We start from the raw sequence: 60,666 nt of genomic DNA on the forward strand, positions 1-60,666 counted from the left end.
CAACGCTTGAAGAAGATTAGCCCGAACCATCTTGTTCTTCCGCCCGTCGACCTCCGCGTCTGCCGCCGGCGCCACTGCCTCCCACAGACCTTGAGCGTCAAGGATGGCCTCCATCTTGATCGACCATGCCGTGTAGCCCTCCTGCGTTAGCACCGGATAGTTCACGGACCCGGACGTCGCCACCCGCTCGACCACCTGCTCGACGATGACCTCGCGCATTCGCCTCCTCGGTGGAGATCGACCTCGCGAACGTTGACGTGGTGGAGTCGCCGAGCGCGCCGGGGGTGATGACATCACCGCAGAACCTCACCGGCTCTGATACCAATTGTTGGAATTCCGCCCGAACTCCGATCGCCGCCGCTCTGCTCGAATAGAGCTCCGCCGTGGGGGGTCGACGGTGAAGTCACCCCTCCGGCCACTGCCGGCTCTGGTTCTTGCGCGTAGCGGACGCGTCTCACGACCCTCAAGCTCACAGCACAGCTCACTCCACGAAACAGCGCACGGACGCGACGGAATTCGAGCGGCGGGAGGTTGAAGATGAACAGTAACATGAGGAGAGTTTGCGCCCAAACGCACGGTGATGCACACCGCTCTTCAATTCACCTCGCAGGAGTACAATTGGAGTTACAGCGGAGCTTTATAGCCCGTTAGTCGCACCCACGACGCACCCACTGCCCTGGAACTCCGCCATGCACCCGCCAGCTTCGCCGTGCCGCATACGACGCGCTCTGACGCGCAGCTTCCACAGATCGAAGATGCCGCGCCCAATGCGGCTTGTTCAACAGCTTCAACGGCCACCATCCTCCGCTTGATCAGCTCCAATTCCTCCCTCCTGATCGCCCGCACGACCAGGTCTTCAACGATCGCCCGACGATCATTTCTGCGTGCACGGACACGCTCGGCTCGACCACGCCATGTCCTCGCGCGCACGCACACACACACGCTTGGCTCTTGCTGGCGCACCCAGTTCACGCACGCATCACGGTCTGGCTCGTGCACAGCCCTCCGTGCTCGACGCACGCACACGCAGCGCACACACGCTGAACACGACACGACGCCTGCGCGCACAATCCACACGCTCGGCGCACACACACCACGCCCTGGCGCGCACACACGCTACCAGGCACGAACACACGCACACCCCGTCGCCATGATCAAGTCACGGCGATGGGTTTATTCCCAACAGCGACGTCGTCCCTCCTCTGGAGCGAGAGATCGACCTCGTTCGCTCGCTCCTCCCCATCACATATCCCGTGGCCCGACTAGGAATAATAACGTGTGTTTGCACAGCAGCCGACGTGTTTTACTGTTCCCCTCCGATGCTCATCCCTGCATCTCTCTCTCTCTCTCTCTCTCTCTCTCTCTCTCTCTCTCTCTCTCTCATGCGTGTGTGTCTGAAAGGGATCGGATCACACACGAACGATCTACACGGCCTAGCAAAGGCAGACCTCTCTCCTTGTCCCTTTATAAAAGGGACATGCCTCACCCTGCAGTCCATGATCGCCGCTTTTCCTCTTGATCCGATCCCTTCGAATTAATTGCCCGCTACACACTGCTGCCGTTCTCCTCCTCGCTCCCCTCTCCACATCTCATCCTGATCTCCACTCACTCATCATCACCTAGCTAGCTGCTACTACCTAGCCAGCCATAGCTCCATCCGGGGATCTCGAGCGCAAGTTCCTCTCGCTCCCATGTCTGCCATCTACATGAGCCAGCTCTCCACTGCCCTCCCTCTCATGGAGGGAGCTGATCACCACCAGGATCACCACCACCACCACCAAGGCCACTTCCAGGCCTTCACCCTCCCCAAGGATCCCCCGATCCTGTTCCCCTTTGTGATCAGCAGCAGCAGTAGCGCCAACGAGAGCAGCCTGAGCTATGGATCGCCAGAAGGCCATCATCACTTGTTCAGGCAGCAGCATCAAGCTATGCTGGAGCCCCAACATGTAAGTACCAGCTAAACAAGTGCGTGTTCAATTTAATTTCTCAATTCTATGTGTAAATCACTTGGTTTATGTTAGTTTGGTGGTCACTCTTGGTTAACATGCCCCCTTTCTGCCATCAGATGATCGGCGGATCATCGTCTGCCAGTGTCTTTGCGACGCCGTTCCCGACCGTGGAGAGCATCCGGGACGACATGATCGAGCCGTCCTCGTACGATCCATACGATATGGGGAGGCTGCAGGTCGTTGGATCACTTGAGACTGCCGGAAGCTGGACGCCGCCGGCCAAGATGAGGATCACGAGGAAGGCGACCGCCGATCCTGGTGCGGCGGCGAAGAAGCCCAGGAGGAAGGCGCAAGGGTACGAGGACATGATGAGCATGGGTGGCCAGCCAAATCTGGGTGTTATTAGGGTGTGCTCCGACTGCAACACCACCAAGACGCCCTTGTGGAGGAGTGGTCCTTGCGGCCCCAAGGTAGGAACAACCGTTAGCTGCTGCTTGCTTGTTCCCTCTTGGAACTCGTGGTCCTTGCAACTTTGTACGATTGTTAGAGAGCCATGATTTGCAAACCCATGACTCTGTAGCGCTTGTTTTGCATGGTGCAGTCGCTGTGCAACGCGTGCGGCATCAGGCAGCGGAAGGCGCGGCGGGCGATGATGGCCTCCGGCGGTGGCGGATCAGGGCCGGTGCCGGCCGACGGCGCCAAAGCAGCCACGGCCACGCCCAGGGGCGCCATGGCCGCACCAGCACACCCGAAGGTGAAGAAGGAGAAGAGAGGGGACCTGGACCGGTCGCTGCCGTTCAAGAAACGGGGCAAGGTGGTCCAGGATCACGCTGGCGCCGCCGCCCCTCCTGCTGCCGCTCACAAGGCCGTCGTCCAGCCCGCCGCCGAGGTTGCTGATGACGCCGGTCCGAGCAGCAGGGACCTCGTCGACAACATTGGGCTCCTCAGCTGGAGCAGGAGCCCACCAGCTCCCCCATCTGCCGCCGCTGCTTCCTGCAGCTTCCGAGCGTCGCCGGGCCTGCCGGTGCAGCAGGACGAGATCACGGATGCCGCCATGCTGCTCATGACGCTGTCCTGCGGGCTTGTCCGGAGCTGATGATGATCGATCTACCTCTACACACCAGGCACGCACGACGACCAGCACCGTATAGGCCTTTTGCAGCAGCTAGGCCGGTGCCTTTGATTGTTAGTGTTACCGTCGTCTACCTTCCGCGCTGTAGTGTTTTTTTGGCTTCTTGTTCGTGGTGCCAGTGTAACCCGTGTCACTATTCGAGTCATGTGATTCGTTCGTGTATGTGAGAGAGATCAGAGAGAGGGGGAAGAGTTGAGATGATAGGAGCGAGAAGATCACGAGCGAGGGAAGTAATAAGGCAAAATCGTGAGATTACCATCTAGCTAGAATATAGCTAGGATATAATTATTGCATGTAGTGTGAGGAGTTTCAGTTTTGAGTAATAGGTTTTTTCTGTGTGCTGGGGCTATAAAAAACATTGGTCGCTGGCTGCTAGTAGGCTGCTAGATGTATTTTTGTTCTTTGTTGTTTTGGTTCAGTTTCTTGTACTAGAGCTAAAAATAATAGCAATATGCATGGAGAGAGGTCGAGCAAAAGGTGTTCATCGGGACTCGTTCATGACTTTGCTTCTGATGGTTATTACTATGTCAGTATGATCTGCTTTAAACTGTGTGTCTGCTTGGTCACTTTATCACTGGCCTGGTTTACATGCAACATTCTCCTTTATTATCGATCATATAGCATCCGAGGAACTTTGATACTTTCTATTGGCATATATATGTGTCATTTTATCTTGTAGGTGTGCTAATAAACTGGTTAAGCCCCTACTAATAGGGTGTACTTGATGTCTGGGGGATATATATGGGCAGGGTTAATAACCCAACGAACTAGCCGACTGCATGCTCTGACATGTGCCCGCTTCGACGCCGGCAGCAGGCTGCAAGCCAGCGGCTGGGTACAATCAAGCCCACGAGCAGAGGTCACAGCGTCTTTCTCAGCCGACGGTAAGCCACTACGGGAAACTGCTGATTTGCCGAGTGTTTTTTTGTTTGCCGAGTGTTTTATCTCGAGCACTCGGCAAAGAGCTGATTTATCGAATATAACAAAAAAAATACACGACAAAAAAATACACTCGGCAAACAGTTAATTTGCCGTGTGTTTATTTTTTTACACTCGGCAAACAGTTGATTTGCCGTGTGTCCCATCTGGACACTCGGCAAATCAAACACTTTGCCGTGTGTCCCATCCGGACACACGGCAAAGTTCTTCCCCCGCCATCCCATTTACTCGATCCCTCACCCCGCAATCTCTCTCTCCCTTATTTCTCCCCCTCCCTCACCTCTCTCCCTCTCTCACTTCATGGCCAGCCCAACCGGCGGGTGCCACCAGCGGCGGCGGGGGCGACCAGCGGCCGTGGTGGCGCGGCTGGATCCAGCCCCACGGGCGACGGCGCAGGCGGATCCGGCCCCGTGGCGCGGCGACGCGACGGCAAGGCGCGGCGGCGGCAAGGCGCGCAGCAGGGCGACGGCAAGGCGAACGGGGCGACGGTAAGGCACGCAGCGGGCTCCTCCGGCGGCGCGCAGCGGGGTCCGGCCCCGACGGCGGCGGCGCGGGCGGATCCAGCCCCGTGGCGGGCGGATCCGTCCCCATGGGCGGCGGCGCGGCGGATCCAGCCCCGTGGCGGCAGATCCAGCCCGACGGCGTCCTTCCCTCCCTCCACGGCCATGGTGAGCGGCGGAGCTGGCGGCACCGCCTCTCCCCGAGAGCAACAGCGACGGCGCGGCTCCGGCCTTCCCTCGACGGCCCACGGGCGGCGCAACGGGGGTGCGGCCGGGGCTGTTGCAGGGCGGCGGCTGGTGGCGGCGGCAGACGTGGTGGCTTTTTTTTATATATTCCAAAATTTTTGCCGTGAGCCAGTGCCAGCACACGGCAAAAGCTACGCCGTGTGCCCGACAAGCGACACACGGCAAACAGTTTGCCGTGTGTTACACACGGCAAACAATTTGCCGTGTGTATTACGGCCTTTGCCGTGTGTATTAGGCACACGGCAAATCAGGCGCATCCCGTAGTGAGCAAGACGCCCGCTTTTTTTTTCTCTCTCTCTTCTTTTCTCTCTCTTCTCCACATAGGATTCAGCCTACTTACAGCCTCTATAATACTTGCTCTAAGATGAAGTGGCTTTTGTGCTGGTAAGTTCCAAAATCTAATATCTCTAGTTGCTGGATCCCTGGAATGTCCCAGGCATTCCAAAATGGAAACACTACTTTGGATAGAGATAGGCACAATGTATAGTTTAAAGCTCACATGGACGAGTAAAATTTCTGCTTTTACAAAGCCTTTGAACACGTGCAGACGGATTGAGAGTAAATTGTTTTAGCTATGCTTTCCTAAACCAATTTAATTTCCCACTACCACAGCATATATAATTTGACTGGACAAATCTACGGAATAAATAATATACCTCTGCTAACCATTGGATCCACATGTCACGAGATATGATTTGCCAGTTCATAATCTTCACACATCGAGCAAGCGCTAGATTTGTGCATTTGCACAGAGGGAGGTGGGGGAGGGGACCAGACTGCTGACTCTATAACATGACCCGGTGCCTACACTTCATCTTTGTCATGCAACATTTGACAAAAGGAAACGTAACACAATTTGTGTGGTGTCATCCACCCTTTTACCCTTCTTCATTTAATGCTACTCCTGCTCACAAATATCACTACCAACACTATAAGGACTCCTCCAACAATGACACATCGGCTAGCCCATAAGAATTCAACTCATTATTTTGCTTATACGAGAGAGAGAGAGAGAGAGAGAGAGAGAGAGAGAGAGAGAGAGAGAGAGAGAGAGAGAGAGAGAGAGTTCTATCTCTTCTTTAAAATCTAGCTTATAGAGGGAAAGTGGGTTCCATACTTAAAACAGATGGCATACTACAATTAGATGTTTATCTGGAAATTTGGACATGATGTGCACTTAAACTTCTATTAGAGGCATCTAAGTCTTGCCTTGACCCTTTCAGGAGAAAAAAAAAGCAAAGAATGAACCAGTGCATGAATATAGTTCCAGAGATCTACCATCAATTTGCTTCACTTGTTTGCAGCAGGATGAAATTTACTTCACATGCTTTTGACCGGACAAATAATGGGATAGATACAAGTTGATATGTCCTTTTGTGTAATTAACATTTGGCCGATGAGTAATCGACATGATCTGAGAAATAAAGATTAATTTGAGCTTTCGGTTGCATAGCATAGAATATTTCATATATGCATGTTTGTGTTTATGGCTAACCGAATGTAGAGTGTTTGAGTGGAGGATGGTGGTAGAGGGGCGTTTCTTGGCTCATGATGTGTAGATGCAGCATGGCGCTTGACAGCGAGGCGATGTAAGTCAAGCAAGGGCCACCAACAGTTTGAAGGGTGTGGGTAGAGAGTTGGACGAAGGGATAATAATGCAAGGCCGGACGTACTGATTCACAGGCGATCCGCGTCGCTCAGATGGAGGGTGCAACTATATATGCAAGACAGAAAGAGACATAAAACAGCAAGATGGTGAAGGTAAATGAGTCAATGTGGGTGTGTCGAGTTTAACTCAAGAGGCGGCCTGGTGGCTGGAGCATGAAGAAGAACTTGAAGACGTCTTGAGGTTGAGGAGAAGGTGGAGCGAGGCATGTTTCTTGGCTCAAGATACATGTAGGAGTTTCTCTCTTTACCTCATTCATGATTTTCGGAGCTCTTTTTCTTGGATTTTATTTTGTGCCTCGCGTTTAGTCTGCAGTTTTGCTTGGATTTCTTGGATGGTCCCGGTGTTAGGACGTGAAAGAATATCCCTTGAATGTCTTGCATCAAGCCTTCTCTCACGAGCACTTCTATTTTGTGGGTCTCTCCTCCAAGTTCATCCCTTTTCTTGGTTGATCTTCCTCAGATCCGTAATGCTAATGGTGAAATCTCTTGATCTTTCCTAGAAGATCTTTTTGATAAAGATTCACTTAGTATAGTACGATAACGGTTGAATTTGGGACGTCTCTATGAAGGAGAAACTATAAAGCTCCGGGTTGAATCTTGAATATATTCCTATAAAGGTCGGAATGACCTCTGGGTTCAAGAATCAAGATAGAGAACCATGGTCCGTTTTCAACCCAGAACTTCCGGTAGGTCAGCAGCACATCCAAGTTGAACCTAAATCTAATAAGTTTTTCAGAAAACAATTGCTTTGACCATGCTTGTTCGTGTTGCTTTTGTGTCTCTGCACATCAACTATTGGCAAGAACTGTCGGTTAGAATGCGAGTCCGTTTCGAAGACAGTCATGTTGCGTTGTCATATCAGGATATAGGCCAAAGTTCAGAAGGGGAATTTTGATTGGCTGCTCCGCTATTTATGTACATGGAAGATCACTTGAAACAGACCAATCCAGACTCATGAGGAAACTTGCAAAAGGCACAGGGAATGAACAGATATCTGACGAAGCGCCTGAACACGATCGCCTGACACGACAGGACGCTCATCCACTGAAAATTTTGGTGACCCCGATAAAAAGGCGGGCGATCTATATGTACTCTTGTGCCGGGCCGGCCTGCGGCCGCTCGCGGCTCATCCAGATGCCTCCGGACTCCAGACCGGCGACGTGCGGCCGAGCACCGTGGCAATCCGTTCTTCTCCGGTGAAATGCTGCCCTTAGGAGCTCCTCAATTTTTCACCGTACCGTGCTCTTTTTCATGTGGACCTCGCCGCGTTTCTCTGCCGCGCCGCCGACCTGGAGGCTGCCGCGCCGGCAGAGGTGTCGACCGTGTCACTGCCTCGCCGGGGCCATCATAGTGCCGTCGAGTCCTCCGGCATGTCACCGTCGTGGCGTGATTGTTGACTGCTGATTAAGAGTAAATTGTACACCAGGTCCCCAAATTTGTCCTGAGATTTTGGTTGGGTCCATGAACTCTCAAATCGTGCATCTGGGTTCCTAAACTCTGTTTAGTGTTTCATCTGAGGCCCCAAACACGCCACACAAGCTCTGAATCCGACGTGGCATGCCATGTGGTACCACAGTGGTAAATTTTTTGCAAAAATAACCCTGCATAGTTTTCTCTTCTCGTATTTGCTCTTTTCTTCCTCCGTCTCCAATCCCTCCCCGCCGCCCCTTTAGTGAGAAACGCGCCGCCGCCGTTCCCACCCTCGGCGCGCCCTCCTCCTGTGCCTCCCGTCGCCTTCCCGTGCGCGTGAGGGGTACTGCGGCAAGGCGGTCCGCCGGACGGTGACGCCCGCGCACTTCGAGAATGGGGAGTGGCCGTGCCGCCGCCCCCCATGGCCGGACTGCCGCCTTCCACGGCGGCGGCGCCCTCCTCCATGCTCGCCTCCGAGGACGCGTGGGGCGCCTCCATGCCCTCACCTGCCGCCCCAGCGGGCACGCGGGGCGCCTCCATGGCCGCGCCGCCGATCTCCTCCATGCTCTCCTCTGTGCCCTCGCCTGCTGCCCCGGTGGCCGCGCCGCTGCCCTCCATGGCCGGACCGCCGCCCTCCTCCATGCTTGCCTCCGAGGACGCGCGGGCCTCCATGCCCTCGCCTGCCGCCCCGGTGGGCACGCAGGCCGCCTCCATGGCCGTGCCGCCAATCTCCTCCATGGTCGCCTCCGTGCCCTCGCTGCTGCCTTGGTGGCCGCACCGCCACCCTCTATGGCCGGACCGCCGCCCTCCACAGCCGCGCCACCCTCCTCCATAGTCGCCTCCGAGAACGTGAAGGGTGCATTCGTGGCCTTGCCTGCCGCGCCACCGCCCTCCGTGGCCGCCTCCCGCCTCCTTGGCCGCGCAGGCCTCCTCCCTTGCCGCGCGGCTAGATCCAGCGCTGTCCTCCTCCATGGTCACCCCTAGAGGTGCTTGACTCAGCGGAATGCAGGCCGAGAAGATGGGAGGAGAGTGAGAGAGAGATTGGAGAGGGAGGGAGAAATGAGCAAATGTGAGAAGACAAAAATATGTAGGGTTATTTTTGCAAAAAAAATTGCCACTATGGCGCCATATGACATGCCACGTCGGATTCAGACGGTTGTGTGACGTGTTTGGGACCTTAGATGAAACACTTAACAGAGTTTAGGGACCCAAATTCACGATTTGAGAGTTTAGGGACCTAACCGAAATCTCGGGACAAGTTTGGGGATCTAGGGTGCAATTTACTCGCCGATTAATTTAACTAGCCTATCAATTCATACTCCTGCACGGATTAATTATAATTATTATAAGAATAAGATTTATAGCTAATAATTATAATTGTCTATGTCATGTCCTCTTTGATATAATAAATATTCTAATATATACTCTAAAATACATATTTATCATTATCTAGTTGCAACCGATTTTACTTTGCAACACACCTCCATATGCGTTTGATATATATTTAATTGAACTATTTGTTTGTGAATTGATATTCTTATCTCTTCCATTATACAATAATACATGATGTCACATATCGTGAGTAGCATTTTTATATAAAAAATAATATAAATAATATACTGATAATGATATAAATAGTAATATAGAATTTTATATTGATGCACTTTAATATTTTATTATAGTTATATAATTCAGATCCAGATTTATTTTGTGGTTAATTTTGATCGGGAACCAAACAAAGCTCATGCCCCCCGCATCGCCCTTAGGGCGACTCGGGCGGCGCCGCCACCACCAACCAAGCACCCCGCTCCTACCTCCCCTCCGCCTCACCGCCGGTGGAAGTCCACCGGCTGCGATGAGGGTGGCGGCGGGCGCATCCATCTCCTCCCCTCCTCTTCCTCTTCCCCTTGTGGATTTCCCTCTTTCTAGTGTTTGCGTGCTCGCTGCTAGCCGCCGCCGCCGTCCTTCGCCGTGGGGAGCAGACCCGGCGCCGGTGGTCCCTGATCCGTCTGCCGGTCTGGCTGGGCCTCGGCCTTCGCGGATTGGCTGGGGCGCGTGGTTGGCCACGCTGCTCGCGACTCGGCACCTTCAGGGCGGCTCGCGCGCGCGGCGCCCCCGTGGTGGCTTCTTATATTAGCCTATGCAGGCGTCAAGGACAGGAGACGCTTCGGCACACCGATGTTCTGCTCGACCTATGCTCGAGCTTGTGTTCCCCTACTACTGCCAAAACAGCATGTGGCTGGCGGCCGTGCGGTGGGGAAGGGTGGCTCTTCCTCCTCTCGAGCTGCACGGGTTCGACCTTCTTGGCCTCGACCATTGCTGCACAACGCCGCGATCGGTGCGATGGTGTGTCAACGGCGCCATGGTGGTGTGGCCGACAACGGTTTGCTTGGGCGTATGTCAGCATTGTCGTGGTGGCGTCGTTGACTGCGACTTTGCGAGGTTCCCCAATAGCGTCATGGTGGTGGGGCTGGCAGTGCCGGCCATTTCGTTTCACTATAGTGATGATGCGGGTGAAAACCTATTCCTTCTTAGGACAGCGTCGATGGTGCCATTGCGTCATGTCCTTCCTGAGGGCAACCTGAGTGCTTGCTTTGGCGGTGGCTGCTTTCAAAAGCTGGCCCGTCCAGCCCCGTGTTGGGGGAATGGCCCAACCCATGTTGTAATTGGGCCTCATGTGGCGGCCCAAGGGCCTATTTGTAAATCTTGTACTCACCAAGGGTCAGAGACAAATTGCCACCACTCTCAGCTCCTATATATATATATATATATATATATATATATATATAGCCAACCCAATAGGTCAAGGGGACTCTCTCTCTTGAGCTTTCATTGTGTCTTCAGCTCTCTCTATATCTCTCTCAGCTGTCTTGGAGGACTCGATCCCCAACACCCCACTCTTGCTTCCTGCTCGACCAGAGGAGACTGATAAAGAGGAGGACTAAAGGTTTGAAGATGTTGGCGTTGGAGGCTCTCTTAGGAATCTCAGGACTGTTGTTTGATCAGTGTTGGTTACACCCCCAACCTGAAAAGTTAGGTGGTGGTGTTTCCTTTCTTGTTGCTGATCATCCATCTCTTTCTGCTCTCACCATCTGTCTAAAAACTCTAGTAAGACTCGTGGTATTTAGGTTCTTGGTAATGGAAATGGGGTTAGCCTAGGTTCGAAAAAAATATATAATTGGATATTTATATGCAAATTTAGGATGTTGTTTGCATTATTTTTATAATGCCATATATGGATAGTTTACACAGAGATCAGGGGGGTTATTTTAGATTTTTTTTATAGTGATACATGTGGGTAATTTAGATAGTACATGTTAAAGGGGTTATTTTAGTCTATTTTCATAATGGTAGAGATGAGATGGGTAGTTTATTAGGAAAAATATCAAATCCAATGACTGATTAGAGTTGTCCGATTGATAGAAATAAGTTACGACTATTATGACATTTAGTTTTAGTTATTTTTTAGATAATATATAGAAATAAATTCCGGCATCCACAACCATTTTCTATTACTACAAAACATAGTCGTGCATCATTTTTAGTTCCCCTTCGTTCTTACCACAAAAGAGAGGAAAAAGATCTAAACCAATTCTATGGTTATGATTCAATTTTAATTATGATCATCAATATCTTCTTGGAGCATCTCCAAGAGCTCTTGTAACTATGAGTAGCTAAAATTCCAATTTAGCTTATGTAAATAGAAATAGCTAGCAAAAAAAGTGATAAAATCCAATAGCTTCTCTAAAACCAGCCGTGAGCACAACTCTCTTCCTCCTCTGCCTCCTAGTGCCAGGGTCAAAATCGACCGCTCGCCAATTTGACCGGCTGATTCCTCGCCGGCGGCGAGGTTCCTGCGAGAAACAAGAGGCCGACGAGCATCCTCGGCATGAGGGGAACCCATTCCGCACCAGCAGGGAGGACTAGCGGCAGCCAGCCACGCCGGCGGGGGAGGATCCGCGGGGGCCACCGCGCCAGAGGGGAGGAGCCGTGGTGGCGGGCCGCGTCGAAAGGGAAGCCGTGGGATGGGGAGGCCGAGCGGAGGGGAAGAGCAGCGGCCCGGGATGGCGGGGACGGGGGCGGTGCTCGCCGCCGCCGGCGCTCGGGGGCAGCCTAGGAAGGAGGGGCGGCAAAATACAGAGTTTATTGGATCCGAGTTTTGATAAAGTTTCTCTTCTTTTAGTTAACTCATCAAATATACGAGAGCTCTTGGAGATGCTCTTAAATATTTCAAATTAACTTTTAACAGTGGTACTGCTAGATTCATCTTCAAATATAGTTTCAAAATATCGATCGTTATATTTTGAACGTGCTTATTAATATAATGTCAAATTAATGTCTTGGTAACTATGTCGTTGTCTAAAGGAATAATTATTCGGAGGGAGTGCTGAAGAAGTTCTTATCTTTGCCTGCTCCTAATTTTCATCCATTTAGTCTATTACGAGTTAACCTAGAGCAAACATTGATAAAGCAGGTTTCTATGGTAGCGAAACTACCAACCCCTGCCCTCAATCTAAAGTAACCTCTCACGCTGCATCTAAATTAACTATGCTTATTATCTGAACGAGCTCGCAAAAGCTCAGGAATGTTCCCCTTCGTTCTTACATTTTTCTATAGACAGACAGATGATGGGCAAGCATCCTGTGTTCCCCTTCAATTTGCTTAGCCCATTTGCAGGAGGACGAACGAGCTCGCAGAAGCTCAGGAATCTGCAGAGAAAATATCTGACGGAGCGTCTGAACACGATCGCCTGACACGACAGGACGCGCATCCCCTGAAACCTAGAAGCCTCCCAAGAGCCACCGGCGCTTGAGGTTTTTCCGGTGATCCCGAAAAGGCAGGCCATGTCCTCTTGCACCGGCCGGCCGGCCGGCTGGCTTGTGGCCACCGGCGGCTCATCTCTGATCTCGATGCCTCCGGAGCCCATACCGACGCGTACGTCGCCGACCGCACGACGATGCGCCATGAGTGGCCACGCGCGCACAGGCAGATCGAAAGGTCTGCCTTGATTCTTCGCCGGCCGGCTTCTTTTCCTTTTCTTTATTTGTGGACCTCGCTCGCGGCGTTTCTCCGCGTCGCCGGCCCCGGCGACCTGGACGCCATGGCGCCGCACGTTCGGACGCGCGCCGGTGATCGTCTCCTCCGCGCGTCGCCGTCGTGGGGGGGCCGGCCGGGACCCGGGAGGACGGCTGACTGGGACGCCGGCAGAACGGCGGCAGCGCCCGTGCGGCTGGTTTGTTTGTTCCATCTGAGAATGTGTACTGTGGTGGATGCGATGGCTAATTCGCCGATTGATTGGATGGCTCGATCGAGCTGTGGTGTAAGCAGCAGCGAGCTTATCGTCATCTTCTCCATCGGTTAGCCGTGCTGCATGGCCTTATCCGCTGCTCGGGATTCTTATCTGCGCCTTCTTTGTGTGATTTGCGTCCTGTCATGGATCACTCACTTCACGGTCTAGTCAGTTTTTTCACGCCGCATGTACTGCCTTGCAACATCCGATCCATCCATGGAGATTTCACGCCGCATGCAGAGCCTTGCAACACCCATCCATATTAGGTGGAAAAGGAGACACTGCTAGAGTAGGGGGAACACAAAAATAATGTGAACCGCAAAAAAAGTTGCTTTGGGAAAGTTAAAAGTGAAAGTATCCAGGTCCCTAATTCGAGTTTTGGTAATTGACGATAACATATGTGGACTAACAATTTCTTGAGAAGAAATGAGTATAGGTTGGTCCAAGAGAAGATGAGTTTACATTGATGTCGTGAAGAGTACTTGGAGATGATATTAAAAGGATAAGCTCAAGACATAGGTATAAGATAGGACTTTTCTATTTGGGAATATATCAGGTGTAAACCAATTTCTCCGTTCAAACTTCAATCTGGGTCGATCAACATCTAAGGGGCATAGCAGGATTCGGTAATTTTACAACTAACCGTCCGCCCTTGGATTGAGTAATCACACTTTTGCAAATCCCCCTCCCACCCCATGCGCCCCTTCCCTTGGATGTTGATCCAATGGCCCAGATTGAAGTTTATTTGCATAGTTTGCACGATGATGTTGGTTTGCACCTGATATATTCCCTTTCTATTTTTGCCGGTGTGTGTGTGTGTGTGTGTGTGTGTGTGTGTGTGTGTGTGTGTGTGTGTGTGTGTGTGTGTGTGTGTGTATATAAGCCAATAGTGGTTGCTTGACGTCTACGACATCAATCATTCAGGCGTGGAAGACTATACCCCCGAATATATCCAGGGAATATCACGTGAAGACTGTTGTGCGAAAGTGGACAAGGCAAAAGGAATAAACAGTAATTAGAACAGTAAATTCTATTGTAGCCAGGACAATTATTGAAGGCAGCAGCGCCGTCCAGCTGTGCAGGCAACAGTAAAGGAGAATAATTGAAGATGCCGGGTGTCCAGGCGCTTCCTTAAGCCCGAAGGCTCCTCCCGTCTATAAAAGGAGAAGCCAGATGCACACATTCATCGCCGGACCAAGAAGAGGAGCGAAGACACCGACCGCCGAATACTCAGAGCGCATCCACCACCACTCCACCTAATTAGTAGCCACCTCACTCCCATTGTAATATAGAAATAAGGGAGAAGCTGTCATCGTCCCGCGTTTGTAAGGTAATCCCTAAGGTTGTGTAAGTGCTTGGGGTTTCCCGAAAGAGAAAGCCGTATGTAAGTTTGCTATGTGGAAATGGATTAAGCTTTCCTGAGATTTTTCCTGCTTTCCTTTGAGCTCATTCATATGGGTTGATGTCTCTACGCTAGGGACCCTAGAGGAGAAACCTTTGTGTTGAGTTGCTCTCGTTTATCCCAGGGAGAGGCGTCTGAGAGAGCCCTGTGTCCGCAGAGAAGTGTTCCCTTCGGGTGGAACTGCCTGGGGAGACGGTAGAGCCTGAGTCCTGTGTGCGCGTGGCCGGGGTTAGCTTGGGAGAAGACCGGGTTGGCCTGGTTCTGAAGCGAGCTAGCGATGCATGCGGTGAGTACCGAGTAGGATTTACACAAGCATAGTTTCACGACTGGCTGAATTTTTGGTCTCGCCAACCTGCCAAGATCCTGATAAGCACACATACCCATACTCTGCATATTCACTAATCACGCACATAATAATCACGCACTCCACGGTCATAATATCCACGCACTCCACCATCCACGTACGATCACCATAAATCACCTAGTGCTCTACCCACCATATAAGCATAGTAATGCCTTGAATAGTAACAAATTTGGGTGCCTGATGCACTCCCTGGTGAGTGCTCTTGCACTGTTCATATTCTGAATTTGAATAGTACCTCGTATTTTGAATAGTGCCGCGAATTTGAATAGTTTCAGCTGAATTTGAAGTGTCGTGAATAGTAACTTGAGATTTTGAATTTGCAGCTTGAATTTTTGAATTTTTTCCGCTTTCATGTTCCACTATACTGGTATCACAAGCCAGAGTGTTTGCTTGATGTCTGCGACATCAATCATTTGGGCGTGGAAGACTATACCCCCGAATATCTTCAGGAAATATCACGTGAAGAAAGTTGTGCAGAAGTGGACAAGGCAAAAGAAATAAACAGTAATTAGAACAGTAAATTCTACTGAAGTCAGGACAATTATTGAAGGCAGCAGCGCCGTCCAGCTGTCCAGACAACATTAAAGGAGAATAATTGAAGACACCGGGTGTCCAGGCGCTTCCTTAAGCCAGAAGGCTCCTCCCGTCTATAAAAGGAGAAGCCAGGCGCACGCACTCATCGCCAGAAGAAGAAGAGAGACGGAACAAGAAGAGAAGAGAAGACACCGACTGCTGAATACTCAGAGCGTATCCACCACCACTCCACCTAATTAGTAGCCATCTCACTCCCATTGTAATATAGAAATAAGGGAGAAGCCATGATCGTCCCGCGTTTGTAAGGTAATCCCTAAGGTTGTGTAAGTGCTTGGGGTTTCCCAAAAGGGAAAGCCGTATGTAAGTTTGCTCTGTGGAAATGGATTAAGCTTTCCTGAGATTTTCCCTGCTTTCCTTTGAGCTCATTCATATGGGGTGATATCTCTATGCTAGGGACCCTAGAGGAGAAACCTCTGCGTTGAGTTGCTCTCGTTTAGCCCAGGGAGAGGCGTCTAAGAGAGCCATGTGTCCGCAGAGAAGTGTTCCCTTCGGGTGGAACTGCCTGGGGAGACGGTAGAGCCTGAGTCCTGTGTGCGCGTGGCCGGGGTTAGCTTGGGAGAAGATCGGGTTGGCCTGGTTCTGAAACGAGCTAGCGATGCATGCGGTGAGTACCGAGTAGTATTTACACAAGCATAGTTTCACGACCGGCTGAATTTTTGGTCTCGCCAACCTGCCAAGATCCTGAGAAGCACGCATACCCATACTCTGCATATTCACTAATCACGCACATAATAATCACGGAATCCACAGTCATAATATCCACACATGATCACCTTAAATCACCTAGTGCTCCACCCACCATATAAGCATAGTAGTGCCTTGAATAGTAATAAATTTGGGTGCCTGATCCACTCCCTGGTGAGTGCTCTTGCACTATTCATATTCTAAATTTGAATAGTACCTCATATTTTGAATAGTGCCGTGAATTTGAATAGTGTCGTGAATAGTAACTCGAGATTTTGAATTTGTGTTTTGAATTTCGAATTTTTTCCGCTCTTGTTTCCATGTAGTGGTATCCATTGTTCCCAAAAAACCTTAGCTGATTCTCCTAAAAATGTTTCTAAATATATAAGCATATCTTCTACTTTATTTCCAATATTATACTGATTCTGTATGTATTTTTGCACTATTAATCCTTTTCATATACTGATTATATTAGGTCCATCTATAGAATCATGTGCTGCTAAATTTAATATAGCACCATCACTTCTGTAATTCTGAAATTGAACTATCCTTTCAAATTATCTTCCTTTTGAACCCATATATTTATATTGTCCAGGTATATAGCTATATGCAGGTTCTTCCTTTTCTGGTGGCCAAGTTCCTGACATTCTAGAAGGTCTTTTTTTCTCCTTCAATTTTAATTTCTGGACCTCTTCTTCTTTTAGATGAACCAGACTCAACTTTCATTGCTTCTATAGAATTATCTTTGTCTTGTAAAGTATATATATATATATATATAGAGAGAGAGAGAGTTTGAGCTTTGTGGCACTAGGAAGTCTTCAAGCAAGCGTCATCGACTTGTTACTTTTGGGAGTTGCCGCTCCCTGGACGGCTCTCAGAGAAGGTGAAACTGTTGAGCCCTCTCAAGGAAGATTGTGGAGGAGCTCCAGTTTGATTGTGAGAGGTCATTTTGTTCATCTCACTGGAGTGGTTAAGAGCAACTCTAGTGAAATCGAGATTTGGAGGAGTTTATTGATTCAAGCCAGCTTAAGATCAAGAGAAAACTTGATAGAGGAGTGGTTGAAACTATGAATCCACCTGAATGTGGATTAGGAGTGACCAGCAATAAGTCATTGACACCACAAGAAAAATTATTGTCCCATGCCCGATTATTTCTTTGCACAATCTAATTCTTACAATTTGCTTTGTGTAATTTACTTTCGTAAAGATTGAATTGCTTCGTGTCATCCTAGGTTGCAAACCCCTACTAGTGATAGGCTTTGCTAGATATCTGAGCTCACTTGTGTTACTAATTAAATTTTCAAGTGTTTGTAATTTTAGTTAAAATCCCCTATTGACCACCTCTAGTCGGTATTCTAGATTCTAAAAAAAACCCGCTTGGTGGAACAACTATAGCTTCCCTACTCAACACTCTTCCTCTCTCACTAAGGAGCGGAACACTCATCAAAACTTCTTTGTTCTTCCTCTCTCTCATAACTAAAATGAACTCCCGCTTCTATCATTTCTTTCAAATTGATATTGTCATTTTTTTCCCACACTTTCTTTTTATTTTTTTTATTTTTTTCATCTTACTAGAACGGAATTAATTTCTTTTTGAAGATTGAGAAAGAGCTAAAATAGCTTGAAATAAATAATAATTATTTTGATGGAACCTTCTACTCAGAATTAACCATTGATACACGGTATTAACATAGCCTTATTGAATTAATAGACCTTCTTTTTACTTATTAAAATATAAAATCTAAAATCAGACCTGTAACTGTTCAGCCGGAGATGTCGGATGCAAGATCTTTAGCTACATGTATCAATTTGCCACACTTCTTAGATACAATATGCGTTGGCAACTGATGAGGCTTGGCAGGATATGAGTGAATTAAGGTTCTCGAGGGAGCAGAAAAGGGTTTGTTATTCGCTATTGGTTTAGTAGGGCCCCACCCCCAAACCCCGTCAAGGGGGCTATGAGGTTTTATAAATTTACTACCTCCTTAAGGTCACCCCTCCTGCCTCCCCTCTCTAGGGGAGTTGCTTTGAGATTTTTAGGTAGTTATTTCATCCAGAAGAGGCGCTCTGTTGCCATAAAAGGTACAGTAGAAAGAACTGAACACTTCCCTGGCAGCAGAGCAGAGGGAGGTGTGAAGTGAGAGAGAGAGGGGATATGATGATTGAGGTTTTGGATATGACCTTTGCATTTTGGATTTGGATCTTTTTTGTATTTCAAAATAGTGAAAAAGTAAAATAAGAGGTGTTAAGCTTTTTATCATTGAGCTCGTGCCACCCGTCCTCCATCCGGAACTGAAGGTTTCTCTTGGTCAAAGTGCTAAATGGACAATAATCCAATAAAGACCTTTGAGATTTCACACAATGATGTTAGTTTGGAGGAACTTCTACTTAGTTTTAGTTTTATTGTAAAAGTGCTTGAGTTTTAGTTTTACGTAGTATAAATACGATATTCATCCAACCATCCACATCTTATTATGTACGTACTGTTTATTATCTTTAATTCCATCTTACTTGGGCCACAGTTATCTAGCACCCTAACAAAAACAATCCGTTGCCGCAAAAAAATCGAACGGTGATCATTACGGAACAAGACACTAAAGCTCGGGAGATCTGCTTAGCTCCAGTGCAGGATCTGATCTCGAGGTTCATAGCATATTAGTCAATTTGATCTGTAATTGATAAGGAAAATATACTAATAAATAAAAGGAAAACATCGGTTGGGATTTCCGAAAAATTCCGACGCGGCGTTAGCCATTAAGTCTACTAAAAAAGAAAATCATCAGATAAATTTCCGAATCTTAACCGTCATTAATTTTGAAGCATGTTTTAGGGTCGCTAAAATAGCGATCGAAATCTTGAGCCATAGTGAAACAAGTTCTATTTTATAAAGAGTTCAATCTAACTAGTGAAACCCAACTTAGCATCACCATCAAAGGATTGGACCTAACCGAGATAGCTTGTGATAGCAGGGCAATAAATTAAATAAAACTAGCCCATAGATCCAATTATATCAAAAAAATGAGATTAACATGTTTCAAGGTAAAACAACAAACAAAAGCTTATCGCAGAATAGATGAATTGTGATATTTTGCCAGGATAGAAGCCGATAGATCTTTGACCATTGTTAGATAAATTGTGATATCTATTAAGAACTAGCAAAAGATCAAGCGACGCAGCCTTACAAGAACTTGATAGAAATCGATAGCTTGTTAATAAAATAGATTCAAACAAAATGATGTGCCATAAGTTGAAATCTAAATTACTCGATAAATAACGATACTTAATTGCAAATCGGAGGTCGAGATGGTGCGGCCCTGTTCATTCTTTGCAATGTCGTCCTCGATTCTAATGGCTTATTTTGTTGGGAAGATTTCGCTTTTGAAAATTCTAAATTTAGAGTTCTCTTTTCAAATATTCCACCAAAAATATACTGTGATTCCGTTGAACTCATTTCTCGTGCTTTTGTCGTCGCCCTTCTTGTTTGCCTCTTGCCACACTACTTTATGATTGCCACGTAGGTTTGGCACACAATGCACGATATCCGGTAAGGCAACTTTAGAAAGAAATCTTGGATTGCAGATCACTAGATAAAACTTCAGGAACAAAATATTATATCCGTGTGCAATTCAAAACCACAACTCCCGAGCTCTAAAACAGGCCTAAATTCAATACATGCATAAAACTTGTATAAACAGAGCAAGGTCAACCAACAGCTCAACATAACTAAAGTGCTTCTTCGAAGCACAATAGTTGTTGACTTGGTGCAACTTCGTTGCTTACATGTTCTTTGAAGATGCCTTGTATTGGCCCCATATTTGACACAAGAAAAAAAACTATCACAAATTTCCTATGGGCCCCTACATTTGACACAAGAAAATCAAACAAACTAAATAAACAAATCAATGAACTGCGGCCACGACAAATTTCATCCGAATCTCAGCCGCCCCCAACATGCACGCAGGTTGCCAAGAACTGACCATACGTGCATCAAGCGCTCCCGTTTCCTACTTGCAGGTTCACGAAACGATCATCTTCTACAGAGAATCGTCAGAGCCGGCTTCGTGGCCGCCGGCGGCGGCGGGGAAGATCCCCTGCCCCGGCGACAGGATCCCCCGCGGGTCGTACCGGCGCTTCAGCGCGGCGAGCTTGCCCCACTTCTCCCCGAAATGGCGCCTCCAGCCGTCCGGCGACGCGTGGTGTGGCAGGTACTGCGTGCACCCGACGCCCTCCTGGTCGCAGAACGCCCGCACCGCCGCGTTCTCCCGCTCCAGCCGCTCGAGGTCGCCGGCGGCCACGGCCGACCTGAGCATCCCGACGGCGTAGAACACGCCCTCGCCGCCGCCCGGCGTCGCAGCCGTCATCCTGCCGTCCCACCGGCCCCTGTTCATGGGGTACATGAGCACGGGGCCGGCGGGCTTGGCGTCCCTGAGGATGCCCCTGAAAACGCCGGCGTCGAAGTCGAGGATGCGCGACCTGGGGACGAAGAGGTTGAGCCACGGGTGCGGCACGTCCCAGGCGCCGGCCGCCCGCAGCTTCTGCTCCTCGCGGCCAACCCGGTCGAGGAACTCCACGTACGACACGTCCCTGACGAACGCGAACCCCGGCACGAAGTTTAGCTCCTCCAGTAGACTTTCAAGTTTCTGCACAAAATTTTAAACAATGTGTGTGTGTGCTTCAATATAATTCAGCTCTAAATTTTTAACAGCGTTGATGAGTCTTTGATGAAACCAGCCGGTTGGGAATACGGGTGGTAAAGAGACTTAAAATTTGATTTAGATAATAATCAAAGGGTCGGATTCTAATCTTTTACAATTTTGAGCTAGAAATATAAGGGTCAAGTTAGATTATGAAGAGATCACTAGGGACAAGATTCATCACCATCCCTAGTTGGGAAATTGGACAAGATTCGTTACCATCCCTAGTTGGGAAATTTACCTGATCCACGAAGGAGGCAGTGTCATCGTCATAGTACATTGCGCCCTCGATGTAGTAGATGGCAGTGGAGCCGGTGTCGAGGACTAGCTTCGCAAGCTGATCAAGTTCTGAGGCTGAGAAGAACGACGACGACCTTCGGCCCTCGGTGAGGGTCCGGTTCAGCTGGACTTGGCCCTCTACGTAATCGAAACCGGATCCGCTGGACGGTTCTGATATGAGAAGCTCCTGATCGCTGGTGAACGTATCAACATCGGTGTAGGCGATCCGGACCCAAAGTACCCGTTTGGGAGCGGGTTCAAGCACGATGCGGGCCCGGGTTATGATCCCAAACTGACCCAACCCGCCCAGTGCTGCGAAGAACAGGTCCGAGTTCTTGTCCGGAGAGCAGGTGATCATCTCACCCATGCCTGCAACGAACGAACATGGCTTGGCCATTAGTTAACTGTTGTGAATCCTACTCGTTCAGACTTGAGACTAGTTGGAAAAAAATAGATGACTCTGATGAACAAGTTGTCCACTGATCAGCAGACAGGGAATGCATACATGGCCAACAAGACTTGTACCTGTTACCACGTCAAGCTCGTGCACGTTGGAGATCTGTGGCCCGTGCCAGAACGCCTGCCCGCCGATGCCGCCGTTGGAGAGCGTGCCACCGCCGGTGATGTGGAGGTAGTCGGTCCACACGCGGGGAGCGAGGCCGTGCTCGAGTGTGGCATTGAGCCATTGAGGACGTCAGCCCACAGCTGCTCCCCACCAGCGTCCACCCATAGCTGGTCGGGCGACGACGACATGTTCACATGGTGGTTGTGGTCACCGCGCCCCATCGAGCGCATGGCAATGACAGTGCCACCCGGGGCAAGGGCCTGCCCTCTTGAGGAGTGACCTTGCCCACGGGGCACCACGGCGAAGGGCTTCGGCTGAGAGATCAAGTGCCGGATTAGGGCAACGATGTCGGCGGGTGAGGTGGGATGGAATACCCCATTTGGGACGGCTTCCACAATGTGGCCAAAGTCTGATGATGCCTTGGTGATCGAATCATGGTCGGTGTGAATCTTTGACACAATGTCAAGGCTGGAGATGTCATCATCAGCTAGGTCAACGGAAGCTACCATATGGAAATGGTTTATGGTGGGGAGAAAGCTGGTGACCATGAGAAATGTCGCTGGACAAGCCCTAGGCATCATGTTATTAGAAATGGCAGGGATGGAAGCTGGGCAGCTTGAGTTTGCTGATTGCATGAGAGAGAGATCTTGTGTGTGCTAAGGTCATCAATAGAAGACGCATTTATAGTTGAGAGTGAGTGTTTCAGTTAGTATTAGCTTTGAAAAATGCAACATGAGCGGCTGACTTCCTCCCAGAAAAGATAGATCCAGAAAAATAAAACTTGGTCACCGGCCCTTAGTTTGACTCTTCAGAAGACCCTCAATGATGATTGGTCAATACAAAATCATGAAACATCCTTGACTTTTGCAGGCCTAAAACTAATTAACAGGGCACTAAGGTGATGAAAATATATCTTATGAGACAAGAGATGCATATAGAAAATGGTTGTTTGGAAGTTGGGAGAAAAATTTCATGGGATATTTTTTTAGGGCAATTTCTTGGGATATCATTAAGCTTGATTATCAATTTGTTTGGAAAGTATGAATAACTGGAATTGTTTACTGCCGAAGTTCCAATGTTCTATCACAATTTAATAAATTATTTGTAGTTGTCCCTTACTAATGGGGGGAGACCATTAAGGTTCTATATAATCATTTTATTACATTGTTTATACCGTTGTATCAATTATACTAAATGATAGGAAGCAATTACTTCCTAAAGAATAATTGTCACAGATCCTGACATCCATTTAGAACAAAAGTTTCACCTTTCATCATTCATTCATAATAAGCATTAACTACTTTTAACTTTGCAGGAATAGTGCAACTTCAACCACGTTGTAACCAACATTGTTTTCTATATAACCCAGTCTATACTGTGAAATAGGATAGGCAATACTAATCCATTTAGATGTCAAATGTTATTTGCAGGATCAGGTGGCAAGAACCAACTGTGTACTATTCGATTGGTTGTGGCTGGTGGATAGTGTTGATTTGCTGTGAGAGAAAAGTACTGCTGGCTGGCTGATGCTAATTTGGTGTGATAGAAAAGCACTGCTGCTGGTTGCTAGCAGAACAGAGCATAGTCTCGATCCCACGACATTGTGTCTTCAAACCTAAAAGATTGTTATGCAATAGCTTTCTTATTATTCTTCCTACTTACGCTCTCTAAAAGGCGCGGCAAATAATTTACAAAAAATCTATATCTTATTGTGTTCTTGCCACATCATGTTGCTGCATCCACGTCTCTCAAACGAAATAAACATAAAAAACGCCCAAAACGGAGAAGAAAATGGCAATGATGAACCTCGGGTGTATTTGGTCCATAGTACTGCTCCAAAGATTGACTTTGACATCACACTTTTCTTTTCTAACATAGCTTTCCTTTTTAATTCCTGGAGAGACCAGAGGGACTGGCTTTCAGTGATACTCTGGCTTCTAGTTCTCAAATAGACTGTCCTGTTTTTTGGCACATAGTTTTTAGTTTCTGAAGTTGATAAACATATGATAATGTTGTTGACATACATACCAGCCAATGGGTGGCCTGAAAACAAGCAATGCAGAACAAAATTTTCAGTTAATTCAATCAGCTTAGTCACAGAAGAGATGAGAAGTTGAGACGGCAGTATTAAGTAACCCAAGTGATATTGTTATAGATTGGGGAGCATGAATGTGATGGCCTACTTGTATAAGAGCAAATCAGAGCTCGAGATATGTCGACGCAGTTCATGTTTAAATATAATCACTGCCAATTAGTGGTGGCCATCACAAGGTTTCCTCATTTTCTAATAAATGCAAATTCAACATAGATATACTCCACTCACCATTCATGCACCAAAAGAAAAAAAAATCAATGTAGAAAAAACAATGTTGTTGGAATTTTAATCCAAGTCAATTGTGATCTTTTCAGAAACAATAATTTTTTCAAAAAAAATGTCAGTGCGAGAAAAAGTTGCACGGAGTCTAAATCTGTGTGCCCTGAATCCGGACAGGATGACTTTCAGCTGAACTGGGGAATAGGTCATTGTTTGGCCCACATGTTAGTGACCAACAGAAATGTCAGAGGAGTCCCATCTGTCAGAAGAGCCTCAAAATCAAATCATGGCATTGGCATGCAATGTTGTAAACTTACAGAGTTACAGGGAAAACTTCCCGTTTGTTCTTGATAATAAAGAGTAAATTCTCTCTGAAGAAATTAGAGTACTTTGTTTTAGTATATTATATTTGAGAAACTTTTTCGTAGATTATAAGAAATTAGAGTATTTTGTGAGGAGCAAATTTAAGTTTACAGGCTTGGACCAGGCCTGCATTGAGCCCAGGCGGCCCAAGTGAGACCTCAAGTTTCGCGGCCTGAGAGGTCCAAGAAGCGTTTTGGGTCAGGCGGGGATGTTTGAGATTGCATGGCCGAACTCAATGTCGTTGTGCTCACTGTCCTGTCGTCGTACAAGCATGGCAGGGATCCAATGCGAACCAGGTGAGCAAAAACTAGCGTTGCTTTCAGCATGCAAGAAGCTCCTGCCTACCTTGGATACAAAATGCACGGATCGGTAGGTAGCACCATGACAAAAAACGACAGCCATCGTCCCCAGCAAAAGGACACAAATCAAAGAAAGAGCACGAGCCGAGGGCCCCCCAACAACACCCCCAAACTGTTGCCGGCACCAACTGATCTTAAGAAGTTTCAGTCAGGATCGCATCATCGAGATTCTTGGAGCACAGAATTCACAAAAGGAAAGAAAAAGAGGAGGCTCATTCCGTCGAAATTCTTGCTCAGATCACCGGCACCAAACCATTCATCTTAATTACAAGCTTCTGAAGACATTGCACGCAGACAGAACTCACCTCCCTGCTCGCAGTTGCAGGTCATCAGTAGTTGGTGTTGTTGCCCCACTTGTAGCGGCGGAACAGGTCCTCCGTCTGCGCGTTGCGGAAGGCGCAGCAGCCGACGACGTAGACGAAGATGAGCGCGACGGTGGCGGCGAGCAGCGGCACGCTGGCCCGGCGCCACTGCTCCCGGAGCGCCCCCAGCACGCCGGCCTTGCAGGAGGCGCAGCCGTAGCAGAGCTGCCCCGGGTCGTTGCTCCACGCCGCGCAGTCCGGGTCCGCGCTCGCCGCGGGGCCCGACCACGCCGTCGGCGACACGTACGCGAACCCGCACGCCGTCGGCGGCTTGCAGCACCCGGACTGCACAACGCCGGGTCGTCAGGCGATGGTTAATCAGAACGAGATTCAGAAGCTTCGTGTAGGGGACAAAACAAAACTGCTGCAGAAAAGAAAATCAATGGTGGCTGGCTAGCTTCTTGGGTCCAAGCGCCGGCCCTCATGGCACATGCCTCTGCTCTCACACACTGTCACACACACCTAGGCATGATGAACATACACATCGACATATCACTCACCGAGTGGCGGCAATCATCTACTACACATCTTCCCCAACTAGTGGAAGTGTCTGCACTCTGCAATAATTTAACACAGTATACTGGACTGAACTGACTGATGCAACTGTGGTGAATAATTTAACACTGCTTTCTTTCTTCAGACCCTACAAGATTGTTCCTTGATTCCCATTGCCAGTGTACTATCAATTGGCTGGTAGTACAACTTCAGACCAACTAGTGTAGAAAGTAGAAATGAAACTACCAGCCACCTTACACTGGGCAGACTCCATTAACTTTGCTCATCTTAAATTGTATGCAACCATATAAGTTATTACTAAAAGTCCAAAACTCTTCTATGTTGTACGTACTAGAGTTAGTAATCAAGCACTGTGATTAGATTAACTGCTGGTGAAATCGCTAGCCAAAAAAAAAAAAGACATTATAGTAGGAGCAACAGTGGAGTACTAGTAGCTACTTAGTTACCTCGATGGGGGAGAGGTGCGTCATGTAGAACTGCTCCGGCACGATGAAGGATCTGTCCATGGCGAGCTTCCTGCAGGTGCCCGAGCCGGCGACGCAGGCCCGGATGCCCTCCCACCGTTCCGGGTCGCCGGCGACGTACCTCCGCAGCCACGGCGAGTAGCCCTCGAGGCGGTAGTCCTGGTATGCGCGGCCGGGCACGGGGTACGCCCCGGAGCCGTGCGCGGCGGCGAAGGCGGCGGCGAGGAGCGCGAGGAGGAGCGCGACGAGGGCGGCCACGGCGAAGAGGTAGCAGGCGAGGAGGCCCCTGAGGTTGCGGCGGGCGCCGACGAGGCCCGCGAGCGCGGCGAGGAGGAGGAGCGCGCCGAGCGCGGCGACGGGCCAGCGGGCGAGGCGCGCGCACCCGGCGCCGCCGCGGCGGGCGGCGAGCCAGACGCCCGTGGCGGCGATGGGGACCGTGCAGAGCAGGACCAGGAAGGTGACGCACGCCGTGATGTTGTTGCTCACCGCCATGGCGCGGCACGGGCGGACGGTGGAGCTGGAGGAGAGAGGGGGGGGGGGTGTGCGGGAGTGAGTGTGGAAGGAGGGGGGAAAGGGGCGCGAGCGAGAGAAGCAAGAGTTGTCCTCCGGGGGGGGGGGGGGGGGGGGGGGGTTGCAGCAGCTTCCGCGGCGAGCGGATAGCGTAATTGGCAAGATTGATGGAGCGCGTGCCGTCTTGTTCACTGGTACAGTGCTCGGTGACGGTCAGTGAGTCAGCCAGTCAGTGCAAGTCGTCAGGGAATCGCTGCGGCAGGCACCATCCGGTGGAGGCGCGGAGCGGCACGGCGAGCGGCCGACGGCCACGTGGAGTCGCCGGCCGACGTCGCGGCGCAACGGTGGCCGGCTTGGGACCTGATCGGTCGCAGGCACCCTTTGCTTTTGCTTGCTTGTCCAGATGGACCAGTGCTACAGTATTATTGTTGCTATAGTATCACCACATATGATATGATTAGATTCTCGATATTTGGAATTCTATAGTAATTTTTTGCTGCAGTAACCAGCCGCTACAGTGCACTACAGTACTCATTCCTCACATAAATTAGCTCCAACCAGCCGCTCCAACCCACGAACAGGGTGGTGTGTGTGGGGGGGGGGGCAGCGGCGGCAGCAGCTTCGTCTGACCAGTCCTTGATCCGTGGATCGGACCGTGACGGGAGCGCCGTGTGAGAACGTGTCGCGTGCTTCCCCTACCACGTGCACCGCCGGCACCGCGGCGCCTGCGTTCCATTCCATAACCGTGTGTTTGGTTGGGAGAAGGGGTCCAACCTGGATGGGTCGGATCCTTTTTTGGAGTGTTTGGATGGAGACAGCAGGGGACGGAGCGGACCCAAGAGGAGAATATTCGCTGAAGATGCGGGTTCGCTCCGTCTGCCAAAATCTAGCATACGAGTCCACTCCGCTCCGCTTTAACGGTGGCGACTCTCTCCGTCTACGTCTCTCTGCTTCTCTGTGTCTCTCTCCCATCGCCGGCCACGAGAAGAGGAGGGCCATGGCGCGGCCAGGGGGAGGAGGGAGGCCATGGCGGCGGCCACGGCGGAGCAGGGCGCCGGCGACGGAGGCCATGGCGGCGGCGGCGGCGCGAGATCCAGCGGCGCAGGTCATGGCGGCGGCCGGCGGGAGGGTCAGCTCCAACATTGCCCTTGCGCTCCCGGCCACCAATATCGCCTTCCTCACCATCGGCAACGAGGTGCTCACCAGCGCCAACAGCTCCTCGCTGTCCAGGTTCGCGCCTTCCTCCTGGAATCGAGAGCACGGAGCGAAGCGAGGTCGGCCTCGGCGACCGCCGCACGTTCGAGCGGCCCCGACCGCCGCGCGCCGCAGCTCTTCGTTGCCGAGGACGGCGAGGAGGAGGGAACCCCGCGCAGCGCCGCGCGCGCCCCATTGGGCCGTCCCGCCGCGTGCTCCGGCGAACGCGCAGGCCACGCGGAGGCCGTGGACGCCGCAAGGAAGCGCGGCCGGGCGCGGCAGGAAGGCGCGGCCGAGGACGCACGAGGAGGTCGTCGGAGCTGGCCGCCGCGCCCCCTTGCGGGCCTCCATCGCGCCCCCTTGCTGGAGCTCCGCTGCGGCCGGCGCACCATGGACCCACGGCGGGCGCTGCTTTTCAGCCGGCCGGCCACCGCCGCGAGGAAGATGGAGCTTCCCCGGCGGGTGCGGCGAAGAACGGCGACGGCGGGCGGAGGAGGCCGGCCGCGCAAGCAGAGGTGGGGGGAAGAGGCCGGTCGCGCGCGCAGGGGACGGGGAAGGCCGGCCGGCCCGGCGCCTCGCTTGTGCCATGGAGGCTCGCCTGCCTGCCGACTCCGCTGGAGGAAGAAGAAAGGAGGAAATGGAGAGAGAGGAGAATGGCACGTGGGACCCACTAACGGAGTTAATCTGCCATCCATTTCATATCCAAATTCCTCCAACCAAACAAAAATTAAGGGTTGGAGCAAACCCATCCTAATAAAACCAACCAAATATGAAAAGGGTTGGAGTCATCCATAACACATGGGTTGGAGTGGCTCCAATCCACCCAATCCGCAACCAAACAGACGGTAATGTGTTATGGGGTGTACGTCCTGAGGAGGGCTTATCTAGAGCGTCCATGTGGCACTTTGGGATCCACGAATTCTCTCTCCAAGGCGTGTATTCTCCATGTATTCATCTTTTCTGTGGTTTGTGTATTTACAGCGGCCCCCCAGGCCAGGTGCCGACTGCCGAGCCCCCCCCCCCCCCCCCCGCGCCGCGCCGCCACCCGTGAACCTCCAGACGGCACCCAACGCGGCAGGAAACCCTAGAGCTAGGGATGAAAACGGTCGGGAACGGTCGGGAAAACCCCTCAACCGTTCCCGCAACTGTATTTTTTTGTCGGGAACGGAAAATCGGACGGGAAAACGAAATCAGTATTACGGGATATCGGGAACGAAATCAATCGGTCGGGAGCATGCCGATTACGATCGGGAATCGATAACTCAAAACGGGAAAATACATACAACCACTTCAAACATTTAACTCGATAAAATAATTACAACTATGCATAAATAACATGGAAACAAGACTCGTATAACTAAGAAACACAGGTAAAGTGAATCACGAATTCACAATTCACGTTGGAACACATGAAAACAACAATTCACGTTTCCGACACAGGTAACACAGCTGACTACGACAAATACGGGAATTCCCGCGGGAATTTTCCCGGCTGAAAACGGGAACCGTGAAAACGGTCGGGAAAACACCCCAACCGTTCCCGTTCCCGCCCGTTTTCCCGTTTTGTTTTCCCATTTTCTCATTTTTTTCGCGGAAACGGTTTAGCGTCGGTTTAAACGCTAAATGGAGCCGGTCGGGACGGGATTTCCCCGTCCCATTTTCAACCCTACCTAGAGCTGAGGGAGAGGCGGCGAGGGTGCGAATCCCGCATTCAAGCTCGATGGAGGTCTCCCGGATCTCCGCAAGAGAGTAGACCGCAGGTTCGGTTTCAAACTATTTTCGAATCGATCCCCCCCCCTTTCCCTAAGATTCGTTTTCTAACTCTTGGTCGTCGGCTTTTTGCTTGTCGTCTGAAGTTGCGCCACAAGGATGCATTGTTGGATGCGAAGTCTGCGGTTTGTTTGGTCCAAACTGGATCCAGTGCGCCGCCGAGCTCGCCGGCGGCCAGGCCCCCGATGAACAGCGCGGGGCAAAGCGTTGGTACCGTTGCCTCAAGGTTGGGGTCTCCAGGTCAAGATTCGACGCGAGCATCTCCGCTCGAACTTCTTATCAGGGTGAACTCATCCCGACATCCGAGCGTAATTGTGTGTGATGGTGTAGAAGTAGTCTTACTTTAGACCGTTTTGGAGCAGCTGGAGGTTTTACGGCATACTGATTTAAATCGTACTTTTTTTTCACGCACTCAGAATAGCTGCATGTTTTTCTGGGTTCAAGTTTAGGTGGAATGCGATTTTTTCTATATTCAATTATCACAATGGTTGTGTTTTTAGTGATACTTAGAATAGCTGCAGAATGGCTGAAAACTGCTGCTGGTTAAATCTTTTATGGGAAGTGATGCTACATCTCGAAGCATTTTTCTGCTGCTGGTTACCAGGTGAAACGGTATATAGAGAGCACTCAAACTAGTTAAATCTTAGTACTTAAGAGGATGTTTTTTGTTGTGAAGTATTGCTATACCATTCTGCTGGTAGTTCTACTTGTTGTTTAGTACTAAGATTGATCCCATTAGAGTACGGCATTCAGGGTATCTCACTAGAGGATTTTGTTTTCGGTTTAGGGCGAGGAGCAGGTAGTTGTAATCCCATGGGCAGTGATCCTTGAGAAGGTGATGAAGTCCCTACCAGGCAAAAAAGGTCCAGTTTATCATTGGATGAAGTCTGGTGTTTCTGGTTTCCAAGTATGCATTGAATTGGACTGCACGGGCACAAGGTATTCAGTTGTACCAGTTGGATGCTGCAGTTCGGAATTGAAGGTTTGTGCCCATTTGGATTTGTCGCCCCTGGATTTTAGGCAGTGTAGAACCAACATTAGTTTCTGAAATTATGATTATTTTTACACCAGCTTTTCTTTGAATATCTTTTTTGTTAGTGTATTGTCTTGTGATTTTAGTTTTGCTCAGCTGGTCCTAGGTCATTGTTGTTTTTTCTGATTCTGGGGGTGTTTGCACTTGTTTCTAATTGAAGTTTGCAGGCTTGGGGCTTAAAAACAACCCTTCCCCAGACCCCGCACAGTGCGGGAAGCCTACGGCACTGGGTACGCTCTTTTTATTGTCGCTTACCTTTTAAATGTATTTTTGGTTTTCTTTAATGTCGGATGCCTTTTACTTTACACTTTTATTGCCCAAACAGGAGCATGCTTTTTCCTCGAGGTGTGTATCGATATATTTAGAAGAGATGGGTGTAAAGAAACCCAAAGTTACAACACAGGTTTATGTTTTTGGTACAAACTTTAGCGAGCTTCCCCTGGTCTTGTCGTTTCTGAGCTAAGGAATATAATTGTGTTGTGTTCTAGTGTGATTTAGTTTCCTACTTTAGATAAACTCATAAACAGAAACACCAGGATCACGGTGCTTCCAATGGATCTGATTTTTTTTTATGCCATTAGACTTAAGTAATGTAGTATGGAACACCGCGATGCTGAATGGTTATGGTTATTATGGTCCAAAATGGGGGTTTTCATAATGGTGTTGCTGAATGTGGACAGTTTGCTACTTCTTTAGATAAACTCATAAACAGAAACATCCCCTAACCAGCTATCCGAAGCTTCGATGTGGGTGCTGATTTCCTGTTTTCCGCCGGGTTGTGTATAAATGGTTTGCTAATAAGCAGAATGTTAACCAATTTGTTACTCGCAGGTATGCAACTTATGAACATGGAAGGATGTTTTGAACCAATATGTATGCGATGTGGCCGATCTGCTTATTGCTACACTATCAATCAGCGGAGATGCCTTCAATGTCAAGTACGAGTTTTGCCCTCCCCGCAGTCTTTTTTATCAGTCTCCATTACCCCTGAGTACTAAATGCCTGCAGATATGCAAGCTCAGCATATGGGAGGGCACTCTGAATCAGTATGCACAAGGCATGTTGAATCTATGAAGAGGGAGATTCAACAGTGTCGGTAGTTATTGTCTGTGAAAGATATTTAGCTAGCTAGCATGGAGGCAGATGTGTTGCTGAATGTCATGTGCCACCAAGGAGGAGCATCTTAATAAATTAGTAGGCACTACTAGCATGCGAATTGAGCAGCATGGAATATTTGGAAGGTGTGGAATTGGCATATTTTTTACCATCGTCAGTTGGATGTGGCGCAGGTCTTCGTGCGTAAGATGGCTTGTGGTGCACCTGAGCTCTCACTACTCTCATGATTAGTGTTTTCTTTTTCGGAGTGGACGAGTCTTTGCTTATTTATGTAATCACAACATTGTAAGAATTAGCTTGCTTGTCCTTAAATGACAAAGCAGTGCTCTTGCTAGTTTTTCAAAAAAGTATTCCTTGTAATAGCTCCGTGTAGGGCCGGGCATTCGGGTTATCCGAAATTTTCGGGTCGGGTAGTTCGGGTTTTAGGAATTTCGGGTTTCCAAAAATGATACCCGAAATCAGTTGGGAAAAAGAAGAACCCGAAAATTCGGGTACCCGAAAATTCGGGTTCGGGTTTTACCCGAATTACCCGAAATTCTGGAACTCCACATATGCAGTATAAAATCAAATCAAATACACACAACCATACATTCAGTTCACACGTCCAAACTGACAGTTCAAACGAAATTAACTAACACTTCACACGTTCAAACCGTGACAGTTCACACTTCACATATCACAATTAATAAACATAGTTTTGAAGCACACAAATCAAATCATAGATGAAAAAACAAATCATTTCGGGTTGTTCGGGTATTTCGGGTACCGTGGCCCAATACCCGAACTACCCGTATTAATTTCGGGTACCGTGGGTTGGAACCCGGATTAGGGTTCGGGTTTTTCGGGTTCGGACTTTTCGGGTTCGGGCTCGGGTTTTTCGGGTTCGGGTACCGGGTATCGGGTTTTCTGCCCAGCCATAGCTCCGTGCTAAGTACTTGTGATTTTGTGTGAATACTACACTACTACCGGAGAGGTTGTAGCCTTGAACTACTACTTACAGATGCAGTGTAACTATTCCTTGCTATGAAGTTTTTACTCTTGTAAATTGTTGAGGCAATCTCACATATTCTGTTACTGGTAAGGGCAGAGCATACTCTACAGTCAGCTGCACCAAGAGATGCCTGTATAGTTGATGTGTATATTTTCTCGACATTGCCTACAAAATGTTTTACTGTGTATATATTCTTCTCTACATTAGAACAATAAGGGCACTTTACTCCCCCACTACAGACAAATTTCTACTGATTATTAACTTGGACTAGGACATCTTGAAAATTCTTGAAGCTGGAAAGAGAAGACAAATTGTTAGTGCATTGAGCTAATAAATAAATTCGAAAGTGGTTAAAATTGCCAAAAAATGACATGTAGAAAAAATATGACACCAGCAGATTGTGCTGATAGGGAGAAATTGAAGCTGAAGATACAAGAATGTGGCATCGAAAAACTCTAGCCAAGACACATTAGTTTAAGGCATCATAAAGGTTACTTTGAAAAAATATGCTTGCTCAGGCATATTGTTACACATCTACACTCGAGTATCCTCACCAAGACTTTGATATAGAGTGATTCATTCATTGGACTAATTATGAGCATCTGTGTAATTGATTTTGCTATTGAATCTTCCGTAATCCTGTCATCTTCATGTTTCCCCTTTTGCATCTGTAGACCTACCCAACACTTGTGTTGTTACAACTAGCTTTCCAAAGTCTTGGTGTGGTGTTTAGGATTTAAACACATCACCTTTATATGTATTTTTGAACTTTTGAAAACAAGTGAACAAATAATTTTTTTGAAGTATCATAGTTTAGTCATTAGTTTGAAAGAATCTTCATGTACAAAGTAAAAGTATATTTGGCCATACTTCAATGTAAAACAATTGTTTTATGGTTCCAAGCCAAAATATGAGGATATGTAGGTGGAATCATCTGAGCATTGTAGGCTATAGTTTATACTACATATCAGATACGGCTGTTGGTTCCGGCTACCTATTGTGTTGTTTTAGTTTTTAGTTTTAAAAGCTCATGTTCTGTGATGCTGCGCAAGTTGAAACACATATTATTGACATTTTGTTTTCCTAAACAGGCTCATTGTAGTGTTGCATATAATCTCCAAATGATGTTTTCAGAATTTGATGCAAATCCAAAACGACAGATGCTGGCTGAGTGTGCCTTGGAGCAGTTTGTTCAGAAATGTCCCATGAACAGCTTCTGAGCATGCATTTTTTTGTTTTGCACTTTGTAGCCGGATCCAGATACTTTTGCTATGGGTGTACAAATGTCTACAGAGATATAATCATGTGTATGCGCTGGACTAAATTATTTGTATATCTTTATTTTGTAAATTAGATGGTTACATGTTTCATCTGGAACTTCTATACTTAAGCATGATGCCAGATGCTCACTGCCGATTGTTTGTGTTACCAGCTTAGATGTTGTAAAGTTCTCCTTGTGACAATATTTTTGTTTATTGCCCTTACCATATTCAGTTGTAGTAGTAACAACTATATTTAGGTGTACTGGTGCTATCTAGTATTCAAACACTAATGAGACTTCTCAAATGTATTGCTTCTAGTGCTGTAATCCCTGAATGTAGGTACAGGTTGTACTGTTGGATCCAATGAGCAAGCATTTTGAAAAACAAGGATGACACAGATTTAGGACAAGTTATTTTTTCATAAGCATTTTGTATTAGGTTACAAACTAGACTCAGTATTGAGCATTATGGATATTGTGACTCTTACTCAGCTAGACTTTACAAAGTGGTTAAGTGGTTTCGGTTGCATGCCGTGTAACCACATGCCATGTATGGTTTGGATCGGTGTTGCATAGGATCATTGTTTTTTGGAAAGGAATAGGATCATGTATTTACTTGCAAAGAATTGTTCTTCTCATGTGGGCTCGTAGAGGGTGTAATGTTTTCATGCTTTCCATTGGGAAGTCAGAGATGCGTAGTGGTTACCGCAATTCTTTCTCATATTTGATATCAAATTACTTTTTTGATGAACCCTACAAATATGATTCATGATACACATGCATTATAGGAAAACTATTGTTTATACATTGCATTTGTCGGTGTGGATGGCATCCTAATGTGCCGAGCTCCAGGAGTAGAAAGCAAGCCAAATTGACAGGCCAACCGCACTGAATGATAGGTAGCTAACTGACTGTCTTTGGAGTGCAAGAAACGATGCTGATTACATAGTAGTCCATTACAATGATCCAAAATAAGATGAAATAAAGTTCAGTTTAATAGCACAGCAGTAGTAATAATAACTGATAATGCACAATAGCCAGATACAGCCACAACAAAAGATGGTGGAGGGACTCTGTGACTGGTCAAATATAAATATCAGGATCTTCAAAAATGATCTTCTGGTAAGTACCCTGAATTGCTAACCATCACAAATGGCCTGTAGAGAATCTCTGCTCATGCCTAGTTGCTCTGCGCACCAAAACTAATGAACCAAATTTTTTAAAAAAGTTGTAAGAATGAATCATATCACGAAAGCCATGCATGTCAAACAAAATAAAAAGATATGCCAGTATAGTTGAAGTGTATATTTTTCTCTACGTCACCTATAAAAAATTTTAGTGTGTATTCTTCTCTGCATTGGAATAATAAGGGCACTTTGCTCCCCACTACGGACAAACTTTCTAGATGATTAACTTGGACTGGGACATCTTGAAAATTCTTGAAGCTGGAAAGAGAAGATAAACTATTAGTGCATTGAGCTAATAAATAAATTTGGAAAGTGGTTAAAATTGTCAAAAAAATGACATGTTGAAAAAACATAACACTAGCAAATTGTGGTGATAGGGAGAAATTGACTTAAGCTTCTCAACACTAGTAAAGAGACAAGACAATACTCAAGCCGCAACATCGAGTAGAAGTGAAAAAAAAAACACAGCAATATAGGGGGATTTGTGTAGAGAAACACCACACACCCTAATCAGGGGGGGTGACCTTCATTATATAGCCTAATAGGCTAGGGTTACAATGTACAAGGCCAATGGGCCGCATGCCCAATATGGGCTGTCACAATTACATTCTAACACCCTCCCTCAGTCTAAGCGGGAGTGTCACGAACACAAAGACTGGATCTAAAGTCAGTGAACAACTGTACAGGTAACCCTTTGGTCATAATGTCCGCGAACTGATGAGACGATGGGACATGGAGCACCCGGACCTGTCCCAAAGCAACCTTCTCACGGACGAAGTGAATATCTATCTCAATGTGCTTCGTGCGACGATGATGAACTGGGTTGGCGGTCATATAGACAGCACTGACGTTGTCGCAGTAGACAATCGTCGCCGAAGAAATGGGTGCATGGAGCTCCTGGAGCAACTGACGAAGCCAACAAGTCTCAGCAACAGCGTGCGCAACAGCACGATACTCAGCCTCCGCACTCGAACGAGAGACCGTAGTCTGTCGTTTGGAGGACCAAGAGACTAAGTTGTCGCCGAGGAAGACACAGTACCCTGAAGTAGAGCGCCGAGAGTCTGGACAACCCGCCCAATCGGCATCAGAGTAGGCAGTCAAGCTGGTGATGCTGCCTGTGCCGATGTGAAGTCCGGTGGAGAGAGTGCCCTTGACATACCGCAGGACGCGCTTGAGCATCGCAAGATGAGGCTCTCGCGGGTCATGCATGAAGAGGCACACCTGCTGAACGGCATAGGCGAGATCCGGACGTGTCAGCGTGAGGTACTGTAGAGCTCCGGCGAGGCTGCGGTACTGAGTGGCATCTGCCACCGGGGTGCCGTCCGTAGCTGACAGCTTGGCATGAGTGTCTACAGGGGTCGCCGTAGAGTGACACTCAGCCATGCCGGCGCGCTGGAGCAGATCCGCAGCATACTGACGCTGGGAGAGGAAGAGGCCGTCAGAGGAACGCGTGACAGAGATCCCGAGGAAGTGGTGAAGATCCCCGAGATCTGTCATGGCGAACTCGGAGTGAAGAAGCTCGGTGATGCGACGAAGGAGCCTGGTCGACGAGGCTGTCAGGATGATGTCGTCGACGTAGAGTAGCAAGTAGGCGATGTCGGCGCCCTCTTTGTAAACAAAGAGGGACGTGTCGGAGGTCGACGCAGTGAAGCCAGACCGCTGGACGAAGCCGGAGAAGCGCTGGTGCCATGCTCGGGGCGCCTGCTTGAGCCCATACAAGGACTTTTGCAGGAGACAGACGTGGTCGGGAGCGGCTGGGTCGACGAAGCCGGGCGGCTGCTGACAGTAGACCGTCTCGTTCAGATGGCCGTGAAGAAAGGCGTTCTTCACGTCCAGCTGATGGATCGGCCAGGAGCGAGAAGCGGCGATGCTGAGGACGACCCGGATGGTGGCCGGTTTGACAACCGGGCTGAACGTCTCGTCGTAGTCGATGCCGTACCGCTGCGAAAAACCACGAACGACCCACCTGGCCTTATGGCGAGCCAGGGAGCCGTCAGCACGATACTTGTGCTTGAAGACCCACTTGCCGGTGATGACGTTGGCACGAGGCGGGCGAGGAACGAGACGCCAGGTGCCATTGTCAATTAGCGCCTTGTATTCTTCAGTCATCGCCGCGCACCAATTTGCATCGGCGAGCGCGGCGCGGGTGTTGCCTGGCAACGGCGACACCAGGCTGGAGGCTGCCGCAGTGAAGCCGTACCGCTGCATGGGCGGCGGTAGGGAGCCCGTCCGGGAACGAGTCTCCCTCGCAGGAGGCTCTGGAGGCCGGGGGGCTGTCGCCTGCGGTGCTGGAGCCGAGGGCATCACTGCCGGCGACGCCGGGGCCGGTGGAACCTCCGGCTGCGGCTGTGGAGCCGGGGCTGGACGCGGACGACGGCTGTAGTGGAGACCGAACCGCCGTTGGGGCCCGTCGTCAGGAGCCGGGGCGCCGGCGCCGGCACCAGCTGGTGCAGGAGCCGAGAGCACAGGCGTAGCCTGCCGGGGCACCTGGGGCAGCCGGTAGGCAGCACCATGCCACAGGATGGCCGGGTCCAGCCCGACAGGGTCGCCGGTATCATCCGAGGTAGATGAAGCCGGCACGACCGAGGCCCGTGTGTGCCGAGCGTCTGAGGTAGACGGGGCAGGCGCGGGGAGTATGTCCTGCAACAAAAAGTCAAACGAGTCCGGTCGGGGCTTGGAAGCCGCAAACGGAAAGTGAGTCTCATCAAAAACAACGTGGCGAGAGATGATGATCTTGCGAGTGGAAAGATCAAGGCACCGGTAGCCCTTCTGGGAAGGAGGGTAACCGAGGAAGACACACGCTGCTGAGCGAGGAGACAGTTTGTGGGGAGTCGTGGCACTGAGGTTCGGATAGCACAGGCAACCAAAAACTCGAAGGAGTGAGTAATCTGGCATCTTGCGATAAAGAAGATGATAGGGAATACCATTATGTATGGACGATGAAGGCCGCCGGTTGATAAGAAACACGGCGGTGGAAAGAGCTTCGACCCAGTAAGAGGGAGGCATGGCGGCATGAATCAGAAGCGTCCGAACAGCATTGTTCAGTGTGCGAAGCATCCGCTCAGCTTTGCCGTTCTGGGCGGATGTGTAGGGGCACGAGGTGCGAAGAAGGATGCCGCGGCCAGCCAGGAAGGCGGCAGTGGCATTGTTAAGAAACTCTGTCCCATTATCTGCCTGAAAACAGCGCACAGGATAACTGAATTGTGTGTGAGCGTAAGCAATAAACTGAACAATATGCTCATGAACTTCAGATTTATGGCGTAGGGGGAATGTCCAACAATAATGGGTAAAATCATCAACTATCACAAGATAATATTTATAGCCAGAAATACTCGAAACTGGAGAGGTCCAGACATCACAATGAACGAGTTCAAATGGTGCTGAAGTACTAGAAACTGAGCTAGCAAAAGGCAGCTTAGCGTGTTTGCCTAGCTGGCAGGCATGACAAATGCGGCGAGCTGCTTTATTACACTAGATAGCTGAAAGTTTATTTAGAGTCTGGACGACGACTGGTGCTGGATGACCAAGACGGGAATGCCACAACTCCGGGGAGACGATGGCGACATGGCAGCGAGGCGGCATGCGATGTGGAATGGTGTAGAGATCCCCGTTGCTATTGCACCGAAGGAGGACCGTCTTGGTCTGGAGATCCTTAACAGAAAAACCAGAGGCGTCAAACTCAATGGAACAGTTATTGTCGCGAGTAAGCTGTCGAACAGATATCAAGTTACGAGTAAGCTGAGGAGCGACAAGGACATTATCAAGATGAAAAGGACGATCAGCTATTTGTAAAAGGGATGTGCCACGACCGAAAATAGGAATGGATTGCCCGTTACCGACCGTAATGGAGGACGGTGGTGACGGGAGATGGGAGAGAAGTATACCGTCGTTGGAGGACATGTGGGATGTCGCTCCGCTGTCCATTACCCAGGGAGAAGACTCCTGAACCGCCAGCTGGTTGAGGGCAGCAATCAGGCCGGCCGGATTCCAGCCGCCTGTAGGAGCACCCGCGGCGGAGAACTGTGTTGGCGCAAAGGCGGTGTGTGCCTGCTGTGGAGGAGGTGGGGGTGGCGCCCACTGCTGCTGCTGAGGGGGCCACTGGCCGGCCGGGGGAGCCCACTGACCGGCCCAAGGGTTGTAACAGACCCAAGGACCAGCCGGCGGGGGAGCCTGGCGTCCGCCGCCTTGCTGCTGGTTGCGCCGACCGCTGCTGTTGCCGCTCCCGCTGCCACCATTGCCACCGCGACCCCCCTTGCCCTTGCCCTTGCCCTTGCCACCGCCCCCACTGTTGGAGGTAGAGGGGGTGGAGCGGCAGGATGGCGACGTGCAGGAGGAGGCAGTGGAGACGACGAGGGCTGAGGCCGAAGCCTCCTTGTGCTCGGTGCCGAGGCGGAGTTCCTTGACACGGAGCATGTTGGTGGCGGACTTGAAGTCGGGGAGCGGCGCTGTGTTCGCGATGATGTCGGCAGTGTTGGCGAAGCGAGAGTTGAGGCCGCGCAGAAGGTTGAGCACGAGCTGTGCGGGGGAGATGGTGTGGCCGACCTCCCGGAGCGCATCAGCGGTGCGCTTCATCTGCTGGGCGTAGGCATCGACGGAGAGGTCGCCCTGGGACAGGTTGTGGAACTCCTGCTCGAGGACGACGGCGCGAGACTCCTTGTTTGCCTGGAACAGGGCCTCGATGGAAACGTACAGCGCGTGGGCGTCCTGATCGGGCTCCATGGCGAGGTCGAGGACAGCGTCTTCGGCGGAGTTGTACATCCAGCCGCGAACGCAAGCGTCGGGCTGAGACCATGAGGGGTCATCCGGGCGCGCGGCCGCCGTGCCGTTGATGTGGCCGAGCAGTCCGTACTTGCCGCAGAGGGCGGTGAAGAAGGCCTTCCACTTGGAGTAGTTGGGACGCTCGAGGCTGAGGTCGATCGGGACGTGCTGCTTCACGTTGACGGCGGCGTAGGCGGGGAAGAAGACTGGAGCGACGCCATCTCCAAGGGCGCCGGCGGTTCCGGAGCCCAGAACGCCGGACGTGGCCGAGGAAGACGTGGAGGACGTCATGGCGCAGCCCGATCAGATGAGAGGCGACGCAGGCGGAGGGGCGGCGCGGCTTCCTGGCGGCGCGAGGGGCACAGCCTGGTGGTGGCGGCGGCCCGGCCTAGGAGGCGGCACGGGGAAGCCCGCGCGGCAGGGGCGGCGCGAGGGCGCGCGGCCTGGGATGGCGGCGGCGCTAGGGCGCGGCGGCCGGGGCTGGTGCGGTGGCGCGCGTCCTCACAGAGAACGCACGGGCAGGGGAGAAGCGAAAGCGGAAGGAAGGAACGTAATTAGGGTTGATACCATGTAGAGAAACACCACACACCCTAATCAGGGGGGGTGACCTTCATTATATAGCCTAATAGGCTAGGGTTACAATGTACAAGGCCAATGGGCCGCATGCCCAATATGGGCTGTCACAATTACATTCTAACAATTTGGGTAAGGTACATCACAGTGCGTGAATTTCCGTTGATCATTCCTAACTGTCTAAGCAGTATGGCACAAAGCAGCAGGCAAAAATGGATCAACAACCACAGATTTATAGAGTAATAATAAAGGTTATGTGCTACCTACTGACAAGATCTTGGTCACATATCACAGAATCGAACCTTTAAAAGATTAGATATAGGTTTCAAAACAAATATTCATATTGTAAAAATATAGATAAACCACCATAAATTTAGAGAGCACCATATTCTGTCTGCTAATGTACCCAGGAGCCAAATATGCCCCAATTTGCACATGTTTTTAATTGTTTTTAGCTTCAAATCGCGAACAGCAAAGCAGAGCAGTGTGCAGAGGGGACTGGGGAATTGATACGAGTATAGACAAAGATATCCCGGTGATCAATCATGTTGCTAAATCGAACATATTTAAGTTAAACTAACAAAAAAAAGCAAGATGTTGATGCAAGGGTTTACAGGTAGAACTTCAGGTAAGGGAAAGGATTTCATAGTCACGACAAAAGATAAATATGTTGTATAAATATAAGATTCAAGCAGGTACATAGTTAGATCCTTCTCAATTCATCAAAAACCATAAAACATCACGGAGCATGAATGGAGTAATCAGTGGAAATGTGCACATGATTCCCTAAAAAATCGTCAAACGAGGCCAAGTAGCCCCTCCTCTCCACGTCGTAGCTGGATTGTTGCAGCTTTACAATGAGTCCTCACATGGCCACAGACAACAGCAGCAGCATGCAAGACGAACTTTAAAGAGGAGAAAACAGGGATGCAAACAGGTGCAGCCAGTAGGATGAATAAAAAACGAGTTGAGAAGCCAATGAAACAAGAACTTAACAATGCAAAAGAAGACAAATGGAATTGAAGAACAACAAATTGCTCATACGAAATTTCTAAAATTCAGATTAAATATGCACCTGTACGAAGAATGGATCTAGCATACTAGCATAGGGTGGAAGGGGGCAGGAGGGAGCCAGGGAGGGGGGAGGCTGGGAGGTCACCAGCGCAGGTAAACCTGTGGCGTGTGGCATCAGCGCCGATGTTGGCACAAGTAGACCTACGGCGTCGGCGTAGGCCAACTGGCTGCGAGGAGAGATGGCTGTGAGGGAGGAGAGAGAAGCAATAAGAGGAGGAACAAGCAACTGTGCCTGCGGCGGGAACCAGATTGGCTATGGCGGCGGCGAGAGAAAAGCGATGGGGAGGAGAGAGAGGAATGCACCCGGCGAGCTGTGCCCTCCAGGTGAGAGAGATGGGGAAGAGCAGAAGATCTCGCCGGCAACAGAAGCTAGCCGGGAGAGCAGGATGTGGGGGAGGGGGCCGGGAGTACGAGATCTCGCCGGCGTTGGCGAGAGGTACGAGAAGCTAGCTCTAACGCTGACCACAGCGACGGTGTAACAGGAGGGTCAAGGGACGGGGGAGAAGAGAGGTTGCACTGGGCCCCACCGTGGTGCTATGGGGAGTGCGAGAACATGAGGGACCGTATACTCTGGTATACAGTTTGTATAGTAGCAGTATAACGCGCAGAATAAAAAATACAAGCACCTACAGTTCTGACAATGGTGCACATCCCCAGGTGCCGGTCCCAACCGCAGAGCGGCCACCAACGGTCCAGATAAGCACAACCCAGGAAAACCGCGTTGCGTTCCATTCCCATCCCGGCCGCTACCTCGGGTGACGAAGCCGACGGCCCGATCTGCCGCTGCCACGCCACCTCCTCCACGGCGGTGGGGCCGGCCCACGTTGGCCGGTGGCCACTGCTGGCTGCAAGCCTGCAACTGACAACAAAGACACTTGCACTAGCACGGAACCAGCCCGGAAACGGCCAGGCCGCAATGGCACGCGTGTCACCTCACCTGGGCCTGGGCTGGTGGCTTCTTGCTGCTGGGCTGTAGGAACAATTTCCGCTGGTAGAACCAGCTCCAAACCAGTCCAGCCAGCCTCCGCTTAGTTGCAATTATTTTAGGATGAAGGGAGTACGTCTTTTCACAAATTTTATGAAGCATCCAGTTTTATAATTTCAGTTTTAAATACCTTGTGATATGGAATTTATTATTTTTTAAATTACACCGCACAACTTAGAAATTGATAACGCATGCACACTCACCTTTACGAACACGCGTATGCAAACCCTACCTCTAGAGAATCTTCAAAGACTGAGTCGACAAATCCTCAAGATTTATAAAGTCACCGCAAACGCCTCGTTGTCAATAAGAACGCCGTCTACCACTGAAAGCACGATATAGAAACTAAAATGGGGAAGCAATGTTGCAGGGAAAAAAGGAAGAGTTAAAGCTAAGGGCACAACTTTTTTTTCTGCAACTCCTCCAGGCTCTTGCAACCAAAATCGTGCTTCCATAGTGTTGTAGGACAATACCACACAACCCAAAATTTTTTTTTGCCTTTTTTTCTTTCCTGGGCTGCTTCCTGTAATTATGGACCATTTTGTCAGAAAACTCCCCCCCCCCCCCCCCCCCCCTTCTTTTTGTCAGGCCGGAAGTCACTGGGCGGGAGGCCCGTGCAAGGCATTGGTCACCAAAGCCAGATTTTCTCACCTACCACACGCGCATGCCGCGCAGAGAAAACCGGGAAAGACGGGCTCTCGCCTTCTCAGGCCCCGGTTGCCGGAAAACAAACGGACCGTCGTCCTGCGCCACTGGCGGCGGCGGCGGCGCCGGCGGACGTCCCTTCAGGGTCGGAAAAACACGTAATATAAACAACCAGGCGGCCGGAGCGCATCGTCGTCTTCGATCGGTCATCGGTGAGACGCGTATCGATGTTCCTTTTTCACCCACCTCTCTGAAATCCAAGCCATCCCAACTGCTCGATTTTTGTTTCTTTGCTGCCAGCTATAAACTTAAGCCGAACAATTCATTTTCTCCATTCCACCCATGAACAAAATTTTGTCTTTCTCCAGGTACGAGTTCAGTTTTAAGTTTACATTTTGCGAGATGAATGGTTGAGGACATGACACATACTAGCACAATGTTAGGAAAACACATTATTAAGAGCTTTTCAGTATTATACTTTCCATATAATTTTGTATTCCTTGGCCAGTGCGCATGCTCTTTTCGATGCAGCATTTCTTGAGGAGACTAATTTGCAACGAATCATATATTCAAATCACATCGCATCTGCACCTGAATTTCACGTTAACTTTGACCCAAGTATCTGTTTCCCAAGTGATCTGCACCAACGAGGTGGATTTAGTTTTAAGGTAGGCAGGTTGCCCTAACAACCTTGCTGGGCTGACAATGATAGCATGAGCCTGCATAGCTTAATTGATTAGTGGTAGAGGAGAATGATGACCAGCCCTGTGAGGGATTTGATTTTGGTGAAAGGTAATTTGTTTGGCGTTAGCAAAAATTTAACTTTCCAAAATTGATCTCTTGTAGAACCACCATTACTCGTTTTCTTTAACCTAAAGCCAGCTGCTGACTGGTAATTCAGTCAACATCCAAAACTTTTCATGTTTCACACGGCATCGTTTATCCGCATTTAAGGTTACAGATGGCAGTAGTTCTGAAGACACATAGTTTTCAGATATCTGGAGTCGATCTTTCCTTTCACCGTCAAATAGCGGCGGTTATCCTCTGTTCATCCTTCCAGTGATGTTGAAGTTTGTGTTGAACAGCAAGCAATCATCTTGTCAGATAAGTTTGAGCAAAAATTTCTTGGGGAAAATCTCAACAACATTTTTATGTCCTTGTCACCAATCAAAGCTAATTGTATGGTTACATCTTCAAGAACTGGATAAGGAGAAGAGAATGCTCTTGAATGCCTAGGTGACAAGTTATGCTTTGTATATCTACAAACATGTAGGAGAGAAAAGATAAGATCTGAGAATTCAAGAACGAGAAACTTGCTCCTGTAGGGTTCTGTGTTATCCCCGTCCATGGGTTCTCAGGTACTGAAAAGGTCCTGCTATCATTGACCGGATACTTGTCCCAATCAGCGACCCTACGGTTTATTGTCATTACATTGAGATGGACCACAGGTATACCATTATTGTAGGCTTGTAATGTAGTAGCTGAAGTGCCAAGCTCATCCATGACGATGGTTTTATCTTTTCTAAATACATTTCAACATAATCCTACGTACCTAAAAAGGAGTGACAGGAGAAAAGTGAAGGATAACAAGAATGTTTCTTATTCACCCAATCCATATGGTTGGTATGTTTAGTTACAAGTGGAGTTATGGGCAGCGTTCATGCATGCTGTCAGGCTCTAGGTTCAGATATTGAAGATTTTGCAAGCATCAGTTCATGATTACACAGCTCAAGAAAGGTGTCTATGCCTCCGTTCTTGTTTTCTTTAAACTGTGGTCCCTTAGGCCTCCACCTCCACTGCACTTTCACCCACCTAGCAAATATCTGTATGTCTGATGCCCTGCTTTGTAGATGCTCCATGTTCATCAACAATCATATGACTTGGTTAAATGGGCCTTTAGCACATTTAAAGTACTCTTGTAGCCATGTGTGGTGTCTTCCAAGTATAAAGACATGGCTTCATGTTACTGCATTGTCCTTAGTCGACACTGAATTGCTTCTTTCCTACTGAAGCTGTCTTCAACCAGGGCGGATCATGAAGCAGTCCATTGCCGTGTCGTGGACTGCTGGGTAGGAAAACAGTAGGCGAGCTAACACTAACAGGTTACACTTCCCTCAGTGTGCAGACATCAACCTGTCGTCCACATGAAGCTGGTCTGAAGGACCGGTTCGTTAGTTGTGTCCCTGGATGTCAGAGTTTGAAGTTGAAATTTGACTTGGTTGGTGTCTGTATTAGAGTCTTTGGATGAGACTTTGTCTGCTAAACCATCGGTCCAACTACCTTCTGCATTGTTGGCACTTGGCATCCGATTGCTATGATTTCTGAGACACCAATTACTGAAGTTTTGTCTTGGAAGAATGATTGACATCTAAGTGTGGCTCAGAATCCAGACCTTGCAATTGGGGTGCTCAGAGCCTGAATTCAGTTTGAAGTGGTTCTGTTCTGTCAATTACACTTTCCAATTTCTATGAAAAAAGTTCAATTTTATTGGACCTTTCCCTTAAGAAATCATTTTGCTTATAGTCACATTGTGACAATCTTCAGATATGAATCTGGGACTGTGCAATGGCGGCTGGACCGATAAGAACGAAGGAGGAGAAGAAATCTTGTAGGATAGAGCTATCAGGAAGTAATTGGAGTTAGACTTTGGATAACGAAATTGCGTGAGGCAAGGTGCTAGCATGGCATGGCAGGTACAGTTGCATGAAGCAGCCTTATCCAGGACGAACACTTTTCATATGTGTATATCCTTTGCCAACCCCGAACCATTCTGTTTGGGCATGTGGGTGCAGCATTAAAAATTGTGGTAGTTGTTGAGTCCTGTGGCATAGAACCTTTGGAATGGGATAAGAGAGGTCTTATAGACGTTGAATTTTGTCGCCGGTGCAGTCTAAAGCAGATCATAATCTATTGATTAGATCACTGATCTTTCGTCAGTATTGTATTGAGTGTATGGTACTTTCTTTGTTATACATGATGCAAGATTTCTCTGCCTGGATTAGAGCTGTGTTTAGTTGCAAAATCTCTCTCCAAGCTTCACTATTCATCTATTACATCAAATCTTTTGTTTCATGCATGGAGTACTAAATGTAGATAAATAAAAAAACTAATTGCATAGTTTTGATGTACGTTGCGAGACGAATTTTTTGAGCCTAGTTAGCCTATGATAGGATAATATTTACCACAAACAAACTACAGCATACTACAGTATCCAATGTAACCTTTTTACCACTTTTTGCGGATCTAAACACAGCCTAGGTGTTGGAGCTGCTCTGCCACTTGGAACCTGTGTAAGGATCACCGGGGTGTCCGACCCTAGAGGGGGAGGGGGTGAATAGGGTCGCTAATCGCTTTCTATCCTAGGGCTCAATCTATTTGCATAAAATAAACCTAACACGTCCTACACATACTAGTTATGACTAAGATTTATCTATGCTACTCTCTACTTACCCCTAAAAGAATTGCAACCTATAGCCAATCCTAATCAAACTAACTAGGAAAGTAAAGGCACGCAAGAAAAGAGCAAATGCAGAAACGTAATATGGTAAGTAAAGAGGTAAGGGATAGAATATGCAAACTCTCTTCGCTTGATCACCGTCTTGCGTTCGCCACCAAGGCTTTCGGTAAGCAAAGGCTAAGTGGCGCCAAGTCACCAAGACAAGGCCACGGCCACCGTCTCTCTCAAAGCGTCACCAACGGCACCGTCTTCACTATTGGAGCTTCTCACCAAGAGGGGTCTCCTTCCCCGCACAAAGTGTCCTTGCCTCTCCACACCAAGTCGGAGGGTCACACGACGAGTACAATGATTGCTTGCCGCAGCAAGTCTTCTCTCAAGCTAGCTCTCTCAAGAGCTAAGCCTAAATAAGTGCTAAGCACTCTCACAAGTGTGCTTAAGCATATATGATGTACAATGAAACTCTATGGTGGTTGGAGGTGTTCTTCAAGTGTAGTAGGCTTCAGCAACTCCAGCACACTCCAAATGAGCCGTGGGGTGGCATATATATAGCCCAACCCCCCAAACTAGCCGTTGGAGGAAAGCTGATAGAAAAAGCTCGTAACGCCGGTTAATCCGATGCTCCTCCAATAGCCATCGTCGGTTCAACCGGGGAATGTAATATGCCCACTTGAGAAATTAGCCATTAGTTGTACGGGCAATTAACCGACGTATCGTCGGTTTAACCGGTGAATGTAACTGTCCCATGATTCCTGAAAAACTAACTCTCTGGATAATTACACCGACGTTCACTTTGCCTTCATCACCGGTTAACCGGTGCCTGTAAAAACTCATGATGCTTCTTCGGCCTCCAAGTCCATTACACCGGTGAGTGTAAAACATCCAACGCCAGTTAATCCGGTGCCAAACCCTAACTCGCAGCTTCTGTGTTCATTGCACCGATGAGTGCAATTTGCTCATCATCGGTTCAACCGGTGATAGCAAATTGTCTTCGCTTTGATCTTTTCGACTTGGATTTCTTCACGGTCTCTTCAATTCTTGTCGTTTGGACCGAAGAGGTTTCAGGGCGCTGCCCTGCGTAGGGGCGGCCCTTTGGGCCTAGCTACGCCTGTCTTCTTTTTGTCATCACTTGAACCTAAAAGCCTGAGAATGGTCATCTTAACAATCATATTAGTTCAAGTGTTGTGTTGTCTATATCAATCACCAAAACATTATCTTGCGGTAGAGAAAGCCAACTTGGAGAATGAGAACACATATCTTAGGGCGATTCTTGGTTGGGTTTCTGGTCGTGAGCCGCAATTGGGCATGATGACCAAGCAGTTTAAGCGTGGTGATGGGTTTGGGGTCGGTTACACCTACATGCAGTCAGACTTTGACTTGCTGTATGGTAAGATCGGCAAGGCTGCTGGAGTTCCGAGTGTTCTAAACACTGCTAGTACGAGCACGCAGCCTTCGCTTGTTGACCCCGTGGATGGTGTGCTAAAAGAACCACCAAAAGCGCCTCCACAGAAGCAGGTTTGGATTCCAAAGCCCAATGAGCTGAGGAATCCCCTCGATACGCTCCCTGCTGCCACAACCCAGGTTGCCCAGAAGAAGAGGGCTGCTCCTTCCATCCAAAGGCGGGGCCTCCACCTCCAAGAGAGAGGTGAGGTACCACTGCGAGTACTGTCACAGAGACGGTCACTTGGAGGAGTTTTGCTTCAGGAGGAAGCGGGCTATGAGGCGTGAGCAGGAGAGACGTAACTCAGCCATGTACTCTGCTCGAGTGCATGGTCCTCCTCGGCGTGGTGGTAGGCAAGATGCTAGGGCGCGCCGTGTAGGTGGAGGACGGGGAGACGGTGGTGATTACCGTGCTCCACCGGGTGGTCGCTTTGCCGGTCGTGCTCCTGGTCGTCCTCAGTACGGCTATGGACCACGGGACCGAGGCTTTGGAGGAAGTTACGAGACACCACGCTTTCCTCGCGGTGGTGGTCGTCAGCCTCGCGGTAGACGGGACGGGGGATACGCTTTGCCTGATTTTGCTAACCCTTCTGTAGAGCAAATGGCTCGACACTGGTTTGCTTCACACTTTGCTTACCCCAGTGTTGAGACATTTGCTCACCCTTTGTCTTGCTACTGATGTGTAGCCTGGAGGCTTGGAGAACAGGTGGATCATGGACTCCGGTTGTTCGCGCCATATGACTGGGAATGACAAGTGGTTCTCCAGCCTCACCCCGATGCGCTCAAAGGAGTACATTGTGTTCGGGGACAATGGAAGAGGAAAAGTACGTGGAATTGGCGCTGTTCGTGTTTCCGATCGCTTTACCTGAGAGAAGTTTCTTTAGTTTCAAACCTTGGGTTCAATTTGCTCTCTGTTTCGCAACTTTTTGATGAGGGGTTTGAAGTTCGCTTCAAGGAGGGTTGTTCTCGTATTTTAGATTCCAGAGGAGATTTGGTTTGCCGAATTTTAGCTCGCGATCGGGTTTTCTTGGTTTATTTCTCTGGAACTTCTCTTGGTCCTCCTTGTTGCTTGTTGGCTGGTCCTTCTGATTTGTGGAAGTGGCATAGGAGACTTGGACATTTGAGCTTTGCCTTGTTGTCGAGACTTGGCTCACTTGGCCTGATCCGAGGATTGCCCAAATTGAAGTTTGAAAATGATTTTGTTTGCCACCCGTGTCGCCACGGGAAGATGGTTGCCACATCTCATCCACCGATTAATCAAGTGATGACCACTCACCCTGGAGAGTTGCTACGTATGGACACAGTTGGTTCTTCTCGGGTGGTGTCGGTTGGTGGGAAGTGGTATGTTCTTTGTGATCGTGGATGACTTTTCTCGTTATTCTTGGGTCTTTTTCATGAGAACCAAGGATGAGGCTTTCGAGTTTGTTCAAGACTTGATCTAGAGGTTGAAAAATGAGCTACCCCATGCCATGAGAGCGATTCGCAGTGATAATGGCACATAATTCAAAAGTGCTCGTTTTGACACCTTTTGCAGTGATCAAGGTCTTGAACACCAATATTCTTCCCCCTACACTACATAGCAGAATGGGGTTGTAGAGCGAAAGAATCAGACGCTGGTTGAGATAGTTAGGACGATGCTCGATGGGCATAGGACTCCTAGAAAGTACTGGGCTGAGGCGGTTAACATCGCTTGTTATGTGTCCAATCGTATTTTCTTGCGTGCTTTCATACACAAGACTTCTTGTGAGTTGCGATTTGGACACCAGCCCCGTGTTGACCATCTCAGAGTGTTCGGTTGCCGGTGTTTTGTGTTGAAGGAAGGAAATCTTGATAAGTTTGAGTCTCGATCGTCTGACGGTATTTTTATCGGTTACGCTTCTCACTCTAGAGCTTACTGTGTGCTGATTATTGATACTAACATCGTCAGAGAGACTTGTGAAGTCACTTTCGATGGGACTGCACCGTGCAATTCTTCTGTCTTTGAGGTTGCAGGAGATGATGAGCTCGGCACCCCCATCTTTGAAGATGAGGAGGAAGAAGCTGCGGAGGGTGATGCTGAGGCTACCATGCGTGCTGTGGATCCAGCCGCCTCCGCCACGATCTCGGACGATGACGACGGCCCCAACCCGACTACATCCACTTCCCGGGGGCCGATCGAGTAGGTGACTCAGCCTTCATCAGCTACACCTGAGGAGACACCAGTTTTGGTAGAGGAGGAGGCGACTTCGACAAGGGAAGCACCGCGACACATTCAGCGTCGTCATCCACCTCAACAGATGCTAGGTGACCTCAACGAGCGAATCACAAGGTCTAAGGTAACATGTATCGCTGGCTTTGCTCATTCGGCGTTTGTTGCTTCTTTTGAGCCCAAAGATGTAGGACACGCACTTTCTGACGCCAATTGGGTCAATACCATGCATGAGGAACTCAAAATTTTTGAAAGGAATCAGGTTTGGGTTTTGGTTGAGCCTCCGCCTGCTTGTAACCCCATTAGAACTAAGTGGGCTTTCATGAACAAGCAAGGTGAAGATGGGTTGGTAGTGCGGAACAAGGCTCGACTTGTAGCCCAGGGGTTTTGCCAAAAGGAAGGGATATATTATGAGGAAACTTTTGCCCCGGTAGCACGCTTAGAAGCGATTCAAATTTTTCTTGGTTTTGCTGCTTCCAAGGGTTTTAAAATTTTCCAAATGGATGTGAAATCTGCCTTCTTAAATGGTTTTATTGAAGAGGAAGTTTATGTGAAACAACCCCCTGGTTTTGAAAATCCCAAGTTTCCAAACCGAGTTTACAAACTTCAGAAAGCTCTTTACGGTTTGAAACAGACGCCTAGAGCTTGGTACGATAGGCTTAAAAATTTCTTGCTTGCTCAAGGTTTTAAAATGGGATGTGTTGATAAAACTTTGTTCCTCATGCGCTGTGGCTCTGACTTTTTGTTGGTTCAGATTTATGTGGATGATATCATCTTTGGTGTCTCTTCTCACGCTCTTGTTTCTAAGTTTTCTGAGCAGACGTCCAGGGAGTTCGAGATGAGCATGATGGGTGAGCTGCAGTTCTTCCTTGGGCTGCAGATTAAGCAATCTTCCCAGGGCATGTTCGTCCATCAAACCAAGTACACCAAGAACTTGATGCGGAAGTTCGACATGAGTGACTTGTCTCCTCAGCCAACTCCGATCAGCACATCGACGGCGCTGGATGCGGACTTGGACGGCTAGGCTGTAAGGATCACCGGGGTGTCCGACCCTAGAGGGGGAGGGGGTGAATAGGGTCGCTAATCACTTTCTATCCTAGGGCTCAATCTATTTGCACGACATAAACCTAACACGTCCTACATATGCTAGTTATGACTAAGGTTTATCTATGCTACTCTCTACTTACCCCCTAAAAGAATTGCAACCTATAGCCAATCCTAATCAAACTAACTAGGAAAGTAAAGGCACGCAAGATAGAGTAAATGCGGAAGCGTAATATGGTAAGTAAAGAGGTAAGGGAGAGAATATGCAAACTCCCGTGAAGACACCAAGACACACGATTTAACGTAGTTCGGTTAGGACACCAAGTCCCTCCCTACGTCCATGGCCACTTGTCCAACAAGAACAAGTGTGATTCCAAGTCTCTTCGCTTGATCACCGTCTTGTGTTCGCCACCAAGGCTTCCGGCAAGCAAAGGCTAAGTGGCGCCAAGTCACCAAGACAAGGCCACTGCCACCGTCTCTCTCAAAGCATCACCAACGGCACCGTCTTCACTATTGGAGCTTCTCACCAAGAGGGGTCTCCTTCTCCGCACAAAGTGTCGTTGCCTCTCCACACCAAGTCGGAGGGTCACACGACGAGTACGCAATTGCTTGCCACTGCAAGACTTTGCTCAAGGGAGCTCTCGCAAGAACTAATCCCTATACAAGTACACAAAGCACTCTCTCAAAGCTTCTCACAAGCTATATATGACACTAAGCTTTGCTAGGATGTTTGGAGATGTTAGTTTGCTTGGGCAACACTTCCTTCAACTTTTCTGGCGTCCAACCATGTGCAGCAACCGGCCTTGGGGGGTATATATAGCCCACACACCCCAAAAGAGCCGTTGGAAAAGTGGCTGACAAAAAGCGCTATCACCGGTTGAACCGATGATCTACTTTGTGTCATCACCGGTTTAACCGGTGAGCACCTTTCTCCAACTAGCCGTTATACTTCAACGGCTACCTTAATCAACCGACGTAATCAACCGGTGAATGCATCTTCATCGCCGGTTTAACCGGTGCATGTAACTGTCCCAGAGTTCCCGAAAACCAACTCTCTGGACAACTACACCGACGTAATTGACCGGTGTATCATCGGTTCAACCTATGTATGCATTTCCCTTGGTCTTCTTTTGCCGTTGCACCGACATATTCAATATCTTCATCGTCGGTTCAACCGACGCAAAACCATAGCCTCAACTTCTGGGTTCATTGCACCGGTGAGTACAATTTGCTCATCATCGGTTTAATTGGTGATAGCAAAATATCTCTGTCTTGTTTGTTTTGACTTGATTTCTTCACGGTCTCTTCAATTCTTTGTCCTTTGGACCAAAGAGGTTTCAGGAATCATAAAAGTGAATCATCATCGGATAAATCTTTTCCTTGCAATATTTCTTGTGCTATTCCCATTGTCAAAGTGAATCATCATCGAAAATGGCCTCTCATGCCATATTTCAATATAATGTTTTGACGATTGATGACACACACAACACTTGGACTAATATGCTTGTTAAGATGACCATTCTCAGGTTTTTAGGTTCAAGTGGTAACAAAGAGAAGATAGGCGTAGCTAGGCCCAAAGGGCCGCACCTACGGTGGTTCCGCTACAGACCGTGAAGAAATCAAGTCAAAACATTATATTGAAATATGGCATGAGAGGCCATTTTCTCTACAGAGGCGGTAGACCAGAAGGAGTACAGGAGCATGATCGGCTCCCTCCTGTACCTGACGGCGACGCGGCCGGACATTCAGTTCGGTGTCGGCCTCTGTGCGCGGTATCAGGCTTCGCCGCGCACCTCCCACAAGCAAGTGGTGAAACACATCTTCAGGTACCTCAAGTTCACTCCTGAGTTCAGTCTTTGGTATTCTGCGGATTCATCTCTTGTCTTGGTTGGCTTTTCGGATGCCGATTTTGGCGGGTGTCGGCTGGATCGCAAGTCGACTTCCGGCACTTGTCACTTTCTCGATACATCGCTGGTTTCGTGGTCCTCTTGCAAGCAAGCTAGTGTAGCGCTCTCTTCCACAGAAGCTGAATACGTTGCCGCTGCTAGCTGCTGCTCTCAGATTCTTTGGATGAAACAAACCTTGCAGGATTATGGGTTGAGTTTTGGTAGGGTTCCTATCTTTGTAGACAACATGTCTTCCATTTGCATTGCAAAGAACCCAGTGCTCCACTCCAGAACCAAACACATAGACATCAGGTTCCACTTCCTGCGAGATAACCATGAGAGAGGCCACATAGACATGATCCATGTACCATCCGAGAGACAAACAGAAGATATCTTTACCAAACCACTTGAGCATGAGACTTTTGCTCTCTTGCGAGGGGAGCTTGGGGTTTGTTACCCCTTTTAGTTGCTAGTTTTTCTTTGGTTAGCTTTGTAGGGCTTGATTCTTTTTCTCTTCGTTTTTCTAGGTCTGGTAGCTGAATTTTGCACTTGCATTGTACATTTCAGCATTTTTGCATTGCCTCACTTGCACTAGCATTCTTGTATACATTGCTATGACCTCCTAGTGCTTGCTAGTGTGAGTTTATAAATGTGATCATGAATAGCTTGCTCCATTGTGTATATGATATCCTCTGAGTTAAGCTATTTTGATTTAAAAATTTGAAAACATGGTCACCCTGTCTTGGCTACTAGCATGTTAGGGCGTGTTGATATGCTTTGATATCTTATTCATGCTAGTGTAGCTTCTTGATACTTAACTTATTGCAATTCATCCTGGTTCAGTAATTCATATTTGACATGATCTAAAATTGATAAAATTGCTTGAATTGTGCTTGAAATGGAATGGAAAGATCCAGGTGGGATTGCTTGTCGCACTGATCGAGCTTTCGGGACGGCTCACTTTACACTTGTGAGAACCCGGGCAAGGCTGTGCATGACTGAAACGAGTGTCTTAAGCTTCTGATTGCCTTTGGTATAGGCTTGGCCTCGTTGCTAAGTAAAACATGACAAGCTTCAACCCCTGGCATTAATAATTGCTTGATATAATTTGATTGCATATTGGATGTTGCAACATGCCTTGGCTGTTTTTGGCTGACCTGTATGAGTTTGATTAGCACTGGTTTCCATTCCCTACTTGTTAGTGCTAGATCATGGGTGATGCTTTTATTTCTGCTAAACTGAACTTGCTTAGCTCTAGACTGATTTGATATACCCTGTTGAGCTAGATGCAGGTCTTGTTTATGGATGCACACATGCTTGTGACTAGATGTTGCTCATATCCTTGTATCCCTGAATGCTTTCACTGACACCTCCTGCATTGCATTCATTGCATAGCATATTTTCAGGGGGAGTCTCAGTTTTAGAGGGAGCTTTAGGTCTGTTGAGCCTTGATGTGTGCATGTGCCAACAAGGGGGAGAAGTTAGTGATCGAACAAGGGGAGAATTGTTTGATTTTTTTGAGAGAACCAAAAAAGTTGTTGTGCACAGGGCTTTGAGAGTGCATACATGTGGCAGAAGTTACACTGGTGAGGGGGAATGCATTTCAGGGGGAGTTTCAGGGGAGTTTCGGCCTTGTTTGGCTCCTAGTTTTCTTGGTTTTCCTTCCGCTTCTGGCATGACTGTGTCGAGCCCTGCCTCTGTCCTTGAGGAGTCATGCTTGTGTTTGATCGATTGCGTCAAGCTGTTGCCCTTATCTTAGGGAATCGATCTTTGCTAGGTCAAGTGACTTGTTCTTGATTCTTTCGAGCTTTTGTCACTTGTTCAAGTTCTTCATCTTCTTTGTTTTTCTCGGTTTTTGCTTCTCTCTTAGTTCGTTTTTGTTTCGTTTGTGGTGTGTTGACAATGCACTCATCAAGGGGGAGATTGAGGAATGTTGAGTACCTTCTCCTGGCTGTGATGAGTGAATTGTCAACCGTGCAGTGTGATCGTGTGCTTGGTCTTTGGTTACAGGTACACGGGCGTCGAGTGTCGACGGAGAACTGCCGTGGAGGTGCTGTGGCCGATGGACCGTGCGGTGGACGGCGGTGAAGGGCAGCCGGGACCGGAGCTCGGGCCGGGCGGCAGCTGTGGCGTCCACTCCTGGATCGAGGGCGCAAGTGCCGGTGGATGGCGGGTTTCTTGGTTTGCGCCACAAAACCAAGTTAGCGGACGGCGGTTGAAGACGCCAAGTCGTGGAGGCATGGGCGTCGGCCTCGGTGCTGGTGGAGGAACGGGCGTCGACGACGTCTAGGGCCTCGCTGCGGACGAGGAGGTGACGGGCGTCGGGCGGCGTCTAGGGCTGTCAGAAGACCGAGGCGGGAACGGCGTCTAGGGCCACGGCGTGGAGGCGGGAATCTTCCCGCGCGTGGAGTTTTTGGCGGTTTTCTCAAAACCGCCCCCGACTCGGTTTCGGTAGTTTTCCAAAAACTGCCCCCTCTGAAGATTCCAGAAGGACACGTGGCAACATCAGAGTAATGGCGTCGGGTCGAAGCAAATATCTCCAAGTTGTCGCAGCCGTTAGATGGTCTTCAATGTATCTTTTCCGGTTTTGCCCCTACGGGCCTTCTAGTTTATTTTATAACCTTAGGGGTAGTTTAGTCTTTTCGCGTTTAGAGTTAGTGGGAGATATTTAGTTAGTGGACAGCCCACCCTCTCTCTCTCTCATTTTTGCCCAGACGAGAGCAACTCCCTGGTGCCTGCCTCTTCCTTCTCTGTTCCTCCCTCTTCCTCTCTCTCGGGTAGAATTTCATCCATGGATTCTTGAGATTTTGTACTAAGATTGATCGGGAAAGGAGGCCCTCTCCTCCTTGTTCCCTCGGGGCTTTTGAATTTGAATCAATCTTATACTTTGAATGTCTTTTGTGTGATGAATTTTGGTTCTCTCGTTTTGTTCTTTGTGCATGAGATTGAGGGTGGTTTCTAGATGATTTTGTGATTCCTTGGGGTGCTTCTAATCCATCTAGCCTAGTGCTAAATTCCTGCTTTTAATCCATCTAGCCTAGTGCTAAATTCCCCGGAATCACTAGTTCCTTCTATTGGAGATTTTCGCGTTCTTGAGAAAACCCCGTTCTTGCTTGGGAATTCCTCGATTCCTCCCAAACCATGAAGTGATTCGTCGATTCCTTTGGTGGGTATGTTCACAAGGTCTTTGTGATCGTGCCTGCAAAATTTGGTGAGGTTTGGACTTGTTTTGATCCTCCAATCGTCAAGTCTTGGATCGAACCGAGAGCAAAAACAGAGTTTCTGCGTCGGGCAGAATTTTTCCTTATCACCGGTTGAACCGGCGTTAGCCAATGATCAACCGGTGATCAGGGTTTTCTCAGCGTGACAGGGTTTCTTGTGTGTGCACTGGTTGATTTCTTGAATCTTCGTTTTTCACTGCGTCGGATCAACTGGTGCTAATGTTTTTGCGTACACCGGTGCATTGAGCTTCTGTCTTTTGATCGTCGGATCAACCAGTGCTTGTTGTGTTGTTTTGGGGTCTCTCTGGACAACTGCACCAGCGATGGGGTTTGATTTTGTCGGTTTAACCGGTGTTCGTTGAGTCATTTTTAGGTCTCTCTGGACAACTGCACCGGCGTTTGGGTTGGATTTTGTCGGTTTAACCGGTGCGTTGTTTTTCTCGTGCTGACTATTTAGTCTCACCGGTTGAACCGACGTGGACAAGATTAGTCGCGTCGGATCAACCGGTGAAACGTACTGTGTTGTTCTTCTGTGCTGCCAGCTTTGTCTCACTGGTTGAACCGACGTTAACAAATGTATCTTCGTCGGATCAACCAGTGATATATACTGTGCTTCCGCGATAATTTTTGAGTTTGAATTTGCTCTCATTCACCCCCCTCTGGTCGCATTCTCGGTCCTTCATTTACCTTCACACTGTCAGAAATTTGTTGCAGTAAATTATTTCAGTCCATGTTGCTGTAGTTTTTATAAGATATGTTGGTGGAAAGCTGGAGCCCCTGTAAGTTGCGATAAGGTTCGTCTGCACTTTTTCTTCTCTTCCTTCGCTTCCTGCATTTTATATGATAATATGGCAGGTACCAGTAGTGAAGCGTTCTGAACCTGAATTCCTCCTGGCCATAAGATTCAGAGATGCCTAACAGATCAGATTTGGATTGGGCCACAACTGTTGTAAGGAGCTTGATTCGCTGCAAGTTTCGTCGATGGAAAGCACCATATAGAACAATAGTTCATTAAAATGGATGGAGACATTTTATAGCTGCATCTTGGTTACTACTTTTCACTATCACTTTCTGAGTATTTGGCATCTTGCAGCAAGTAAACACGGAAACAGAGAAACATCAGATAAAATGGAGAACCTGAAATTTCCATGCTTCCTAGGATGTAGTTCGAGGTGATAGGTAAACTTGGATAGTCATTTGGGTGAACTTTTCGAAAAAATATGTTCTGATGTAGTTCGAGGTCAAAACTTTACAGGGTTATTCCCAGTTACAAAGATCAATGGCTGACTTATTAGGATGACAAAAAATGAACAATGTACGGTCCAAAGGATGATATGATTTGATGGTTGTCAAGACTCGACCACGGTTTTCCAGGTTAGTTAGCATTTGGCATAGCAAGATGCCTCTGCATAAATAAAGAAGGAGGAGCCAGATCGAGAGTTGGTATAGTGTACTGCTGTTGAGGGGTTGCTTTCAGCACTCTTATTCTCTTTTTGATTGCCACCAAGCCTGAAGCTCCCTCTCAATGCAATTCATACCAGTGCTACCTTTAATTTCTTTTCATAATATACATATCGAGATGTGGCCTTGTTTTTGGCAGTGGCAGTAATTTCTGATACATGATCATGCACGTTGTCTCCAAATTTTACATGGCAAGTACATGCTTAAGGTTCTATTGGAGTCTGGTAAGCCCTGGAATTACATCCATAGTTTATTTGTAACTAAAACAAACTACAAATTTCTTTTTTTAAAATGCTAATTTCATTTCTGTTTGACAGTTTCAGTAATTATTATTACCCTTATATTCTAGAGAGAGAAAAGTCATTTTTTGTATATGATTGGCCATAGGCTGAACTCGCGTACAAGCTTATGAGTGATGGTATAGGCATGAATTGATGCTTCTTGATCAAGCAAGAAACATGGACTTTTGGTTGCCTAACACATGACCTGACGCTGTCAATCAACATATGTCCCTTAACGTGTTAATCCAAATAAGTTGAGATGTCCTTCACAATCTTATCCAATCAACTACCCAACTGAATTAACAGTTTGATGGATGCTTCTCTATAATGTGCAGCATATATTGGGTCGTTTTTTCTCTCTCTTGAAATGGTGCATATATTGTACCTCAATCAGTTATGGAATCTGTTAAAAACAGCTGATGCAGTTTCTGTTGAGATTGTGTCTATTCTGGCCATTGTAAATTTCTTGTGAGAGACGAGTGAATGCCAACTTCGAAAAAAAAGTTTTTGATCGAAATGTCTGCATCAAGGGAAATGCTTTTTTCAAAGTTATAGTATCAGTACGGCTGTAGGCTACCTGTTATCGCCCCAGGGCTAGGAACATGCGCGATAGAAAAAATTATACACATCACACCATCATCATTGAAAAGGAAACTTCTTTATGTGGTCCCATGCCCTTCCCTGAACATAATGCTTGTGTTTCAAGCGTGCCTTTTGCTACTCTCAGCTCGTGTCACCAGTTCAAATCTGGTTCTTGTCAGTTCATCTTTTCCTTCATATCCCAAGCCTAATTTCAAGTCCCTTCCTCTCTTAAACAGAAATCCTTCTTATCTTCTTTGTTTTTACAATAGCATTACTATCTTGAGTAGTATTCCTTTTACAATGGCATTCCTTCATATTTTGAGCCTAATTTTCTCGATCATGGAAGATGCATTAACTTCAACAAAAAAATGTCACATTAGAGAAACGGGAGCAAAATTCCTGTGAACTGTAACACTATGGATTAGATCTAACCACAGTGCCACATTGCTTAGACATGTGTATGCAGGTGATGAGCGATGAGTTGTTGTTGGCCTGGGCGTGCGCAGCCAAACTGAGGGATCTCACGGTAGTCAATTGCTGTGCTGGTATTGTCTGTCTTTGGGTCCTAGGCCAGTTTCCAAACATGGCGGCCTGGGACGGCAGAACCCCACATGGAACCAGCTGCACATGAAAGGTAACACAAGGGAAGATTTTTCTATGCGTCATGCGCATGGTTTTGCTTCCAAATATTGGATTCAGTTTCTATACAGCATGTGCAGTGCTGTACTTCCCTTGAGCATTTCACATTTTGGAGGCAGTGTTCATCTTCTTTGTTTCCGGGGAAGTGTTTCTAATTTCAACTTTGATCCAATCTTTGATTTGGCATGTGCTATGAGTCGATTGAACATTTCTTATTTTTTTGAAGATAATGTTCTTTTATATCCACATGTACTGCACAACAGTTGATCCAATCTTGATGCTGCACATGGTACATCTCTTAGGTATTTCTCATTGTGCCGGTAATCATTTTTATTTACACATGAATGTGCATATTAACTACATCATCCTGACGTTTTATAAATTTACCATTTTGCCGGTAATTGCTTCTACTGTCAGACACGGATGTTTGTTGCCGCGCGCATTGGCCACATCTTTGAAGTACTTCTCAATCTCAGGCAACAATTCCTGTTTCATCTCTTTCACTGCATTGGAAAGCAATGTCGCATACAGCGAGACCGGGACCTTTGCTTGCTTCAACAATGCTACCCTGTTCTGTAGTCATAAGTTCATGACTCATGAAAGGTGTGTTTGTACACTCCAAATATTGTTAGTTCCTTCAAAGGATGCGAAAGACATGACCATGATATCTAAATAGTCAGCATTGGTTCCTGTTGACGAAAATGCTTCATTTATACTTTGCTTCTGATGCAGATCGATCGTATATCGGTTTGATGAGTGCTGTTTAACAAGTAAGCTTCACAGTGAAAAACAGTATCCTGTAAAACTGGCATCGACAAATCTTAGATCAATTTCAACGAAGTTAGGCAAAGAGCCAAATAGTCTTTGATCTAAAATAAGTGACACCCGTTTTCATATTTGTCGTTTTCATTAGTCTCACATGTAAGGCAAATCGTCGCCTGCGGGCAACTCACAAGCTCTTGGGAAACACCTGTTTTTTTTTCTCTCTTTTGGCAATGAAGTAAATATCTGTTCTCATCTTTTTAATATGAAAAGCAGCATGCGTAGACCATTAGCTCCAGCATGTATGATGTCCGAATACTCATTTATGTTGTGATTGGTCACAGAATTTACATCGATTATATTGCGCCAATCTTCATCCCCCTAATCTGGTCCCATTCCCTTTCCTAGAATTTGTGGCGATGCATCAGCATGGGCACATCTTATTCCATGGTTGATCTTTCATTTTCAGGCATATGATGACTAACCCAAGTGGAGGGCAGCAGTGTCATGATCCACT

At 48.3% G+C, this 60,666-nt stretch overlaps 4 protein-coding genes, 2 long non-coding RNA genes and 1 pseudogene across 12 annotated transcripts; 4 read left to right on the forward strand and 3 right to left on the reverse strand.

Moving 5' to 3' along the window:
• The first annotated feature begins 1,478 nt into the window (after nt 1–1,478).
• On the forward strand, nt 1,479–3,628 carry LOC120703732 (protein CYTOKININ-RESPONSIVE GATA TRANSCRIPTION FACTOR 1-like). Its single transcript, XM_039987891.1, has 3 exons — nt 1,479–1,946; nt 2,066–2,419; nt 2,551–3,628. Exons 1-3 carry the CDS (start codon nt 1,692–1,694, stop codon nt 3,043–3,045), a joined length of 1,104 nt encoding a protein of 367 aa, XP_039843825.1. The 5' UTR covers nt 1,479–1,691; the 3' UTR covers nt 3,046–3,628.
• Nucleotides 3,629–6,463: 2,835 nt separating this feature from the next.
• On the reverse strand, nt 6,464–8,816 carry LOC120702174 (uncharacterized PE-PGRS family protein PE_PGRS54-like). Its single transcript, XM_039985917.1, has 2 exons — nt 8,231–8,816; nt 6,464–6,480 (listed from the first exon to the last, which is right to left on the reverse strand). The coding sequence occupies exons 1-2, from the start codon at nt 8,814–8,816 to the stop codon at nt 6,464–6,466; spliced, it is 603 nt and encodes a 200-aa protein (XP_039841851.1).
• Nucleotides 8,817–14,069: 5,253 nt separating this feature from the next.
• LOC120705189 lies at nt 14,070–15,832 on the forward strand. The gene is made up of 2 exons (XR_005687827.1): nt 14,070–14,464; nt 15,224–15,832. It is a non-coding gene; the product is annotated as an uncharacterized LOC120705189 (long non-coding RNA).
• A 3,940-nt stretch (nt 15,833–19,772) lies between these two features.
• LOC120703733 lies at nt 19,773–22,431 on the reverse strand (annotated as a pseudogene).
• Nucleotides 22,432–24,865: 2,434 nt separating this feature from the next.
• LOC120703734 (tetraspanin-2-like) lies at nt 24,866–26,667 on the reverse strand. Its single transcript, XM_039987892.1, has 2 exons — nt 26,077–26,667; nt 24,866–25,399 (listed from the first exon to the last, which is right to left on the reverse strand). The coding sequence occupies exons 1-2, from the start codon at nt 26,584–26,586 to the stop codon at nt 25,082–25,084; spliced, it is 828 nt and encodes a 275-aa protein (XP_039843826.1). The 5' UTR covers nt 26,587–26,667; the 3' UTR covers nt 24,866–25,081.
• A 2,743-nt stretch (nt 26,668–29,410) lies between these two features.
• Nucleotides 29,411–32,083, forward strand: LOC120703735. Of its 7 annotated transcripts, none has more exons than XM_039987896.1 (6): nt 29,411–29,558; nt 29,655–30,180; nt 30,356–30,550; nt 30,762–30,831; nt 31,433–31,539; nt 31,610–32,083. In XM_039987896.1, the coding sequence occupies exons 2-6, from the start codon at nt 30,091–30,093 to the stop codon at nt 31,673–31,675; spliced, it is 528 nt and encodes a 175-aa protein (XP_039843830.1). In that variant the 5' UTR covers nt 29,411–29,558; nt 29,655–30,090; the 3' UTR covers nt 31,676–32,083. The 7 variants fall into 7 exon arrangements, 2 of the variants coding, with proteins under 2 accessions (XP_039843830.1, XP_039843827.1); XM_039987893.1 differs by having other exon boundaries at nt 29,655–29,852; XR_005687207.1 differs by having other exon boundaries at nt 29,655–30,550; nt 30,769–30,831.
• Nucleotides 32,084–55,680: 23,597 nt separating this feature from the next.
• LOC120703736 lies at nt 55,681–60,102 on the forward strand. The gene is made up of 2 exons (XR_005687211.1): nt 55,681–59,689; nt 59,805–60,102. It is a non-coding gene; the product is annotated as an uncharacterized LOC120703736 (long non-coding RNA).
• The last annotated feature ends 564 nt before the right edge of the window (nt 60,103–60,666 follow it).

Source organism: Panicum virgatum, chromosome 4K (genome assembly GCF_016808335.1).
Source record: "Panicum virgatum strain AP13 chromosome 4K, P.virgatum_v5, whole genome shotgun sequence".
NCBI lineage: Eukaryota > Viridiplantae > Streptophyta > Magnoliopsida > Poales > Poaceae > Panicum > Panicum virgatum.

Bases quoted from the DNA above. Each gene is read 5' to 3' on its own strand.
- LOC120702174 (XM_039985917.1), bottom strand. From the start codon at position 8,816: ATGGAGGAGGACAGCGCTGGATCTAGCCGCGCGGCAAGGGAGGAGGCC.
- LOC120703735 (XM_039987893.1), top strand. From the start codon at position 29,754: ATGAACAGCGCGGGGCAAAGCGTTGGTACCGTTGCCTCAAGGTTGGGG. The intron at 30,832-31,432 runs GTACGCTCTTTT...TGTTACTCGCAG, and splicing joins CGGGAAGCCTACGGCACTGG to GTATGCAACTTATGAACATG. The intron at 31,540-31,609 runs GTACGAGTTTTG...AAATGCCTGCAG, and splicing joins GGAGATGCCTTCAATGTCAA to ATATGCAAGCTCAGCATATG.
- LOC120703734 (XM_039987892.1), bottom strand. From the start codon at position 26,586: ATGGCGGTGAGCAACAACATCACGGCGTGCGTCACCTTCCTGGTCCTG. The intron at 25,400-26,076 runs GTAACTAAGTAG...GGCGTTGTGCAG, and splicing joins CGCACCTCTCCCCCATCGAG to TCCGGGTGCTGCAAGCCGCC.
- LOC120703732 (XM_039987891.1), top strand. From the start codon at position 1,692: ATGTCTGCCATCTACATGAGCCAGCTCTCCACTGCCCTCCCTCTCATG. The intron at 1,947-2,065 runs GTAAGTACCAGC...TTCTGCCATCAG, and splicing joins CTATGCTGGAGCCCCAACAT to ATGATCGGCGGATCATCGTC. The intron at 2,420-2,550 runs GTAGGAACAACC...TGCATGGTGCAG, and splicing joins GTGGTCCTTGCGGCCCCAAG to TCGCTGTGCAACGCGTGCGG.